This window comes from Octopus bimaculoides, chromosome 1, assembly GCF_046866305.1.
Source record: "Octopus bimaculoides isolate indiv1 chromosome 1, ASM4686630v1, whole genome shotgun sequence".
In the NCBI taxonomy this organism is placed as follows: domain Eukaryota; kingdom Metazoa; phylum Mollusca; class Cephalopoda; order Octopoda; family Octopodidae; genus Octopus; species Octopus bimaculoides.
The window spans coordinates 133,467,382-133,539,470 of NC_142928.1; the positions used below are offsets into that span (position 1 = coordinate 133,467,382).

At 35.5% G+C, this 72,089-nt stretch overlaps 3 protein-coding genes across 4 annotated transcripts in view; all 3 read left to right on the forward strand.

Moving 5' to 3' along the window:
- Positions 1-8,898, forward strand: part of LOC106874666 (malonate--CoA ligase ACSF3, mitochondrial) — a 48,909-nt gene extending 40,011 nt beyond the window's left edge. For both annotated transcript variants that reach the window (XR_016243378.1, XR_016243384.1), the window contains exon 9: positions 2,533-8,898. The gene's annotated coding sequence lies outside the window, so the exon portion shown is untranslated. The remainder of the gene's footprint in view (positions 1-2,532) is intronic.
- Positions 8,899-11,699: 2,801 nt separating this feature from the next.
- Positions 11,700-42,869, forward strand: LOC106874669 (kelch-like protein 9). The gene is made up of 3 exons (XM_014922466.3): positions 11,700-11,786; positions 25,134-25,520; positions 38,931-42,869. Exons 1-3 carry the CDS (start codon positions 11,736-11,738, stop codon positions 40,296-40,298), a joined length of 1,806 nt encoding a protein of 601 aa, XP_014777952.1. The 5' UTR covers positions 11,700-11,735; the 3' UTR covers positions 40,299-42,869.
- A 22,648-nt stretch (positions 42,870-65,517) lies between these two features.
- LOC106874668 (C4b-binding protein) lies at positions 65,518-67,815 on the forward strand. Its single transcript, XM_014922465.3, has one exon. The coding sequence runs from the start codon at positions 65,790-65,792 to the stop codon at positions 67,254-67,256; it is 1,467 nt and encodes a 488-aa protein (XP_014777951.2). The 5' UTR covers positions 65,518-65,789; the 3' UTR covers positions 67,257-67,815.
- The last annotated feature ends 4,274 nt before the right edge of the window (positions 67,816-72,089 follow it).

The following is a 72,089-nucleotide window of genomic DNA, read 5'->3' on the forward strand; positions in this document are numbered from 1 at the left end:
ATGACTATATTCTTTCCCCAATAAAATTAGATGTGTATATCTGAAGCATATTAACACATTTGTGAACTAGCTTGATTAAATAATTAAAAAGAAAAATGAAAGCAACTAAAAAGAAATCAGCAAAAGAAAAAGCAATTAAGGCTGAAAGAGAAAATTAATAATAAAAGTTAAACTTATTTAAGTGCAATAGCATATTAAAAATTACTTTATTAATTAGACAAATACCTTTTCTGAACAGCCTTACGACATGACTTCAATACTGCTCATAGAGACACAGCCAGAAATGTCTATATTCTATCAAGTGAATTTGTAATTTTAGATAAAGTTATTTTTTATGCGAATTTATTTTCTTGCAATTATTAATAAATTATATGTATTTTTATAAGCAAAAAATTATTGATTTCATAACAGGGAACAACAACTACAATATAATCATCTTGAATTTGCAACATTGCTCACCAAACAATAACAAATTGCAAGACCCCAAAATCTTCAGTGACCAGGCTCACCTTAAGTCACCTAGATCTTGAGTTAATGAAAATAATAATTGTTAATTGAAATGAAAAATAGACACTTGTGTTATGTAATAAATTTGATTTAATTAACAATGGTCAATGACATATATAACTTCATTGCTATTAAAATTAAAAGTAATATAAAATATAATCACTTAAAATTGTACCTTTTCTGAATTGCCCTATGATTCATAGAGACAGTCACAAGTGGCTATATTTTATTGAATAATTTAAATTAAGACAAAAATTAACATGAAGTTATTTATAAAAGCAAGTAATCCCCACCAAACCCTTCATTGGAAAGGTGAAAAATTGGATTATTAAACAAACTTGTTTACTTTATTTTAAGATTGTAGTATTAAGAATCCCATTTTTTATATTTTGAAATACTTATATGTATAGGTGCAGGAGTGGCTGTGTGGTAAGTAGCTTGCTTACGAACCACATGGTTCCGGGTTCAGTCCCACTGCGTGGTACCATGGGCAAGTGTCTTCTTCTATAGCCTCGGGCCGTCCAAAGCCTTGTGAGTGGATTTGGTAGATGGAAACTGAAAGAAGCCCGTCATATATATATATATATATATATATATATATATATATATATATATATATATGTGTGTGTGTGTGTTTGTGTGTCTGTGTTTGTCCCTCCACCATTGTTTGACAACCGATGCCGGTGTGTTTACGTCCCCATAACTTAGCAGTTCGGCAAAAAGAGAATAAGTCCTGGGGTCGATTTGCTTGACTAAAGGCAGTGCTCCAGCATGGCTGCAGTCAAATGACTGAAACAAGTAAAAGAGTAAGAGTAAATGATTTAAGTTTCCAATAACATTTTTTCATAGAATAATTTAAAAATTTTTTTAATATTTTTTTGGCAACATTTTTCTTAATATAAATTATGTATTTAAAATTTAAACTTTTTATGTTAAATTTTGCAATAAAAAAATAACTGTTATTACTCCCTTTAAATTATATATAAATATTTGATTTTTCATAAAATAAAAAATATATTCTTTTAGTAAAATTATTTTTTTATTTTAAGGTTTAATACTAGGTTGAGGAAAGAGTTTGTGCGGCGTGTTTAAATAATGATTTTTTATGCAAGAATTTATTCAAAAACGGCAACTATTCTTCAAAATAAAGACCATCATTTTCCACGACCTTCTGCCAATACCAATCCTTCAGCTTTGAATTGAAAAATTCTTGACAGGCTTCTTCTACTTCATTGAATGAGTTAAATCAGCGTTAAATTGAATGTAGTTAGATGGAGGAATGTCTGGACTATAGGCTGGATGCAGCAGAACTTCCACACTGTCCATTTCTTCAATCTTGTTTCTGGTCTTTCTGGCGGTATGTGGCTTTGCTTTGTCTTGTTGAAACAAAGCACGTTTTCGATGAACAAGTCATGGGTACTTTTCAAAAGTGAATCACCATTGAACATAGCATGAACTGAATGAACATACATACTACAAAAATATATTAAAAAAAGCATTATTTTAATACGGTGCACGAACTTTTTCCTCAACCTAATAATTTTCTTGTTTTCAAGTATTCATATTGTTTTAACTTTTTCTAAATAGATCATTGTATCAATCGAACAAAGTAGCTTTTTATTTAATTATAATTTAAGTTCCATTGAATTGTATGCCTGATTTTTTTTTTACATTTTTTCCATAAATAATTACACAATGTCAGGCAATTTGGGAGGAAATTTATGATGTCTTCTTGTAATAATATTGTCACTGATTTCATCTCCAGTTTTAATTAATGAGGTATAATGGCTTTTCTAGATGCTAGTCCTCTATGAATAACAGCAAATATTTGCTGCTTTTTTGAACTGAAGTTCATTATATCACATTTGATTGTTTCTTCCAGATTAATATTTTGATTAATTAAAAATCTATTAATTTGAACAAGATATTTAAATTCAGGAGGAAATTCAATTCTTGAAGTAATTTCATATTCAGTATTTAATGAACATGTTTCGCATTTTTCTAAACAAGAACTTGTACTTTTAGCAATCAAAGATTTCAGCTGTTGAGGACCATTATTAGTTGGTTGCAAAAGCAATTCTTGTAAATCAAGAGGTAAATGTGATTGTCTACCATACCCACGAGTTGTATTGCAGTTGCAAATTTCAGTTGTAAAGATTTGGCAGGTAGGTTGATGCAATCTAATACATCTTGTAGTATCATATTTAACAAATTTAAACTTTTGTTGAAATTCAATTTCAAAATTATGGAAAATTTCTTTCCAAAATTCATGAGCATGCCGTTGATTTCCATCATTAAATCTTCCATCAATTATAAGTTTCAAATTTGCAACTGTGTTCTTATGATGATAAAGAATATTTTTCATTTCATGAGAAAATTCATTATCATTATTCAAATTATGCAAATAGTCTTGAAAATCAGTCAACTCATTAACTGATTGCATGATTGAATTAACAAAGTAATCATTATTTCTATTTATAAACCCTTTAGTGTTCAAACCGGCCAAATCTGGCTGTATCCGACTGCTCTACAAAATCACTAAAAAAATAAACAAATCATGTTATTGAATTTTCATAACTTTGAAATAACGTGAAACAAAGCCTTTCCCGCCTTTATTCAAGTATAAATACTGTGAAATTGTTTAGACCACATGGTTTTTTTCAACGTTTGAAGAGAAGTTTGTGCCTTAGTTTTTAATGAAATGGCGTCAGCAAGTAGTGATTCCAACTTTAAAGGTTTTACTCTTTACGATATAGAAAATATAAATGAGAACAAGACTAGTTTGTCTTCGGACGAATCTGATATCGATATTAGTGAATATTTGTTGAACGAAGAAGATTTTGAGAACGAAAGTGATGAAAATGATATCGTAAACATGGCAACATGGTCAAAGATTACAACACCAATCACTATTCCTGATTTCACAGAAAACACTGGTCCACAACACAATTTACCTCCTGATGCTCAACCATTGGACTATTTTTATTTTTACTGGAAAGTTTTTTTGAAAATGTTACGGAGGAAACAAATATGTGCAACATATAATTTCTATTCGTTGAAGAAGCGATCCACCCTGGCAGCCAACTTATACTGCAGAAATGAGAGTGTTTTTCTTAATATTATGTATGGTGTTAAACAGCTTCCATGACTGTGGAACTACTGAAGGTAGTGATATAAGGTATAGTGATCTGTACATCTCAAGTATAATGTCGAAGATGAGGTATTCGAAAATATCTCAGTATTTACATTTGTTTCTGCTAATGTCCCCAGCAAAAACGACCCAAAGTACGTCCTGTAATTGATTTACTCCTTAATAGTTATAAAACTGTATCTACTTGGGAAAAATATCAGTGTAGATGAAGCCACGATAGGCTAAAAGGGCAGAGTACATTTTTCGGCAGTACATGCCTGCCAAACCCACTAAATGAGGGATCAAGGTATGGGAAGTTTGTGAATCAGACACCGGATATTGTGTAAACTTTGGTGTTTACACAGGTAAAAAATATAATGGAAACAGACCATATGGATTGGGACATGATGTATGGTCTCTTACTGAACCATTTCGCCATCAGTACCGACACCTCTATTTTGACCGTGAGGGGACATTTTACAAATGCAAAAGGAAAATTTATTAGCTACTGCTTTCAAAGACAAAAGACAGATGTTATTTCTGTCTACTAATGAACAACCTAGTGTTGGTGCTAAGGGGGAAACCCCTAGTGAATATTTGTTATAACAAATATATGGGTGGGGGTTGAAAAATCTGACCAATATTGGGCATATTACCTAGTTGGTCGACCTGGAAAGAAATGGTGGAGGTACATTTTGTGGTTTTTAGTTAATTTAACTATAGTTAATTCATGTTGTTGGCACTCCATCGCTTACGACATCAAGGGTTCCATTTGATCCGATCAACGGAACAGCCTGCTCGTGAAATTAACATGCAAGTGGCTGAGCACTCCACAGACACGTGTACCCTTAACGTAATTATCGGGGAGATTCAGCGTGACACAGTGTGACAAGGCTGACCCTTTGAATTACAGGCACAACAGAAACAGGAAGTAAGAGCGAGAAAAAGTTGTGGTGGAAGAGTACAGCAGGGTTCACCACCATCCCCTGCTCAATAAACACTCACAACGCCCGGTCTGAGAATCGAAACAGCGATCCTATGACCGCGAGTCCGCTGCCCTAACCACTGGGCCATTGCACCCCCACACTTCATATCATAAAACAAGTTCTAAGCACCAGTCATTAAAAGCTTAGAGCTTAGGAGACATATTTATGAAAGAGGTAGCACTATATATATTGGTATGTCAAATACTATATAGTGAATATTCTAGATTTATTAAAATTAGCTTCACGTCTAGAGGACGTATCATACTTACCAAATGGCAATCTTGACCAGCTCCACTTGAAAAGGGAAGATTATCTCAAGATACAAGAATTTCTCCAAAACTTAAGAAGAACTGGCTTATTGTCTGGAGATAGAATAGTTGTATTTGTGGACATGTGTTTCTAGCTCCACAGCCCTCATCAGTACAACAATTGCCTGATCCCATCTCCAGTAGCCAAGAGATTTAGACTTATACAAAATAGAAAACAGCAATGGCCTAAATCGTCGTCGTTTAAAGTCCGCTTTCCATGCTAGCATGGGTTGGACGATTTGACTGAGGACTGGTGAAACCAGATGGCTACACCAGGCTCCAATCTGATTTGGCAGTTTCTACGACTGGATGCCCTTCCTAACGCCAACCACTCAGAGAGTGTAGTGGGTGCTTTTACGTGTCACCTGCACGAAGGCCAGTCAGGCGGTACTGGCAACGGCCACGCTCAAGATGGTGTATTTTATGTGCCACCTGCACAAGAGCCAGTCCAGGGGCACTGGCAACGATCTCACTCGAAAATCCTAGGAAGGCCAGTCAGGCGGTACTGGCAACGGCCACGCTCAAAATGGTGTATTTTATGTGCCACCCCCACAAGAGCCAGTCCAGGGGCACTGGCAACGATCTCGCTTGAAAATCCTACGATGGCCAGTCAGGTGGTACTGGCAACGGCCACGCTCAAAATGGTGTATATTATGTGCCACCCACACAAGAGCCAGTCCAGGGGCACTGGCAACGATCTCGCTCGAAAGTCCTTAGACATGCCTCGGGCACAAGTGCCAGAAAGGCGATGCTAGGCACAGGTGCCATCACAAATTCGCTTTCGCTTGCCCCAATAAGTCTTCGCAAGCTGAGTTTCGTGTCCAATTTAACTCGATTTCGATTTCACTTGCCTCAACAAGTCCTCGCAAGTGGAGTTTAGTGTCCAATTTAACTTGATTTCGATTTCACTTGCCTCAACAGGTCTTCTCAAGTGGAGTTTAATGTCCAATGAAGGAAGGTACACCCAAGTGGACTGGCTGAGGCCCTAGACTTAGATCTCACTTGGCTTGCCGGGTTTTCTCACGCACAGCATTTGGCAGAATATCTACAGCTGGATGCCCTTCCTAAACACCAACCTCTCAGAGAGTGTAGTGGGCGCTTTTACATGCCATCGGCATGAAGGTCAGTCAGGCGGTACTGGCAATGGCCACGCTCAAAATGGTGTATTTTATGTCACCCGCACAAGAGCCAATCTAGGGGCCTAAATAATTTGCATAATTTAAGCAAAAATGAGCTAGAAGAAATAACTGAAAATGGTCAATAGAATGTATTTGAGAGAAATTAATATATTTCAGTATGTGAAATACCATAATGAAAATTCTTGATCTATTGAAATTATCTCCACCTCTAGAGGCTGCATAATAATGACCAAATGGCAATTATGACCAGAACTACTTGAGAAGTGGGGAGATCCATTACAGCTAAACTTAATCAGTTTTGCGCAAGATATATAATCAGGCAACTATCTAAGAAACACACTCATCAGAGTGCCTGGTATAGGAAATAATGGCAACTGCTCTGTTACTGGAAGTGAAGAAGTGTCACAGGCAGTCTATGGTTGTTGTGAAAAAGATGAAATGAAATTGCAGGAAGCAAATTAAGAAACAAGATTCCATCAAGAATTATGCCATCAAAATGGGGTTTAAGGTGTAGGCAGTGTGAAGTTGACATAAGTGTAGGGAGATTTTGGAGTATAAGGCTGGACAGTTTTGACAGATGGCCAAACATATGCATATGTGTGTTTATATGTGTATAGTTTAGTGTGGTCAAAACTTTGAGCTCTCAGGTTCTGATGGTAGTGTTGGCTCCGTAGTGATCCTGGTAGTGGTCCTAGCATTTGTAATCATGGTGGAGCTCATAGGTAGTCAACCATATATTTTCTCTCATGTGGGCATGAATGAAACATTTTGCTCTTGCAGTTTAGGTAGGTGTCCAGGTGAAGAGTTTTTTTAATACAATTCTATTCTCAGCCAAACATAGCCTATGCCTTCTGCTACTGTTGAAGTAAGGCTTGCACTTCCTTTGATTGCCTCCAACAACTTTGAGATACAGGTACAACAGAAACAGGAAGAAAGAGTGAGAGAAAGTTGTGGCGAAAGAGTACAGCAGGGTTCGCCACCATCCCCTGCGGAGCTTCATGGAACTTTAGGTGTTTCCGCTCAATAAACACTCACAACACCCGGTCTGAGAATCGAAACCGCGAGTCCGCTGCCCTAACTACTGGGCCATTGCGCCTCCACCTATAATGCTGTATACTTTGGTTAATATATTGACTCTATTGAAAAATATACAAGTGCCTATTGTTTTTGGCTTATAGATTCTTAGATGACTTACTTCTCCCACATGTACAGAGTCTATTGCAATAGACCACTTCTAGCTACTATCCCTGGCAGTGCATTCTTCATAGTCATCAAAGATTCACCACAAATACATATTTTAATATCTCTTTATGACTATGAAATTATATAACTTAAGTTGCTCAACAAAAAATATCCCAACTCCATCTAATGAGCTCTACATGAAGATGCTACTGAAGAAGATGATAGACTTAGTCAGCCGTCGGAAATGGACAACTTTTTCTTTGACTAAGCTAAACTGCCTGCAAAGCCTGAGCACTTATATCTTAGATCCAGGAAACTCCCACTCAAGATCAAAGTGACCTCTTGAACATCATTTCTTGGCCAAAATTCCATTGCTCCTCTTCCCCTTTCCTAAATAAACACAAGAGAGATATTCTGATAAGACCTTTTAGTTTTTTCAAACAAGTCTAAGAATTTGTATAGAGTAGATAATGATACACATGTGTAACTACTAAACAACAACATTCACAACAAACATACAAGAAGGCAACCCCTCAAGCCCTTGATAGCATTAACCATAATGTCAAAGAGATAACTTTTGACTGAGGATTGAAGATACAATAGAGATCCTGGTGAAAGAAAAAAAAACCCTGTATAATAATCAAAGACTACAGACTAAACTTTATCTCAAACTCCAAATGCCATTAGATCAACCATGCAAAATCAGAGATCAGCCAGGTAAGCAAGCAACTGATCAGAAGGATCAACATGAGAAGAGCCTCTGACCTTACCTTTTGTGCAATGCCAGTGTAGTGAAACCTCTCTCTCGGGCATTCAATCACAAATGATAACGAAGCGGCTAACATCTAGCCTTCGGCTGCCTTGGACCCTTGTGTCCACTACCCTGATTGGTTCTCATTTGCACAGCAATCATCACCAGTTCTGTTTTGCGCCAGGGTGCATTCCGTCCAATCGTGGCCTTCTAATAAGGTCACGTGAGAGAGTGATTTCTGCCTATTTTCTGGAGCCCTATTTCCTCTATAAATAAGCCTGTTTGAACCAGCCAGTTGTCACGATCACAGACTTCTCACAGGTCTGGTCGTTGACCACATACAGAACACAGCTCCAGCCAGTTTCCAGCAATGACGTCCTCACCACCAAAGTACTGTCTACCACAAAGTCATCGCCAGCAACACCACCACCAGAGTACACACCGACAACAAACGCGGTTTCATCTCGACACAATGAGTGGATCAATTCCACCATGAAGTTAACAGTCAGAACCAACCTGCGAGGATATTCTGTACCAGGTAACCGGTCGCAGCATCGACGCTCAACACACACAAGTGACACCACAGCTCTGCCCTCTTGGCCACAACTTCCTGCGTATGAACATTCCATCTCCTTATGTAACTCTTATACGAACTGGTATTTCTCTATCTCTGTGTTTAGGACTTTTATAGTCTATGTTACAGACACTCTTTCTATGTTCTGTATTCCTTTCTCTCACACACACTCTTGCTAACCTTATTTCATATTGTTGTATACATACTCTTGTACACGAAGGCCTGACTTATGTATTGTGTTATTTATACATGCCGCATGCACGAACACACAGACACTACAGTTTCACTATGTTAATAAACATACTCTCTTTATATATCTAATGGTTGTCTCTGTCACTCTCTTGTTCCTTTATTGGCACTTGGCTCGCATCTCTCACGGCGAGCCAACTATGTTATATAACATGTTTTTGTGTTCGACCGTGCAACGCGTTAAAAGGAGCCTTTTCCGTCTCGTCGCCATTCTCCTTTGGTTCGCACGGTCGTTCTATTACACCAGCAATCATGACATGGTTTAAAACCAATAGTGGCAGGAGTACAGCAAGGTTTACTCAGTTCAATACAGTGAATTTTTGTCTGTTGGTATTGAGGGAGTTGTTATATAGTGCATTGGATTTTTTTAGGTTCCCAAAATCTAAGGCTGGATCATCAAACGTAGAATTGGCTCACAGAGCTACACAAACAATCATACTTTCTGTAGGGATAGCATGCGGAGGCATCATAACGGACATATAGGGAAGAGTTACAACCTATTGTTAATGGAAGTAGATAAATGGAATGATATACATATAATAGTGTCCTACAAAGGATTTAAATTCAAGACAGCCACAAGCTGGCTCCTTGTTTCTTTTTTTTTTGGGGGGGGGGGGTCCACTTTATTTGCAGCATCATTTTACTTCTTCATACATTCTATAGCATTAAAGAGAGGGAGAGTAAAAAAAAATACAGTGCTTGTCTAAACCAAATAAAGATGAACATGAAAAAGGTAACGGGAGAAAACTACTTTGTTGTTGTCTCCCTTGAGTCGTTAAAGCAATATCAAGTCTTCCGTGGTAGGCGTCCACTCTTTCCATAGTCGCTCATTCCGCTTAAAACAACTGTTTAATTCTCTCACAAGTTATGGATTACTACTGTCTTTAAAAAAAAGAGTTGGAGACAGTGAATGATGTGTTCCTGGATGCACCGTTTGCAGAAAAAGAAAACAACAAAAAAAATTAGTCATGGCTGAAACATTTCTGATGCCGTATGCAAAATTCGACTTAACAGCAACCACGGTGCAAATGGACAATGAGAAATAAAAATATATATATCCTGATTATTAAAAACAATGAGAAAAAGAAGGAAAATAGTCTCCATGTGGTCAGGTCGTTGCAATCACTTAAAAATGAGCTTTTTATAGTAGAAATCTATCGAAATGTTTTAATGCTTTTTGTTATAGAACCGAATGAAGCTGAGTACATATTAGAATGTTTAATATCAATTTTTTCTTAAGAAAATTAAGGTCCTTTAAATTTTGCGATGGATTGGCAAAATCATCAGAACATCGGACCAAATACTTAACAATATTTAGTTACGATTCTTTATGTTCTGGTTTCCAATCCCGCCAAGACCCATTTTGCTTTTACATCTTTCTGGGGACGATAAAATAAATGTCAATAATTGGAGTCGATATAATCATCTGTTCACTCCTCTCCAAATTTCTAACCTTGTGTCTTATTTAATGAATAATGTTTTGCGATTTCCTGAAACTGAATATTTCTAAATCATTCTAACATGAAATTTAATGATTAAGAAATATCTAAATAACAAGTTGGTTTAAGGTACACGTACTTAATTAGATAAATAATCCACATAATACGAATCCAAAACTGAAGAAAACTTAAGCATGAGCGAATACTTAGTGTTGAATTGATGTATGAGAGTTGCTTTAAGTGTTTTCTTCTTCGCTTCCTAAATTTTGGAACTTGTAAATCAAACTGCTCGGAGAAAAAAAAATGTGTTACTAACTTCCCTGCGAGTGTTGTTCTGCCTCGGTTTTAGTTTTCTATTCTATTGCATTTGCCTTATTTTATCGACCTCTGAAAAAAATGAAGGATAGAATTTATCTTGGGCACGAGTTGAACCTAACTAAACATCATTGGCGTTTTATCTAATGCTCTGCTGATGCTGGAAATATTTGTCAAATGGAATGATTTCTAACATTTCGATAGAATTAATTTTTATTTTACTGTTTATTTTCATTTACTACTTTTCTTTTATACAATAACAGGAGCGATAATTCAGAAAGAAATTACAAATGCCTTAAATTCTTATAACCAGTTGTTTCAGTCCTAGGCCAACCCTAATATCTCATCTCTTTTGGGGTTATCACAGGTTACACTATCCAGTATGTTTATTTGAAAAGGACACTAGAATATGATGTGAAATACATCTAAAGCTACTTATATCTATTCAAATAGCATTGCTGCCCCACTTTCCAACCTTTTCTCCTAAAGATATTATATGACCATTCCAGTAGCTGAAAGCAGCAACCAAATTTCTCTCAACTTACGCTCGACGAAACAAAACAAAAAAACACAAAACCACCCGCACTGGATTATGCAACCTGGATAAGTGTGCTGATCATCGGTCTACTCTATCAGGGCTAAATATACCAAGAGGCAAAAGACAGACATCGGAAAACATAGTGGCTCAACCTGCTAGAAATGACAGCCCAATTCCCCTCAAACTACACTCGACCGTTTTATATAATTGAAAGATACGTTACATTGTATAATCCTACATAGCTCCTAACAAAGCCGGGATAGTCATGACTAGAGTGCCATTTTATTTTTTTCTTATCATAGACCTACTCGATCAGCACTGTACTGAGTGAAGCAAGAAGAGATGGAAGAATAACTAACGCTAACTGGAAAAACAGCTCCTTGCGTGACTGCCATTCCTCTAAACTTATATATATAAAAAAAAGGTCAAAGTGCACTTAAAAAGACATGAACACCACAACATCAATAAAATAGATATTACAAGTCAGAACAAAGACGTTCCCAAACAACAATCATTGGAAATCTCGTTAGTGTAAGAGTAATCTCGTTGTAGGTTTCACAAATCTCGTTGTTCTTTTATTTGTTTACTCACGACATTAACTATTAAAACTGTTCGTCATGGCGTTGGGCAAGCACGGGCAAGTCTCTGATGGTGCTGATGATACTCTGGTGAGTCACAAATCATGCACCTTCAACGTAACATTAATCGTATATAAATCAGATCTTCATCGACTTACGATCAACTTTTTATTCTCTCTCTATATATATATATATATAAACATATTCGATCTGTGTATTGTGTGTATATATATATATATATATATATACAGAGATCGAATATGTTTTACTTCACATATATATCTACAGAATAGATCTGGAAAGACTATAGATCAAATGAGTACTTCGTACATAATTATGTAGACTATTCTATACTTATTTTGATAGCGAGAATCTCTACGCAAAGCTCACGATCCCTTATATATATATATATATATATATATATATATATATATATATATATATATATGCAGCACAATTTTATATATATATATATATATATACACACGCATACACACACGCACACTCGATCATCATTGATATGTATTTATACTCGCAAATACACACCTCGTACATACATGATCACTTTTTCTGACTATATGTGAAGAGATGAGCATATACACACAAACGAACATTGGTGAATACTACATCCATAAATACACGATCTTTGTGTGTATGTGTGTGTGTACACACACAACACACACGCATGCATATATATATATATATATAAAACACATGATCACTTTCTTTCTCTGACGTATATACCTTAATCTCAATACAGCTTTACCTACCGCTATATATATAAACTCGCAAATATTACCGATTATTTAATTTATACATGCATAATTTCTATATTGATTAAATATCTTTTCAACAAAAATAGGATTCTTATTATTATTTAATAGCTCTAAATACTGAATTCTATGTAGTGTTATTCAAAATATACTATTGTTTAGAAATGTACATTTACATTCCCTTGTAATAGATAATACTGTATATCCGATTATCTTGATGCATAAATTTTATGTATTTTCAACCTAACTATCCACATTTTTTCACCAGGACTTTTAAAAAACCAGCAAAACAGATGGTTTCAAAACGATTTAATTCTTTATTTAAACCGATTAGCCATAAATGTTTTATCAATAATAAGATATATATATTTTTCAACCTTAAAAGAAAAAAATTAGATTTATTTTTAAAACAGCAAGTTGTATTATCTGCTTTAAACTTGCACGATTTCTGTTATTCTATATTAATAGAAATTATATTTAACAATTTCTGAAATTTGGTTTTCTATAAATTTAGAAGAGATGTTCAAATTTCGTTACGCAAGTGTTATGTTTTACACATCAGGCTATTATTTTTATTTTACTTTGTTTAAATATATATATGAAATCATCATCATCATCGTTTAACGTCCGCTTTTTTGCTAGCATGGAAAGCGGACGTTAAACGATGATGATGATGATTTCATGTGCATAATATTCTCTATTGTATCCATTGAACGCGATTGTGCTTTGAAAGAAGCTTTGCAATGCAAGTCACTTTCATTCGGAATTGATCTGCTGATGTATTACAATAATTATAAAATTATACATATTTATATATGTATACATCCTTGGACTGCAAACTCTTGTTTTATGAATATCTTACTGATCGGGTAGAACAATTAAGGTGAAGTGTGGAATGAAATCTCAAAAAGAAATAATTCCGGAACATACGTAGAAAGACATGTATAATGTGTGCGTGCTGTTTCATAGCGAAGTCGACATATGATATTGACATATGTTGATAAATGTTGAGTAAAAGGAAGTATTTTCGTCCTGTTTTTCGGTTGTTTATTATCGCCAAGACAAATTCTATTTGGAAAAATTAACAATCAACTATCACAATGTGTATTTCAGGTAGATATAAAGAAACAAATATGAAAGATTATATATATATATATATATATATATATATATAAATAAAGCGAAGATTTCATGTACGCACACTATAAATGCGTATCTTCAAAGAACAAAGAAAGAAAAATGATCGGAGTGTGTGTGCATACATACATACATACATACACACACACACACACACACACACACACACACACACACACACACACACACATATAAACATACACAAACACATGATAATTAGGCAACTAGTAAGCATGAAAAAGGGAGATTGAAACTGCTTTGTATAGTTTTCCTCTTACATTTAACTTTTTTTTTTTTTGTAGGAAAATATCGATAGGTTTCACATTTCTCTTTATTTTATTGTTGTGCGATGTATCTAAATCTATATTGTAGATTGTATAAAAGCAACTTTTCATGTGATTTGAAATAATGTAAATAAATAATTGGATAATCCCCACTCCCACCTCCACTTCCAACGCAAAGTTTATAAATGAAGCAGGTCTCTTCATGTCTTTTACAAACATCGAACAAATAAAAGCATCATCTGTGACAAATCTTTGTCAGTAGCTTTAGTCGATTAATGCTGACGATGATGGTAATTTATTTAACAGAATCAGGATGGGGGAAAAAAATTGTATTCTGTAATTATAACTGATGAAAGCTTAAGAGGTTACATATATTTCTTCGCACGAAATCTTTATTCAAATTTTGATGATCACCTAAACGAAAACATGACTCCTACTAGGTCGGTACAATAGTAGTCACTTATCGAGCTGCAAGAAAACCAGTACGAGATCGGAAGCGAGTGAACGCAAGTTCTTCGGTACTATGCACAGACTTGATGCTGGATCTGAGACGAATGTGAAAAACAGCAGCTCCGAGAAATATTGATATAAGATACTGTTCCAATACATATCACTGTACAAAAAATGCTGTAATTGTTTCCTTAGCTGCATATAATTATAGATTTCAGATGTTTCACTTTACACCGCTAATGTTTTTAGGAAAAGGCGTGTTCACGCTCCCAAACCCCCTTCTTCCCATTCCCTATCTTTGAAACAAGTAAAGCTGATGATGATAAGCCATTGTCAAATTTATTGGATCAAAAAGGATCAAAGAACTGACACTTCATCGTAGTTTTTGCCAGGGATAAATAAATTATTTGATACAATACGCTGTCATTCATTCATTACCAAGTCGTGGGATACATAAATCAAACGCAAAACATGTGACAGCCACACCTTTTCCCTTGGTGTTAGCGTAGCAAATAGAGCAACATAGTTACAATTAGTAAACCTCATTAGCTACATCAAAAAATTGATGGAGTTTTACATGGATCTGTTCTTGGTTCTCTGTTGCATATATTAATGAAATAGATGCCAAATATATTAAAATACTACATTTCTTAAATTGTGAAAAAGTTCAAAGGTATTTTAACAGCATTCAGTAACACCTCCCTCAACTGCTCAATAGCTATCTATTTAAAGCTGTATATGGCTATGGTGCCTCTATATCTCTTACTTGGAACCCCTGTCATGTTCTAAATACTAAACTACAGGAAACTGTCCAGAAATGTGCAACTAGATGAATATCTCCATCAGTTACTATATCTGGTTCTCTGGGCATCAACACACTTAAGCTTCAGCATCTAGCAGCTGACTTGGTAGAAGGCCACAAGATTATCCATCATCTTTCAACAGTAACTTAGACCACTTTTTTAAAAAATCAATACCTCTACTACCCACAGATGCATTCATATCAAGGAGAGCCCACCCCCTTCAGCACAATAGCCATTCCTTTTAGAAACACTTCATGCTCAGAATTGTCAACGCATGGAATAAACTACCTCTGTTGGTTGTTTGCTGTCAGGGCACTGTATCCTTCAAAAATTCCATGCTTCCCCAAATTTGCCAATGCCACTCCTGTCTTTTTGCATTTTATGCTGTCTACTGTGCTTGTACTTTTTACAGTCATTGCAGTATTTCTTCACCAGTTTCTGTTTTGTCCCCTCTTTTACCCATTTCTTTTGCACCTGAGAACTGTGAACAATAAACTGATTATTATTATTAAGGTGGTGAGCTGGCAGAATGTTAGCATGCTGGGCTGGCAGAATCGTTAGCATGCTGGGAAAAATGCTTTGCGGTATTTCGTCCATCTTCACCTTCTGAGTTCAAATTCTGCCAAGGTTGACTTTGCCTTTCATCCTTTCGGGATGATGTAATCGACTTAATCCCTTCCACCAAATTTGAGGCTTTGTGCTTCCAGTAGAAAGGATGGTTGTTATTATTATTATTATTACTATTAAGGTGGCAAGCTGGCAGAATGGTTAGCATGCCGAGCGAAATGCTTAGCAGTATTTAACCTGTCTGCATGTTCTGAGTTCAAATTCCACCGAGGTCGACTTTGCCTTTCATCCTTTTCATCATCATCATCATCATCGTTTAACGTCCGCTTTCCATGCTAGCATGGGTTGGACGATTTGACTGAGGACTGGTGAAACCGGATGGCAACACCAGGCTCCAGTCTGATTTGGCAGAGTTTCTACAGCTGGATGCCCTTCCTAACGCCAACCACTCAGAGAGTGTAGTGGGTGCTTTTACGTGTCACCCGCGCGAAAACGGCCACGCTCGAAATGGTGTCTTTTATGTGCCACCCGCACAAGCCAGTCCAGGGGCACTGGCAACGATCTCGCTCGAAAATCCTACAGGAGCCAGTCAGGCAGTACTGGCAACGGCCACGCTCAAAATGGTGCATCTCATGTGCCACCCGCACAAGAACCAGTCCAGGGGCACTGGCAACGATCTTACTTGGCTTGCCGGATCTTCTCACGCACAGCCCATTTCCAAAGGTCTCGGTCCGTAGTCATCGCCTCGGTGAGGCCCAATGTACGAAGGTCTTGCCTCACCACCTCAGCCCAGGTCTTCCTGGGCCTACCTCTTCCACGGGTTCCCTCAACTGTTAGGGTGTGGCACTTTTTCACGCAGCTATCCTCCTCCATTCTCACCACATGTCCATACCAGCGCAATCGTCTCTCTTGCACGCCACAACTGATGCTTCTAATGTTCAGCTTTTCTCTCAAGATACTTACACTCCGACGGGTATTCACATTGACATTACACATCCAACGGAGCATACTGGCTTCATTCCTTGCGAGCTTACGTATGTCCTCAGCAGTTACAGCCCATGTTTCACTGCCATGTAGCATGGTTGTTCGTACGCATGCGTCATACAGTCTGCCTTTTACTCTGAGTGAGAGTCTCTTTGTCGCCAGCAGGGGTAAGAGCTCTCTAAACTTTGCCCAGGCTATTCTTATTCTAGCAGCTACACTTTCAGTGCACCCACCCCCACTACTAACTTGGTCGCCCAGATAGCGGAAGCTATCGACTACCTCTAGTTTTTCACCCTGGAATGAGATAGAAGTTGTTTCCTGTTTGTTTGCAGTCTTTATTGCACCTGAACATCTGCCACAAACAAAAACTAACTTGCTAGTTAACCTGCCTTTGATGTTGCTGCACCTCTTATGTGTCCATAGCTTGCACCGGGTACATCTTATAGAGTTACTACCTACTCCTTTTCTACATACTGAGCAGGGCCATCTACCTGAAGGGGTTTGTGTTTTATCTACCTTCCTACTTATTAGGATTTTGGTTTTAGCTAGGTTGACTCTAAGGCCCTTCAATTCTAGACCTTGCTTCCACACCTGAAACTTCTCCTCTAGTTCTGATAGTGACTCCGCAATTAGGGCAAGGTCATCAGCATAGAGGAGCTCCCAGGGGCAACCTGTCTTGAACTCCTCTGTGATTGCCTGGAGGACTATGGTAAATAATAGGGGGCTGAGGACGGAACCTTGGTGGACCCCTACCTCTACCCGGAATTCATTGCTGTACTCATTTCCAACCCTCACCTTACTGGCAGCATCTCTGTATATGGCTCGCACAGCTCTCACTAACCATTCTTCTATCCCAAGTTTCCTCATTGACCACCAGATAAGGGATCGGGGGACCCTGTCAAAGGCTTTCTCCATGTCAACGAAAGCCAGGTACAGAGGTTTATCCTTAGCTAGGTATTTCTCCTGCAACTGTCTCACTAGAAATAAGGCATCAATAGTGCTTTTACCTGGCACAAACCCAAACTGCATCTCATCTAAATTGATTCGCTCCCTAATTAGTTGGGCTATGACCCTCTCTGTAACTTTCATAACCTGATCTAACAGCTTGATGCCTCTGTAATTATTTGTATCTAAAGCGTCCCCTTTACCTTTGTAGCAGTTGACTATGATGCTGCTACACCAGTCATTGGGTATGACTCCTTCGTGTATCACCTGGTTCGTAATACGGGTGACTAGGCTATAGCCAACACTGCCAGATATTTTGAGCATCTCTGCAGTGATTCCTGATGGGCCGGGGGCTTTCCCGGTCTTCATACTCTTAATTGCTTTATCTACCCTGGTACTATCAACTCGGATAGCTGGTCCCTCTATTGGGTCGACATACGGCAGGCTCTCTTTCTCCCATTCATTCTCTTTATTAAGCAATCTATCGTAGTGGCATCTCCAGACCTCTTTCTTTGCATCCTCATTTAATGCAAGCGTACCATCATCCATGCGAACACATTTCTCTCCTACAACATCACTATTCTCTCTCCTACACTGTCTTGCAACACGAAATACCTCGAGTCTTTGGTCCTCACGGCGCAGAACATTGGCAAATCTTTCCTTATCTGCTTCCCCTCTGGCTAAATAAACCTGTCGCCTAGCCTCCCTTCTGGCACATTGGTACAATTCCCTGCTACCACCGTTCTTCCAGTCCTTCCAAGCCTGTTTCTTTTGTCTAATAGCCCTGTCTACCTCCTTGTTCCACCACCACGTTACTCTGGGTCGGGAGGGGACCTTACACCACCCACAAATCTGGTCGGTGGCTTTCAACAGGTTGTCCCGCAGAAATCTCCAATTGTCTTCCACGTTGTATGATGCTATATCCCCTTCTATTTCGTTAAATGCTTCAAGTAACTTGTCTCTAAGTCTCTGTCCGTTTGCAGGGTCTTTAAGCTTCCACACCCTGTCTAATTCTGGGCACCCATTTTGCCTTGATCCCAAAGTCGCTAACTACTAATCTATGTTGTGGGGTACATTCTTCGCCAGGGTAGGTTTTGGCATTTATAAGCCGCCCTCTTTCCCTATTTCTGGCGAGGATGTAGTCGATTTGGCTAGAGTGTCTGCCGGAGCGGTAGGTGACTAGGTGACTGGCAGGTTTCCTGAAGTTGGTATTGCAGACCATAAGATTGGTTGCATCACAGAACTCCAGCAGTCTGGTTCCCTCCTCGTTGCGGGAACCGAAGCCATAGCCTCCATGTATGCCATGGAAGCCCCCAGCACGACGTCCGACATGACCGTTGAAGTCTCCAGCCACAAAGAGAAGGTCCCTGTCACTCGTCGACGAGGTAGTTTGCAAGAGGGTGTCATAGAATTGGTCTTTCAGACCATCTGGTAGCCCCGGTTGAGGTGGATAGGCTGAGATGACAGTAGCTAATCTATGATGAAGCACTAGTCTGATCTTAAGTACTCTGTCACTTACTCTAACGACCTCGATTACCTTATCCACCCATTTCTCCGCTAGAAGTATTCCTACGCCCCCGACCCCGTCAGTGTTCCCTGCCCAGAAAATCTTGTACCTGTGTTCTTTGCCTGTGAGGAACCTCGCAGAACCTCCTCTCCATCTTACTTCCTGGATGCAGCACATATCTACGCGTCTCCGTTCAAGCATCTCAACAATTTCACCAGATCTACCTTTCAGCGTGCCGACGTTGAGAGTGCCAATCCTAACAGTATGGGTGTTGGGGGTGTGGGCCTGTAGCCTGGGAAGGGGAAAAGCAGTGTCGTGTACCTGAAAAGAAAGCTTGCAATTGGAAGAATTCATAAGCAAAACAGTACCTACAACCTGCAAACATTTCTCAAACTTAATGCGCTATCCAAAGGTAGGGGAGAGGATGGCCAAGGCCACTAGATGGGTTTCGGGAGACAGCCGAGGATGACAGGATGACAGAGGAATGAACTTCCGGTGGAGGGGGTGGGAGGGCGGGTTACCGCCAGCGAGTAGATAGGGCTCTTAATTGTAGATTTTAAATATTTGAGAGACAACAATGCATAAATCGTAATTTTTAAAAGAGCAATGAATTCTGGGTGATTAGAATATAACGTAGCATGAATTTAGGAAGCTTAGAAAATGAATAAGCATGAATTTAAGACAACAACTGAATTCAATTGAATTTCATGGAGAGAAACAAGATAAATAATAGAGGGCAAACTAAAGCGCGAAGGTATTATGAGATGTTTGAGGCCGTAAATAAATAAAAAATCTCTATCTTATCTGCATCTTGGAGATTTCGTCGTAGTATGTCAGCGAGATAATTTAGAATGGGTTTCTCATTTATATATAGCCAGAACCTGAAGACCTTAAGGAAAAACTACGAAAGAGAGAGAGAGGATGGAGGGGTAGACAGAGGCATGGCGGGAGAAAAGATCATCATCATCATCATCATATATATATATAAAGAGAGAGAGAGAGAGGGGGGACCAGTCAAGCAGCACATCACGCTGTAATTCTTGGGCTGAGAAATCAACACTTAAAAGCCATAATTTTAAGGAGCGATAAGAATTTTTGAATAAAGGAAAATGGGTAGGGGTGGGTAGGTACCGCCAGCGAGTAGATAGGGCTCTTAATTGTAGATTTTAAATATTTGAGAGACAACAATGCATAAATCGTAATTTTTAAAAGAGCAATGAATTCTGGGTGATTAGAATATAACGTAGCATGAATTTAGGAAGCTTAGAAAATGAATAAGCATGAATTTAAGACAACAACTGAATTCAATTGAATTTCATGGAGAGAAACAAGATAAATAATAGAGGGCAAACTAAAGCGCGAAGGTATTATGAGATGTTTGAGGCCGTAAATAAATAAAAAATCTCTATCTTATCTGCATCTTGGAGATTTCGTCGTAGTATGTCAGCGAGATAATTTAGAATGGGTTTCTCATTTATATATAGCCAGAACCTGAAGACCTTAAGGAAAAACTACGAAAGAGAGAGAGAGGATGGAGGGGTAGACAGAGGCATGGCGGGAGAAAAGATCATCATCATCATCATCATATATATATATAAAGAGAGAGAGAGAGAGGGGGGACCAGTCAAGCAGCACATCACGCTGTAATTCTTGGGCTGAGAAATCAACACTTAAAAGCCATAATTTTAAGGAGCGATAAGAATTTTTGAATAAAGGAAAATGGGTAGGGGTGGGTAGGTACCGCCAGCGAGTAGATAGGGCTCTTAATTGTAGATTTTAAATATTTGAGAGACAACAATGCATAAATCGTAATTTTTAAAAGAGCAATGAATTCTGGGTGATTAGAATATAACGTAGCATGAATTTAGGAAGCTTAGAAAATGAATAAGCATGAATTTAAGACAACAACTGAATTCAATTGAATTTCATGGAGAGAAACAAGATAAATAATAGAGGGCAAACTAAAGCGCGAAGGTATTATGAGATGTTTGAGGTCGTAAATAAATAAAAAATCTCTATCTTATCTGCATCTTGGAGATTTCGTCGTAGTATGTCAGCGAGATAATTTAGAATGGGTTTCTCATTTATATATAGCCAGAACCTGAAGACCTTAAGGAAAAACTACGAAAGAGAGAGAGAGGATGGAGGGGTAGACAGAGGCATGGCGGGAGAAAAGATCATCATCATCATCATCATATATATATATAAAGAGAGAGAGAGAGAGGGGGGACCAGTCAAGCAGCACATCACGCTGTAATTCTTGGGCTGAGAAATCAACACTTAAAAGCCATAATTTTAAGGAGCGATAAGAATTTTTGAATAAAGGAAAATGAGTAGGGGTGGGTAGGTACCGCCAGCGAGTAGATAGGGCTCTTAATTGTAGATTTTAAATATTTGAGAGACAACAATGCATAAATCGTAATTTTTAAAAGAGCAATGAATTCTGGGTGATTAGAATATAACGTAGCATGAATTTAGGAAGCTTAGAAAATGAATAAGCATGAATTTAAGACAACAACTGAATTCAATTGAATTTCATGGAGAGAAACAAGATAAATAATAGAGGGCAAACTAAAGCGCGAAGGTATTATGAGATGTTTGAGGCCGTAAATAAATAAAAAATCTCTATCTTATCTGCATCTTGGAGATCTCGTCGTAGTATGTCAGCGAGATAATTTAGAATGGGTTTCTCATTTATATATAGCCAGAACCTGAAGACCTTAAGGAAAAACTACGAAAGAGAGAGAGAGGATGGAGGGGTAGACAGAGGCATGGCGGGAGAAAAGATCATCATCATCATCATCATATATATATATAAAGAGAGAGAGAGAGGGGGGGACCAGTCAAGCAGCACATCACGCTGTAATTCTTGGGCTGAGAAATCAACACTTAAAAGCCATAATTTTAAGGAGCGATAAGAATTTTTGAATAAAGGAAAATGGGTAGGGGTGGGTAGGTACCGCCAGCGAGTAGATAGGGCTCTTAATTGTAGATTTTAAATATTTGAGAGACAACAATGCATAAATCGTAATTTTTAAAAGAGCAATGAATTCTGGGTGATTAGAATATAATGTAGCATGAATTTAGGAAGCTTAGAAAATGAATAAGCATGAATTTAAGACAACAACTGAATTCAATTGAATTTCATGGAGAGAAACAAGATAAATAATAGAGAGCAAACTAAAGCGCGAAGGTATTATGAGATGTTTGAGGCCGTAAATAAATAAAAAATCTCTATCTTATCTGCATCTTGGAGATTTCGTCGTAGTATGTCAGCGAGATAATTTAGAATGGGTTTCTCATTTATATTTAGCCAGAACCTGAAGACCTTAAGGAAAAACTACGAAAGAGAGAGAGAGGATGGAGGGGTAGACAGAGGCATGGCGGGAGAAAAGATCATCATCATCATCATCATATATATATATAAAGAGAGAGAGAGAGAGGGGGGACCAGTCAAGCAGCACATCACGCTGTAATTCTTGGGCTGAGAAATCAACACTTAAAAGCCATAATTTTAAGGAGCGATAAGAATTTTTGAATAAAGGAAAATGGGTAGGGGTGGGTAGGTACCGCCAGCGAGTAGATAGGGCTCTTAATTGTAGATTTTAAATATTTGAGAGACAACAATGCATAAATCGTAATTTTTAAAAGAGCAATGAATTCTGGGTGATTAGAATATAACGTAGCATGAATTTAGGAAGCTTAGAAAATGAATAAGCATGAATTTAAGACAACAACTGAATTCAATTGAATTTCATGGAGAGAAACAAGATAAATAATAGAGGGCAAACTAAAGCGCGAAGGTATTATGAGATGTTTGAGGCCGTAAATAAATAAAAAATCTCTGTCTTATCTGCATCTTGGAGATTTCGTCGTAGTATGTCAGCGAGATAATTTAGAATGGGTTTCTCATTTATATATAGCCAGAACCTGAAGACCTTAAGGAAAAACTACGAAAGAGAGAGAGAGGATGGAGGGGTAGACAGAGGCATGGCGGGAGAAAAGATCATCATCATCATATATATATAAAGAGAGAGAGAGAGAGGGGGGACCAGTCAAGCAGCACATCACGCTGTAATTCTTGGGCTGAGAAATCAACACTTAAAAGCCATAATTTTAAGGAGCGATAAGAATTTTTGAATAAAGGAAAATGGGTAGGGGTGGGTAGGTACCGCCAGCGAGTAGATAGGGCTCTTAATTGTAGATTTTAAATATTTGAGAGACAACAATGCATAAATCGTAATTTTTAAAAGAGCAATGAATTCTGGGTGATTAGAATATAACGTAGCATGAATTTAGGAAGGGTTGATAAATTAAGTACCAGTGAAACATTGGGGTTGATTGTAATTAATGTATCCCCTCCCCCAAAATTTCAGGCCTTGTGCCTATAGTAAAAAGGATTAGGTTTTTTTTTTTAATGATATGTAGAGAAAAAATGATTTTCACAGATTCTAGGATTTGGCTCAAGAAGTGGTAAACAAAGAATGAGTGCCTGATATTTCAGAACCTTTGTCATCATTATTGTTTTAGCATCTGGCTTTTTCCTAAGCCGAACACATGACTACGGTTATATCTTTGACCATTGTACCATATTTAAAATACTTAACACATATCTTGACCAATAAGCATTGTAGTACATACATACTCTCACACACACACATATATATATTTCTATATTGACCATTTCATCAGTGGAATATTCAATATTAATAAAGAAATTTCCTGTTAATATTTACAAGTTTATAAATTCTAGATTTTTGGGGCTTTTTTTGTTAAGCGGTAGTAGTAAGACTATAAAATTATTTTCTGAGATGTTTACTTTTCAGCATCTAGCACTCATTTTCAAAGCTTAGTTGTTGATTACAAACAATCCAGTAGTGAACATCATATTTTTTGTGTCTAGCTAGGACTACATTTCCAATGTGCCACTTCAAAGACTGGTTGGATTTGAGGAAAACTTTCTTTCCCTTACTTCCACATTGAGCAACCATGTGGAGACATTCATTGACTCATCTAGACATAATACATCCCTTCTCTATATATATTAATCATTCATAGTTGTACCAATATAGATTGTTTCTCTGAAGGGGTCTAATGAGAGTGAAACATATCTATTACTTCCCAAATACATGGTCTCAGGTTCAGTCCCATTGTGTGGCCCCTCGTGGCAAGTGTTTTCTACTGAGCCAACCAAATCCTTGCGAATAGATTTGGTAGATAGAAACTGATGTATGTGTGTGTATTACTGTCTCCTTGGCTTGACTTTATGTGATAATTTGTAAATGAATGTCACCATCATGCTAGCAGTGTCCTTCATTTCCAGTCTTCCATGAAAACAATGTTTGGTCAAAGGGAATATTACTTTATGTGGAAATAGGTGAGAGTCAGTGACAGGAAAGGTATCTGGTTGTAGAATATTTGTCTCAAACTCCACCTGAGCCATGCAAGAATGAAAAAGTGAATGTTAAAACAATGGTTATGAAATCTAATTGTGCTCATTGCACTATACACACATCAATGTATATTTATTTTTTCATGCTTGCATGGGTTTTGAATGGGAAGCCTGCTTGTTTTTTCTCTGCTGGCATGGTTTGGACAAATATTATTAGGGCACTTCTACAACTGAGTAGCCCTTCTATTGCCAACACTTGTTTAGGTTTCTCTCTCTCTCTCTCTCTCTCTCTCATATATATATATATATATATATATATATATATATATATATATATATATATATATATATATATATATATATATATAGATATATATATATATATATATATATGTATATATCAACATCATCGTTTAACGTCCGCCTTCCATGCTAGCATGGGTTGGACATTTAGTCCTCAGTCAAATCGTCCACCCCATGCTAGCATGGAAGGCGGACGTTAAACGATGATGATGATGATATATGTATATATATACACACACACCCGTTCAAATTTATATATCATATTTATTTTATTATTTATTTCTATTAACAGGATGTCAGGCCAAATGAACCAAAGGAACAATGCCGGAGGTCTGAATTCGATAGTTTAATTCCCATGATTGACATGCAATCGGAATGTCATGGAAGCAAGTTGATGAAAGGATATCAGAAGTTACGAGATGATGAGCATTTATTTGACTATACAATATATGTTGAAAATGAGAGCATATCTGTTCATAAAACTTTGTTGGCTGCAAGCAGTGACTATTTTCATGCCATGTTGACAGGAAGTATGAAGGAAAGCCGTGAGGACTCTGTAACATTGCGTGGTCTTACAGCTATAGGAGTTCAAGCCATCATCAACTTTGCTTACACTGGCTTGTTAGAAATAACAAGCGATAATATAGATGACATTCTCTTAGCTGCTAGCCATCTTCAGGTAAAGCTTATTTTAAAAAAATTTATTTTCTTTCAGTCATTTATTGTTTTTATCATCATTGAGAGCAACAGGTAGTTAAATTGCTAGTACTTCAGACTTCTAATTGAAAGGATTACAATTCATCGACTGTTCTCACTGCTGAGTAAGATCCATGGCAAAAATAATTTAGTTTAAAAGGATCTAGGGACCTATTTTAATTTAGATAAGTATCATGAATTGAGTAAAACTCACTATTGTAAAAAGCAAGGGCATTGTGTAATTGATGATTGTTTCACTAATCTTGCAATGCTAAGTAAATTCTTACTATCTATAAAGCTTGAAAAGATGGGCTCCATTACATTGATTTGCCCTTGGTATGGACACTACATAAAACAATGTCTTAAAGGTGTTATGAGACTCAGCATGTGTGTGTGTGTGTGTGTGTATGTACATGTAGCATGGTAGAGAGGTAAAATCTCAGCAAGCTATCAACTAATTTTGATTCCTACTTGTAACCATTTCACTTCATGTCACAACTACCCTTAGGGAAGGCATATATCTGATACATGTATATGTCGGAATTCCTACATATATATCATATGACTGAATCTAAGAATCTAAGGAGACTTGTGGTGGTCTGCATAGGCAATACTTGTATTATTTGGAAAAAGCAACAGAAAGAGTAGTGTAAATACCACGGGGAGTGGATTATCTAGTGTTTTAGAGTCCTTCAGAGTAAAGATGAAAGGAAATAAAAGAAAGACAGCAGTTCTAGCTCTTCAAAGATTATAAGTAAGATTGCCAGGGTCTGTCTGTCAAGATAACCAAAAGGGATTTTCTTCTTATAACCATTACAGATTTTATTAAAAGATTCTATAATTTCAGTAGAGGCTGCATATCTTTTTACTATTTAATTAGTGATTCAAAAAGAGAAAGCTGTTCCCATGAACTTTGCAGGTCAGATTACTGAAACTGATGTAGACGATGTTGTCTGAACTTCTTGGGAGCAAAGTTGCTGGAAAAAAAAAATGTTGTAAAAATATTCCAGGGATAATAGTTCAGAGAAGAAAGGCTTGGAAAATTAGATTTAGTGCTGTATTCAAGGAGTGGGATCTAAGACACAGTAAGAAGTGCTTTATGTGGACTTTTGTGGAATGGGTACACAGCATACAAGTTCAGAAAAGCAGACATTATTATTGGCATAGTAGGAAAGGCTGAAGAAAGCAACATATCAGTTATTGACACCACAATTATGTAACAAAATTTTTATTTATTATTTTTTTTCTGTTTTTGCTCAGTAAGTGTTATTTCCTATTTGCTTCCATCTAGAAATAAAAGGAAATGACTACTATTCCCTTCAAACTTTGCTTTTGTGACCTGGAAATTGATGTTTTGAAACTGACATATTTTCCATTACATTTCAGACAGATTTAGCACTGAATTGCTGAAGCAGAAATATCATTATAACAAATATTCTGCTCAACACCACAGACTTGCTTGTCAGTTGTTTGACCATAACCACTTGAGCATGTCCCTTAGTGGCTGACAATATGTACATTTCTGATCACGAACAGGAGTAGCAGAGGAGCATCATAGCCATGTGTTGAGAGGGGTTCTTTGGGGTTTTAATGAATGTCACAAAAGAAACTTTGAAGGAAACATTAGCCATTTTTCATATTTAATAGGGGTAAGCAAATAGGAAATAACAGTTGCCACCCAAGGACAAAAATTATGTTACACAGTGTTGTGAATCACTTTCTTTTGGATGTAGTCTAGGATGTTTGCAGCATTGTCCCAGATATGTGAGCAACACTTCGCTGTCTTACTCAAACAACTGATCAGAGATGGAGTAGTTTTGGGCTCCAAAGAGAAAGCTTATTTTTGTGATGCAATTTTGACTGCATATAATCTTTGAAAGCAATAAATCAGCTTTTTATATGATCACCTCATTTATTGCACACACACACACACATGCACTACAATCATCACCTCTAGGTGGTATTTTAACTTTGGAAAAAGTGTGTCCTGTAAGTTGTAGTCAACAGAAGAAGACAAAGATGTATTTTCAGCTTACTGATCAAACAAAGCAAACTATAATACAATGTCTATTTACCTGTATGCCAATATTAAAATGTAAAACATTATAATATAGTTTGATGATGAGTACTATACTCCTTTAGATGGTAGAGACACCAATGGAAACTCCATATTCATGTAGTGTATGTAGGGTCAATAGTTTGCCAGGGCTCATCCCATCACGATCTGTGGCCAAGAAAGGAGCAGAAATTCAGCATTAAGGAAACAAAACGAATGGTTTTTACAGCACTGCCATTACTTACAAGAACTTGTTCCTAGCATATTATGAAACTGTTCTGAGTCATTATAGATTTAAGTGTTTCAACCTTACAGTGCAGTTCCAGTAACAGGTGTGATTTGCTGGCCTCTTTTGCAATGTCTTGAAATCCTAGCTAGGGAACATTAATTCTATGAGCTCTACAATTTAACCCTTGTTAACCTGTTTAGTAGAAATATCTATTTTTGATTTCATCATTACAGTTGGTGCATAGTAGCATTGTTGCTTAAGGTTTCCAATGGTTCAGCCACTTGTTCAGTGTATTTTGGAAAGAAGTGACAAAGGAGTATCTTAACTAGATTAAGAGTAAATATTTCAAGAAATCGTGTTAGTAAAGCAAGTTAAATTTTCACACTAGTGTTTACATCCTTTGCCAAGATATTGGAGAAAGATACATATGTACTCCAAACAGGTTTCTGCACAGTTTCTGTTTACAAAATTCTACTCGTAAAGTATAAGTAGTGTGGTTGTAGACACTTGTTCTAAGTGCTGTGTTGTGGAATTGAACCCAGAACTACATGGTTGTGAAGTGAACTTCTTACCCATAGTGAATACCTGCATCCATAACAACTCATTTGGGTGGAATCCTCAGTGTTACAGATATTTAGACAAGTTGATAAGGATAACTTTCTCCTTCCTCCTTCTAGTGCTGGAAGCTCTGAAAAGAGTCAAAGGCAGGTCCTTCCTACGCTGACTAAAATTTTAAAACAAAAGGTGCTGTGTTCTTATAACATAACTCATGCAAGTAAATGCTTACTGACAAAATGATCAAGCAGGCTTTCATAAAGCTAGATCTAGCAGAGACTTCCTCTCCTATATCACTTACTAGTGATCCCTCACCATTGTCTTACCTCAGGAAAACAATGTTGTAATTAACATTAATAAAACTTTCAGCAACATTAATAAAGCCTTCAGCCATGTCTAACAAGAATCTTCTAGATAAGGTACCTGTCTGTAGTCTTCATCTGTCTCATTCCTTGGACTGGAATTTCCCTGTCAGACTGCATCATAGCCACATCATCAACATAGCTCTTTCTCTAACCATATTCTATCAACACTGATACAGCCCAAGTCTACCTAATGTCTCCAATTCTTTGTTGGGTCTCACAGAGACAATGACAGTGAGATCACAGCTGTAGCCTACACCAGTGTCGCATAACCAGTCCATTTAAAAAGTACTGTTGAATCGTCGGGCGACATGCCATGCTTGAGGAGACCTATTGAGTCAAGTAAATCAAAATCAAATCAAATCACAATCAAATTTATGCGTGGGTTGCTGCCAGAGTCACCTGAGAGGCTCCCTGTGCTGGTGGCATGTAAAAAGCACCATCCGAATGTGGTTCATGCCAGCCCCCCTGCCCCGACTGGCTCCTGTGCCAGTGGCATGTAAAAAGCACAATCTGAACGTGGCCGATGCTAGTGCCGCCTGACTGGCTCCCATGCTGGTGGCACGTAAAAAGCACCCACTACACTCTTGGAGTGCTTGGCATTAGGAAGGAAACCCAGCTGTAGAAGCATTGCCAGATTAGATTGGAACCTGGTGCGGCCTCCTGGCTTGCCAGTCCCCAGTCAAACCGTCCAACCCATGCCAGCATGGAAAACGGACGTTAAACGATGATGATGATGATGTTGATGATTAATGGCCATCTTACTGTCACATTTTTAATACACACATTCACCATCCACAGAGTTCAAACATAAAACTGAATCCATGAACAGAGATGGTTCTGAGCATCCTTCAGTGGGGACAGTACAACTATGTTGCTTTGGACAGTACAAAAGCTAAGTCCTTATAGTCTTGTATCTCACCCTCACTAGTTATAACAAAAAAAAAAAAAAAAAAAAAGAACCTCTGAGCAGGCACAGCTGTGTGGTAAGAAGTTTGCTTTCCAGCCACTTGGTTCTAATTTCAGACCTACAGCACAGCACCTTGGGCAAGTGTCTTCTATAGTCCCAGGCGAACTGAAACCTTGATAGGCAGAAACATCAGGTAATAGTTGTAAATGAGTGTCAGTTTCCAATCTTCCATGGAAATAGGTTATAGGGAAATATTACCTTACTTGGAAATGGGTGAGGGTTGGCAACAGGAAGAACATCTAGCCTTAAAAAATCTGCCTCAACAAATTCCGTTTGACCCATGTGAGCATGGAAAAGTGGACATTAAAATGATGCTGATGACAAAGATGAAAGATGCTACAAATGCAAGACCTTTGTGTCTCTGATAATCTTTTATATGGTCCCAAAATATGAAACACTGACGAAGTGCATCACAAAAACTCCTTAAAGATAGGAAATGCCTGAACCACCCTTAAATATTACTATCACAATAAGGATGGGAATGCTGTTACATTCCTCATCAATTGTGTCTGTGATTGTGTGTTGAACAAGTTCACTTCACAACCACAGGCTTCTGGACTTGATCCCAATGCACTGCACCTTCAACAATTGCCTTCTACAATAACTTCAGGTTGATCAATAGGTTGGGTATAGAATTTAGTAGAGAGGATCAGTTTCGAAGCATGCTTTATATCTCTCTCTCCTCCTTTCTCATACATGTGTGTGTGTGTGTGTGATATAATGTCTGTTATCCATGCTGGCATGAGTTGGACAGTTTGACAGGATCCAGTGTCAGAGGGCTGGGTCTGTGATTTCTACAGTTAGATCCCTTTCCTAACACCAGCTACTTTATAGAGTGTACTGAGTGCTTTTATGTAGCACCAGCACTAGTGAGGTTATGTTGCAGTTTACAAGACTGAAGGACCTAGAGGGTCTTTTATAACTGAAAAGAAAATAAGAGAGAGATGATTTTAAGTTAGGTTATGAAAGGAGGTAAATATGATGAGAACAATAGATTTATAGTTGTAAGTGGGTAGTAGTGGAGAGTGTAACAGAGTAGACCAGTGGTTCTCAACCGATTTTTGGCCATGCCCCATCGAATCATTTCTAAAATCGTAATGCCCCCATGTGATATCTAATTTTTGTTATTCAAAATTTGGTTAATGTTTACAATATTACTCGGAGACAAAATAAAAAAAAAATAGTGCAACGGATATAAAAAAAAAAAAACGTGTAGGAAACGAAAGCAATGACTTCCGAAAATTCACGAGATCCGAGTTTTTCCCTCACAACTTTTAGGAAAGTGTTTTTTTTTTAATGAAATTTTATATAAATACCTTTCAACCAGCATAAATTACGATTATAAAGAAATTTGTGGGAAAATTTTTTCTGAGGCATGGGGAGAGGACTTTGGAAAATTTACAAGATCCGAGTTTTTCGCCCATAACTTGGTGACAGTTTATCGTGGATAGCGGGGATATATCCAAATTTTAAATATTCCTCTGTATATTGACAAACTTTTTTTTCACTTGCACTACTCATTTTATGTATTTTTGAATTGGCATAACTACAGATTTCTGCACCCCCGACTTTGGGTGATTATAACTTTCAGAAAAATGGATATTTTTTTAATGAAATTGCTTATGAATATGTATTATATCATGTCGATTCCGAATATACAAAACCTTTTTTGGAGAAAGTGTTTTAGGAGGGGTTGCAGTGGGAAATTTCGGAAAATTCACTGGAGTCCACTTCAATTCGTTTTAACTTTCAAGAAAATGGATATTTTTTTATGAAATTCTCTACAAATATACGCGTGCACACGCAAACACAAACACTCATACGCATTTGTAATTACCTCCATGTTTTCACATACCACTAAATCGAAGGAAATAATCTATTCCCTCCTTAGTGACATCAGATCTTATGAATATGATGAAAACAACCTATTGTCTCTAAAGTGTCCAAAATTTGCAGAAGGGATGTGAGGAAATTTTTTTTTAATAACTCATTCTTGAATTGCCCCCTTTCTCTATTGGTATACTAAACATTGTGTACAAAAGGTATAAAGTCAACATTACCCTATGCATACCTCACCAAAATATTACCATGCCCCAGCAGTGGTGCATGCGCCCCACTTTGGGAATCATGGGAGTAGACGTTGGGGGATGGGGTATGAACAGGGAACAAATTTATGTTAGTGAGAAAGAGATTGACAGTTGTAATGGTAATGTGGTGGATTGTGTAGGATGGTCCAGGGATATTCCACATTATAAGGGCAAGTATGAGTGGAGGGTGTAAGAGGAAGGGAACATGAAAGAGCAAAAAAAAACGTAAATGAAAGTTGTAAGGATCAAAGAAACATTAAAGGAAAGAGATGTGAGGAAGTCATGGGAGGTAGGCCAGAGAGGGAGAAGTGAGAGGGTGTTGAAGTTGGCAAAGAAACGGTGAGGAAATGGCTGAAAGAAAAGAGATAGGCAGTGAATAAGTGAGAATCATTAGTGGTGAGATGAGAGAAATAAATAGCACCATGACTGAAATGTGTGGGGAGATGGATAGAGGGGAGAGGAAGAGTATGATAGAGTGATGAGGACGAACCAATAATCTTTCACACATATACAAGGCCTAGTGAAAGGTAGGGAATGGATCTCTCTCTCTTTCTATCAAAACAAAAATGGATTAGTAATCCAGGTGGAATACTTTATAAGCTCTCTGTGGATTGTTCTTTGTGTTCAGTCGATTGACCACAGATTGATCAATTAATATGACTGAACTATAGAACTAAATCCCAATACTTGTCTGAAACATTTATAAGTCTTCACTAAATGTATAAAATCCATTATCTGTATGTATTTTCTATATCATTGTCTTAACCTCCACTTTTCCATACTTGCAAGGGTCAGGCAGAATTCATTAAGGCAAATTTCCCCACCAGTCAGAAGCCTTTCCTGTCACCAACCCTCACCTGTTTCCAAGTAAGGCAATATTTCCCCATGGATGGACACGTTTTCATGGAAGATTGGAAAGGAGGGACACTACTTCTGTGACAGTGACAGGGACATTTGTTTACAACTCTTGCAGGATGTCAAGAAAAACACACCCTTACACACACACATGCACACACAAAATGGTCTTCTTTCAGTTTCAGCTTACCAAATCCATTCACTAGACTGGTCAGCCTAGGGCTATACTAGAAGACAGTTGTCCAAGATGTCACACAGTGGAAATGAACCCAAAACCACGTGGTTGGGATGTGAATTTAACTACACAGCTATGCCTGTGCCTATATATATATATATATATATATATATATATATATATATATATATATATATATAGATGTAAGTGTGTGTATACATATAATGTATATACATATAAAATCATTGCTGTGTGGTTAAGAAGTTCACTTTCCAACAATGTGGTGTCAGGTTCAGTCCTACTACATGACAGCAATATTTATTTTCTACTACAGTACAGGGCCAACCAAAGCCTTGTGAGTGGATTTTGTATATAGAAGCAGAAAGAAGCCTGTCATTTATTTATATGTCATCATCTTTATCACCATCATGTGATGGTTGTTAACAAACATCACCATCATATAAGCAATGTCATTCATTTGCAATCTTCTGTTAAACATGTCTGCCCATTATGCTGTTCATGTTTGAAGGACGAAAAGAAAAATATCTCCTTAGCTTCAAAACAAGTGACGTGTTTGCAAGCAGGAAGGACATCTGGCAACAGAAAATCTGTCTCAACGAATTTCATCTGTCCCCTGCAAGCATGAAAAAAAAAAAAAGGATGTTAAAATAACGATCCACATACAAACACGCGCACACACACACACACACACACACACACACATATTCTCTCTCTCAGTACTTATATATATATATATATATATATATATATATTCATACCTTCACACCTACATACACACATGCATACGTTAAGATCACCAGCATTCTCTCACGCACACGCACCTTCGTTTTGGGATCACTACTTTTTTGTTATCTCCCCTTCTTCTTAACTTTCCTGTGTTATCCTTCTGTCTTGTATTCGCCATGATAGATCGCTGACCACTACACATATGTTTTTTTTTCTCTCCTTGTTTCTTTTTGTGTTCCTTTCTGTTGAAGAGCGTAGGCTCGAAACGTTAAAGACTTTCTCTATTCCCGAGCGTTATACTAATACATCCATTTGTTGTTTACACCACCTGTCTTCATCTGTTGTTTTTTCATGAATTCTCCCATACATATATATATATATATATATATATATATGTACATACATATACATATACATATACATATACATATACATATTGGTTGCCAGTATGCAAGATGGAAGAACAGCAATTGAAGTTTAAGAAAATATTTATTTACCATTACTTTGTATAATGTCTTGCCTTGACAGACAAGTGTGTGTATCATATAAAAACAATAGAGTTATCTTTTCTTGTATGCTGTTGCTGGTTATGTTTGGTCAACTGCTAGTGGCCCAGCTAGGAATTAGAGGAAGATAGAGTGAATGTTAAATGTAGGGAGTTGATAAAATGATACCTTCATGGTGCCTGACACTTAAACAGCAGTGGTGTTGTGATAAGACTCTGTATCATAGCTGACATTTTCACTGGTAAGCCTTCTCTCAGTTGAATTGTCTCACTAACTGGATTTTGCCTGTGGTCGCCTCTCTGTTATCTTTTTGCCAACCAGGTTCTCATTAACTAACTTTGGCTTACAGAGTTCTAGTTTTTATAACTAGCCAGAAGGATAGACATATTGTTGAAAACAATAGATTTCATTGGAGGTCTGTTATCTCCATTCCAGCCCCTGGTGGCCTAGAAGGAGTTAGAAGGGTCAAGTGGCAAAGTCATTATTCTGTTTAGCGATGGCAGCTGGCAAATGTAACTGCTGTCACTCACAGAAAAAGTATTATATATAAACACTAATACATCTAAATGTATATACACAATATACAGGTAAGATATGGCTGTATAGTTAGAAGCTTGCTCCCAACTACATGGCACCTTGGGCATGTGTTTTCTACTTTGGCTAGACTGAAAGAAGCCCAGTCTGCGTGTGTGTGTGTGTGTGTCTATATATATGCATAAATATATACATATATATATGTATATACATGTGTGTGCGTTTGTGTCTCCTTGTCTTGACAGCACATAATTGTCATAAATGAATGTCATTAATTTTCAATATCCATCAAAACATGTTTGGCCATCCAAAAATATTACCTTGTTTGGTAACAGGTGAGGAGTGGCAACAAGAAGGGCGTCTGGCCATAGAAAATCTAACTCGACAAATTCTGTCTCATGCAAGAAAAAGTGATGGTGATAACAATGCTGTGTAACAAAGTTTTAATTTTTTTTTTTTGTCTTTGGTCAGTATGTGTTATTTTCTATATATTTCTGTCGTGAAATCAAAAGAAATGACTTATTCCCTTCAAATTTTGCTTTTGTGACCTGGACGTCAATGTTTTGAAACTGACACATTTTCCATTACATTTCAGACAGATTCAGAGCTGAGTTCCTGAAACAGAAATATTGTTATAGCAAATATTCTGCTCATACCACAGATTTGTCAGTTGCTTGATCTTAACCACTTGAGCATGTCACTCATGTGTCAAGAGGAATTCTTTGGAGTTTGAATAAATGTAACAAAAGCAAGCAAAATATGAAGGCAATATTAGCCATTTTTCATACTTTCTAGGATCTAAGCAAATAGGAAATAACAGTTGCTACCTAAGGACAAAAATTGTGTTACACAGTGTGATGTGTAAATTGGCTAGATTGGCTCTCCCATGATACAACTGTAAAAAATATGTTTAGAGAGAGAGAGAAAAAACACCCTGTCTATTTTGGTTTATATTGAAGTGTAATTTTAGTATGTTAGTTTAATTTCCCTGCACAGAGTTGACCCCTAGCATGACCAATGCTCTGTAACAAACACGTGTATTTCTAATATCAGAATTAGTGAAAATAACATTGCAGAGGAGGAAATTTATAGAAACAAATGGCATGGTTGACATTATGCTGTAAATCTCTCATTTTCAGGTCCCATAGAAAAATTAGGTAGATCTAATCCAGCAGCCAAAATGATCTTTGATCATTTTGGCTACTGTCCTCTCATATCTCACTTCATTCTAAACAAAAACTTAGGTATATATCTGAATTGTTTAATTTCTAAAATAACTACAGACAAATATATTATCCTGCACAGTTACTTAGTGATTCTTTCATCAATGCCTGAGCAAATACAGTAGGTTTTATGCTCAGTAGCTTAGGATTGATCAAAATACACCTGGAGTTATCTCTGATACTCTTTGCATTAAATATGTTAACATTAACAAACCTATCTATGTATGAATTGTTTTCAACAACACTAAATGGCTAACTTATCTGAATTTACAGCACATAAAAAGCATCCATTACACTCTTGGAGTGGTTGGTGTTAGGAAGGGCATCAAGCCGTAGAAACCATGCCAAATCAGACTGGAACCTGGTGCAGCTTTCTGGCTTACCAGTTCCAGTCAAAGCGTCTAACCCATGCCAGCATGGAAAGTGAATGTTAAATGATGGCGAAGGTTCTCAAGTAAACTGAATTATTTTTTCTATGCAAACATTCATTTATTATGAAAACATTTATAGAAAAGATTAAATGCCTGAGATAAAATTGTTATCAATACAATTAGATTCTTTCAGGTTGTTAACCTCACTGACATCAGGTACCTTACTCCTTGATTTGTAAGTAGTACCACACAGGACTTAAAATAGGCACAACTTGTTTTAAATTAATACTCATACTCTTACCCTTTTTTATGATTTGAGTACATCATGTTCCTATGTATATATCCAGAAATAAGACAATGATGATGATGATAGAGAATACTGATCAAAATGTTTGTAAATATTAAAACAGGTTTCATTTTTGTTAGATAGGTTATCTAAAAAAAAAAAAATTAATAATCATATGAAAACGGAAAGTTGATGAAATTGAAGCATTGGCAATGTCTCACAAATCTACTTGTAGAAGATGATCCTAAAAGAGTTTGTAGCCAGAATGTAAAGGGATGAAATGAAATACAAGACATTTAACCTGACCCCATCATTTCTGCTACTCTACTGCCTAAACAGTTGAAAATTTGTAAAAGTATATATTGTTGGAGCAACTTTAATCTTTGAACAATGCAAATAATTTTTTCCCAAACACTACTTCTCATATTTAAGGCAAGCTGAGTTTCCTTTATGCTTTGCTTGGTCCATGGCACACTAACTACAGTAAGTGTACCATGGACCAATGTTTTTTTTACTCTATTAGCCGTGATTTGCAGGATACAAGAAAAATAGTGTCAAAGGAATGAACTGGTGTTATTTGACATTTAGTTTTCATAAATTCACTTAGTATCCTGTTAGTCTGTATCCTACTCACTTTAATCCTTTCAACTTCATTCCTCTCTCTCATATCAAGTTGTCTTTTGTAAAACCACTGACCTGTAACAATTCAAAATGCACTATAATCTTTAAATCCTTTTTCTATCAAGTTCTGTAAAAAATGTGCAAATGGTATCATTATCACCATTTTACATACTCCTATGCTATGCAGACATGAGTTGGATGGTTTGACATGACTCAATGTATCAGCTAACTGTGTTGTACTCCAATGTCATTTGCATGTATATATTAGAGAAAGGGGCAGTGCTATGATTTTCGTGGGCCCTCCTAGACTAGTGAGTTTATGTCCAATTTGAACATCTTCAACATTCACAGGAAAAATTTGGGCAGGTGAGGATTCCAGATAATTGTAGTTTTGGAGGATGGAAAGATCAGCCATAATAGTTAATGTAGGGCTGTATGGATAACAGGAGAGGATATATATATATATATATATATATATATATATATATATATAGGCTGAATGGAGGTGACATGAAACTATGTAGCACAAAGAAGCAGAGGTCATTGTAGTAGTAATAGGCAGTCAAAAGACAGTATATCTGTAGGCAAAAGGTTGTAATAAGTTTAATGTATGATTGTGTTAAGCCTTTCTATGAATATCTTTTTTCAGTTTTTATGACTGACAAAATAGCTTCCACTCTTACAATCACAGATGAATATTAAAACTTCATTGTAAATAATTATGCAGCAAGAAAAATACAGCATTAACTCATAGATTAATATTTTAAACATTTCAGAAACTACAAGAGATAATAGCTTGATGCAGCTCACTGATTCCCTGTCAAACTATCCAACCCATGCCAGCATGCAAAACAGAAATTCAGTGATGATGATACATACATTCATATATACTTACACATGCACATATATACATGCGTATACCTGTATGCTTGAATATGCAGATACAGCCCTATATGTGTAAAAGTTAGTAAGTGCTATAAGTTCTTGATCCTCTCGTCAAATGAACACTTTGTAATGAGCTAAAGCAGGGGTTTTCAAACTTTTTGACTTGCGGACCCCTTTATATTTCAGGCTTTACCTTAGGGACCCCCTTATAAATGCTTATGAAATTTATACATAAATATTTGCTTAAAATAACATATATTTTTACATTTGTTTATTTAACAGTATTTAACAAATAGGTTTATTATCAATTAAAAGATTTCGATTAAAAACCATATATAAAATCAAATTGCCCATAAAAAGTATTTGCTGTTCATGGACCCCCTGTCTTGTCCTTGCAGACCCCCTGTGGTCCATGGATCACAGTTTGAAAACCACTGAGCTAAAGAGAGAGATAGACAGCTTATCATAGGGAATATTTAGGATTATAAGGGTGTGATGTCATACAACTTTCAATCAATAAATTATATCAATGCTACTACTAAAAAACAAAAGAAAATAAGTTGAAAATAAAAGTTACAAGCATCATAAATATTTGTAAAAACAAAATGCATCTTTAAACACTTGTTAAAAAAACAATTGTACTTCAAAATATTCCAGTGCAGGCACTGAACAGTTCTTGTTTCAAAATAGTTCATAATGTTCTACACTTGTTTCCCATTTATGTTATAATTTTATGTGATTATCTTATGCTTATGTTCACCATTTCATGTTATAATTTATATGTGATACACCAACAGGTGTATTAATGTATTTATACAATTTTGAGTACTTACATATAGTTGCTTTTACATGTACTGAATTTTTATTATAAGGAGGATAATTTAGAATTCCCAAGATCTTTTGTTATTATAGTTTTGTTTTCTTCTTACAGGTTATTGATTCTGTTGAATTGTGCACTGAATACCTTGTCAAGTCAATTAATTTGGATAGCTGTGTTGATGTCCTCATCCTTGCTGATCTTTATTCACTTGTAAATGCTCAAGAAAAATCTCGTGACTTCATCCGTGAAAACTTTGAACGCATTGTTACTTCAGAAAAATATTACCAATTGACACATACTCAACTAGCATTTTTACTTGCTGGAGACAACTTAAGGGTCACTTCAGAATACCAATTGGTCATGTTTGTACTTGAATGGGTCAAATGGGATGATCAGGTGCGCAAACAGTATTTACCACAACTGCTTGAAAATATACGCTTGCCTCTTTTACGTGTAGATGAACTTGATAAATTAGCTCGTTTGCATATCATGAGGAATAATCCAGGATGTAATCGGCTTTTCCGTGAAGCTCAAGAATATAATCGTAACATTTTTAAACAGCCTATGTATCAGACTAAACGCACTCAGGTTCGGTCAGAGAAAGTTAGTCTTGTTCTTTGCCATGGCGAATCTCCTAAAAGTTATACTTTTAAGACAGAGAAGTTCACAACTTTGCGAAATCCTTTAATTCCTATGTATAACCCCGGTGTCATTGTTGTTGATAATTTTATGTATGTCTGTGGCGGCACTTGCAACAACGATCATAATTTTAATGCTTCACCCCGTTGCTTCCGCTTTGACCCTCGATTTGACACCTGGACTGAATTCACTTCATTATTAGAGGCTCGAAAGGATTTTGTAATGGTTACTGTAAATAAAACGTTGTATGCCATTGGTGGAAAAGATAAGAACAATATCTCTTCTACTATGGAGAGCTATACAGTAGAATCAAACCAGTGGAGTTGGAGAGCTCCAATCAACATTGCTGTTTATGGACATGCTGGAGACGTTTGTAAAGGAAAGATCTATGTATGTGGAGGACAAACCACAACAGGCTGTGTTAACAACTTTCTCCGCTATGATCCCTCTACTAATACGTGGGAAGATCGTTCACGCATGTTGAGACCTCGTTGCAACCATATTTTGGCATGTGTTAAAGAGAAGTTTTATGCAATTGGAGGTAATGTAGAGGATAGTCATGGATTGGCCAGTCCAATTGATCTTATTGAATCTTATAACCCTAACACTGACCAGTGGACTACAATGGAAGTTACTGTTAGTATTCGAAAAGCAGGTGCTTTTGTACGTGATGATAAAATCTATATTACAGGTGGACTGAAAGAGCAGAGGCTTTTAGAAATCATTCAAGAGTATGATCCTGTAAAGAACACGTTAAAAACTTCCCACACCTTTCCATTTGTCATTCTTGGCAGGGCATGTTGTTTGCTCACGTTAAACAGATGTGAGCCTTTCCGATAATGCTGCATTCCCAATAAGACTCCTTAGTATCTCGATATATATTCTTTCATAGTTTGCAAGGAAGAGAGCAACATTTGATTGTGTGATTGAATTGTATTTAAGTGCTGTGGAAGGGGTTTAAGTGAAGGAAGAAAAAAATCATCGGTGATTGGATAAAGGTTTTTAAGTTTTCATTATTAGTTTATAAATGAGGATCAGAAATGTGTTGTGTGTACATATGTGTGTTTGTTGTTTGTCTGTCTATGTGTTGATCCATGGCAGAATGAAATATCGTTATGATTCATTTGCAGTATGATGGCCTTTGGTACCACCAGAAATTATGACTGTGCAAACTATTTAGCCAAAGATGTAAAGATAAGAAAACAGAAAATTGAAAATTATTTCTATACTAAGCAGCTTATTTTAATTTTTATCCTTTAATACCAAGACAATATAATTTTTAAATTCTACCGCGTGGACATAGCTTTAGGTTGGATTGGTGTAAAATCATCAGCAATGAACTTTTCACAACTTTACTGTATTAAATTTTAACCCCTCATTTACAAAAGAAATTAACTGCCATTATTATGTTAGTGAAAAGTCTTATTCTTTGTAGTATGATATGACAGTATCATTTGTTATTTGTGTGGCTTTAATTAGGTATATATCATATCTCAGAGTTTTGATGACCCTATTAACTTGTGCATGCTTTGCTTCCTTTTGCCATGTTTGGATGTTCACAATCTGTAGCAATGTCTTTTGTGTTTTAAAAGTCAGTAAGGATAAGTATTTATCCTGTGATCTGGTGCAATAAATAGTCACTTGCTGACCATAAATAATAATAGGTAACCATTAATGGGTTATCAGTCTTAAAGAGAATGGAAAAATGGAGGTTGTGACATCCTTACCTTTAGTATTAAAAGGCACTGATGGCATGAGTGAAGTGAAATAGCTACATTTGGTCTCAAAACCAGGTCACAATCAGTTTACAACAGAAATACATCCTGTATATTACTCATCTACAATTTAATTATAAGTTTCTGTATCAATACAAGGCACAAGATTTACAGGAGCAGGAAACAAGAGTGTGCAAAAGAGTATTGCAGGCATTAGGATAGTGAAAGGCTGCAACTGCAACCAAGAATTAAAACTGGGCTGTCATTGATTTGGCTCACCACTACTCTGTGACTATACAACATTCATGTTTTTCCTAAGAGCATTAGTAACACAAATGAAGAGAAATCAAGATCCCCACCCCAATTATTGTCATCTTTATATCCTATGACAACTTTCTAAATAACTATTTATGCTTTGTTCCTCTTACTATCAAACCGTTATCTAATTCAGCTAATTGCAATTAAAGATATCTATTAATGGGTGATAAGTTTAGTGACTTTAGATAGGACAAGAATGAGCATTGTTATTATTTCCCCCCCAAAAGCATTATTAACATGAGTGAAATGGTTTTACATAGAACTAAAATTGGACCCAATTAGCTGATACTTTACCAGCACCCTATAATACTTGCTGTTCCTTATTAAAATTTGAAAAATAAAGAAAGCTAAGATGCTAGCAACAAAGAAGGAGCATGATGCAAGTTAATTTCATTAGACTATTAAATTCAGCTACTTCTACAGCTTTGCAGGGTCCTTATTATTTTCAGGCAAACTACTGCAAGCTGCAGCAGATACAAATTAAAATGAATAGTTTTAGGTATTTGTTGAAGATTTTCACTTTTCAACTTTTTACTCCTATATATAATGCATCTAACTTCAGCAGTTTAATGGGTTATTTGTAAATTTTATCATAAATATTATTCCAAACGATCATACCAAGCTGCACAAGGATTTTCCAACAAGCTAAATGTTATGCAAGCCCGTACCAATGTGTAAAGTCTTAAGTCAAAGAACATAACAGACTGTGCCTCCTCCTAGGAAATTAATATATCTATATTTCATGTGAGGGAAAATAAAAAACATTAATCAAGTAATACATTGTATACAAAAATTAGATCTATTTTGAATTTAATAAATGCTATCATCATCATCACATCATCATTATTATTTTAATGAAAATAATTTTTTCTTCTTTAACTCTTAGAAAGATCACTTGTGAAAAATCATTTAAAATCGTTCCCTTTTATGTGGTTTGTTTGTCACATTCAAGGAGGAAACGTTTCATATGACTGATTGACATTTCTCACAAATTTTCTGTTGTTTCATTTTAACCTCCCTTCCCTTGCTCTTATGAAACTAAAGATTTTTATCTTTTCATTAGAATCTATTTTAGCATTTACAAATTAAGTTTATACTGGAAGATGCAACATATTCCTTTCTCTGTAACTTTTGAATTGCTTCACTATTTTTTACTTATTTCTTCCACCTCCATATTGGCAGCTAAACCCTGCATTATTAAGCCAATTAACAACGAAATCTTTTAACTGTGGAAGATGTCTTCCAGATTTTTCATAGATATGCCAAACTTGTTTTATCTCTCTTCATATACAGCTGTGCAATGCTGAAATTTCATGGAATCTGTAAATTTAGAAAGAATTAAATATATGTTGTATTTTAACATTTTTCTCTGCCCTAATGGATGTTGGTTAAAAATATTTTAAAGTCCAATGATATGTTGAATGACATATTTAACAAACCTTGTGATCCTGTAACAATATTGTGTTAATACACAAGTCATATATATATATATATATATATATATATATATATGCATACATACACAAGAAATAAACAAAGTTTTATTTAAATTTTAAAGTAAATACACTTAACCGGTTTCATATTTGTATGACTGTCAAAAGTGTACATTATGAGGAATGTGGAGATGTATCACAAACTATTGTTTCTCAGAAACAATAAAGTTTGCAAAAACTCCACATTCTTCATAATGTACACTTGATAATTATGTAAATATGAAACCAGTTAAGTGCATTTATTTTAATATCTAAATTAATCTTAATATATACTCTGCATTTTCAACTTCAATTATTTCTTGTGTATGTGTGTGTGTGTGTGTATGTGTGTATGTATATATATATATATATATATATATATATATATATATATATATAAAGGTGTGCTTGTGTGTAAAAGAGAATTTTATTTATTTTTCAAAATTTTTAATTTGGGAATTATATTAGTTGTGACAAGTGCACTGTGTTTCGAAGTGTAATAAAGATCAAATAATGAACAGAATTATATTATAATGAGTTTACTTTGTTGTTGTAGAATCCTGAATAATCAGTTAAGACATTTACCTAGTAGTGGATGTCTGAATATGGGAGGAGACTTACTAGAAAATTATATGGAAATTCTGCATTTTATTCATTAGTATTAAGACAAAACTAAATATTTTTCTTAGTAACTTGAGATAAAAGCTACTTTAAATGTACTTAAAAATCTAACTTACCACCATCATCATTATTGTTTTAACATCCACTTTTTCATGATACCCTTTCCTTCACTAATACTCACCAGTTTCCAAGTAAAGTTATATTTCCTCTTTGTCCTTCAAACACAAACAACACACTGACTGAACATGCAAACAAATGACATCATATCTGTGACAGTGACATTCGTTTACAATCAATACACAATCTCAAGACAAAGAGATGCCTGTACACACTTTCTTCAATACCATAATTCAGTCAAGGGATCTTGTCTTGTGATTACTTAGTGTCCTCACTAGTGCTGGTATCATGAAAAAAAAAAAGCATCCAGTATACTGTAAAGTGGTTGGCATTAGAAAGGACATCCAGCCATAGAAACCATGCCAAAGATAACACTGGAGCTTAGTGCAATCTTCTGACTCATCAGTTCCTGTCGAACTCATGCCAGTATGGAAAAAAAGGACATAAAATTATGACATATATATACATAGTGTGTTTTTTCTTTCACTTTCCTGCTACCAAATCAACTCACAAAGCTTTGGTCAATTTGGGATTATAGTAGAAAGCACTTGCACAGTAGGACAACCTAGAACCACCATGGTTGAGAAGCAAACTTCTGAACCACAGTTATGCTTGAGCCTTACTGAAATGAAAATAATTTTTTCTTACTTTTTGATTTAATAATTTCACATCCATTGTACAGCAGTAACAGATGGGATGGCTTTTTGTAGGTTTTCTTTGTTCTTGGATCAATTATTATTATAGGTGAAAGATCTTCCTTTTGATAAGATCTCAAGCGTAAAGCAGGCAACTTGGATGCTAGTTATCCAGTTTAAGGAAAATAGAGTCGTGTCCCTTGTTCAATAAGTACAAAGACACTCACTGTAATTTTATCAAAAATTAAATGGCACAACTTCATAGCCATTGTGACTAAGTAAATGTTTGAAATGCCAGTATTAATTTACTTGTTTCTTTCTCTATTACAGCAGTTTTATGTCAATTCTGGCTTATATAGCAAACTTACAACCAATCTAAATGGTTGCATTTGGCATACCAATTCTAATTCTTGCACAAGTCATCGTATTGTCAAGATATTTTATGTTTCTTTATGCTTTAATTTGATATTTGGATTGATTTAAAGTTAATCTTACAACTGAAAGTTAGTCCTAGACTGACAATTAGAAACGATTTACTTTGTACACAAATGAGACTTAGTTGCTATAGTTAGTAAATTTGTGACGCACGTAGAAAACTGAACTGAACCATCGAGTGTTAAGTGTTTTGTCTAAGAAGATATTACAATACTGGTTAACAGTATATGAATTGTCCCCTCAGTTAGATGTCTAATATTCTGTAAACTAGATAATCCATGCCTTTGGCTTACATTTTTGTATAGCTTAAAGGAAGAAGTGCAGTGCTCATGAGCCTTGAAGGACCACTGTAACTAGTGGGAATGAGGGAACCATGAATTGACAGATATGTGTATGGCAGAAATTATGGAATTTTATGCATTAAAGAAGTTGGAATACATTCTTCTCCTTCTAACAGGTACAGAATCTCTTAAATAAAATATTAGTGCATCTTTAGGACTGAGCGGATAATTCTGAACATGTGGCATTAAATTGGAAGAATGAAGTGAAATTCAAAAATTCTATTTGGAATTTACTTGCTTAAAAAGTTCAAAATGATCTTTCTAACATATGCAGAATATTTTAAGTGCAATATCTGAACATGTTTTGTAGTTGGTAATTTTCGAGACAGAATATCATTAGACAAACATTTGAACTTATTTGGAAAGTTTGGCGTTACTTTCAAGATATACACATTTTCTTGGATGGATGAGAAGTGCCAAAATTTGAAATTTGACAGATCCACATACTGGAAATTATGTAATTTTACCCAATTGAAAAGTTGGATTTTTTTTCTTATTCCAAGAAGTACAGAATGTGTTGGAGCAATTGAGTTGCTAATTTTGAAGAAATTTGATATTACATTGGCAGGAATGAAGCAAAATTCTAAAAGGGGAATGGTGATAATTGTGAATTTTCTCCTAGTTGTAAACTATCTATTGTAACAAATGCATAAATCTTTAGAAAAATTTTTGAGCATGGTTGGGTGCAACAAAATTAGTTATAATCAAGATACTGAGCACTTTGTAAGTTCAAGAAAAATAGTAAAAATTTCGAACATCTGATAGGTTTATGTACTATGAAATAGTTGACATCTTTTATTCGAACAGACACTGACTCTTCAAAGTGATACATTACTACATTAAGCAGTACCCACAAATTTCATGCTATTTTAAAAATTGTAAGATGAGAAACCATAAAATAACAAAATTGCAGTTTTTCTAAAACATTTGATTCTTGAGATATGTAAAAGTTCTTATAGGTAGCATTGAAGAATCCAGTCTATAATAGAACATCTTTGAAAGCTATTTTCTTTATCTACTATTTTTCACTTTACATCCAAAGGTAAACCATCTTAACTATGGAATGAAATTAAAACATTATCACTATCAATACTACCACCACTAACACTAGTACAACCACCTTCACTACTCCCATCTTGAATATTCTTGTTATTCTGCTGCTGTATAACTACATTGGTAAAGCTTTGACAAATCTTAATACACTGTATTACATCCTTATTTTTATATCAGATAAAAAAATGCTCATGTCTAAGTTTGAACTTACAGATCCAGTGAACACAGATACTACACTAAACCATGGATTCTGACAACAATATATTAATAATATGGGTGTAAACATGGCTATATACCGATATATTATTTGCTTGATAATTATGTAGTTCTATGTACTGTTTCTAGACATAACACCCTAAGTCCAGTGTCTTGTGTAAGTATCTATCTTTTACTTGTTTCAGTCATTAGAATGCAGCCATGCTGGGGCACCATCTTGAAGGGTTTTAGTTGAATGAATTGTTCCCACTACTTATTTTCCAAGTCTAGTTCTTATTCTATTAGCCTACTTTGCTAAACTGCCAAGTTATGGGGATGTAAACAAACCAACACCAGCTGTCAAGCAGTGATGGGAAGACATCGATATAAAACACACACACACACACACACACACACACAAGAAGATTCTTTGAGTTTTCATCTACCAAATGCACTCAAAGCTTTGCTTGATCTAGAGCTGTAGAAGGCACTGGTCCAAGGTGTCATGCAGTGGGACCGAACTCAGAACCATGTTGTTGGGAAGCATACATATAGCAATTCAATTTGGATATAAACTTTATAGTGTGCTTTACAAATGCTGTCATGCTGTGAGAATGATCATGTCACTGAATATACATATGGAATTTTGTAAGTATCTGTAGAGTTTATGCAAAAAATGTGAATAATTGCCTTTCATCCTTTTGGGGTCGATAAATTAAGTACCAGTTACGCACTGGGGTCAATGTAATCGACTTAATCCCTTTGTCTGTTCTTATTTGTCCCCTCTATGTTTAGCCCCTTGTGGGCAATAAAGAAATAAGAAAGAAACTGAAAGAAGCCTGTTATATGTGTGTTTGTGTGTATATATACAGGTTACTTCACAGTTTTTTCTGTATTTGATTGAGAAACCAGTGGTCTACCGTTGAGTTAAATGTTTTTAAGAGAGAAATTTTGAAAAGCTGCATTACCTCGCTTTCAGTAAATATGTTGCTTATTTTTGGTAGTTTTTTTTACTTATTTAGTCCCTCGATAGCGTGAGGCATTAATATTTAATGCCCTTTATATATAATTATATATATATATATATATATATATATATATATATATATATATATATATATATATATATATATGTGTGTGTATCCGTGTCTGTACCCCACCACCGCTTGACAACTGGCATTGGTGCGTTTGTGTCCCCAGCATGGCTGTAGTCTAATGATTGAAACAAATAAAAGTTAAAAAACATCATGTCATTATTAGGGCAGTGAGCTGGCAAGAACTTCACCATGCTGGGCAAAATGCTTAGTGGCATTTCATCTGTCTCTATGTTCTTAGTTTAAATTTCACTGAGGCGGACTTTACCTTTCATCATTTCAGAGTCGATGAAATAAATACCAGTTGAGCACTGAGGTTAATGTAGTCAACTTACCCTCTCCTCATGTGCCAAAATTTGAAACCATTATTATCCTTATTCAAGCAACACTGAAGAATTTCATCTCTTCAGGTGGGGAACATGAAAAGGTGTCTGCTAAATCATACTTATATCTCACTTAATATATACTTTCAAAATATATTATTAGCAATTTAATGTCAAAACAAAGAGCAAAAAATAAAAACACCAGAACCATTTTAGTATAAATCACAAATGAAGCATCACCCATCAGGTATTTTAGGAAAAAAATATAAGTAAAAAATACATGGATATCTAGTATAATAAACAAAAAAAAAGTAAACAGATAAAACTATCTTTTAACTCTTGATGTCTGCAAAGTTTCCTTTTAAGACAATTGCTGACCCCCATCTTCCCATATATTTACATTTACATTTCCTTAAAACCCATGTTCTGGACTAGGACCTATGAGCTATGTCCAGCAGTTTGTATCTTTATTGTTGTTTTAAGCCATTGAAAATCTAGTAAAAACATATATATATATACTGACGTCTTTGTCCATTCTCAAACATAGATTACAGTATTAACAAGCTAATGTATGTGTTTATTGGCATATATGGTTGTATATGCTTACGTATAAACATTTGTAAACAACCATATACCCAGACTTGTCATACTTTTATATCAATACTAGCTGACATACCTGGTAATTCCCGGAAAAGCAGGGCTTATACCTTGGTTCCGTTCTCATAATTGTTTCGCTAATCCAATAACAATACAAAGTATGTAACCCTTAAAACGGTTTTTGTACATTTACAGAGAATACTAAACCATCTTATATAGGATCTTGTTTTTAGGAAATCCCAATAAGTTATGAATACCCAAATTGTGAAGTCGGTTATGTAATAACATGGAATTAGTTACCCGATAGTAAGGATTCAAATAAAGTAGCCCTGAAAATGGCTTTAATGCATTCTCAGAGTATATAGAACTTAGGAGGAAATACCAATAAGGTATGTATACCAAAATCGTGAAGCATGTTACCTAATCGGATATGAGATAATAACAATTCAAAGTAAATAACTCTGAAAAGGGCTTTTGTGTGTTCCCAGAGAATATAACCCTCAGGGGCACTAGTGTTGAAATAGATTTATAATGAATGTAAAATCAGACTGACATTTAGTTTTACAGTAGACATACAAATAAATTTGCATATAGATTTTAAAATAAAATAACATGTAGGTTATCAATTCAATTAAAAAATAAATATCTGATGATTTGGTGAATCTTATAAAGTTTTCAGAGCTTCTTGATAAACAATATTTTTGGTCTTTCCTTGTGGGGCATAAATAAACAAAATGATTAAGATTGCTGACTCTTGAGCATCCCACAGAAAGTTGGCCATGGGAGAAAACTGTTTCCGCAAGGTTCAGACCGACCACATCCAAGGACTGCCCCTGGGCCTTGTTAATGCTCATTGCAAAGCTCAGTTTCAATGGGAATTGCAGGCGCTTGTACTGGAAAGATATATCCAAGGGAACAAGTGGAATTCTAGGAATGAATACAGGCTCATCACTTGCTTTAGCAGTCAAAATTGTTGTCTACAAGACTGTTGAAATCATCTTCTTTATTATAAGTTGCGTGCTATTGCAAAGCTTTGGTGGATTGAGGTTTCAAAGCAGCATAACTAGTGCCCCAGTCTTGAGGTGAGAGGCTGGGTGGTGTTAGACTATTCAAGAATTCAATTGCATAATTCACAGCTTCATCAATATTAAGTACAGTGTCAATGGACTTGTATATGTGATGCTCACCTGGCAACTGTTCCAGAAGTTTGATAGTCAAATCATCAACTGCCACATTCTTTGGAGCTAAAATGGCATGGGTTTTCAGCCAGTTGTGGTCTGTAAACTGATTCCTCAGGTTAGGAAACACCTTATTTATTAGTTCTTTTAAATCAAGATAGCATATGTCCAAAAGGCAAGCTTTCCCAGCCATCCTTCTCACCAAGTGCCATTACTGACGTCCAACAGTTACTTTGAAAAGGTTCTGTCTGCATCCTCACCACTGAGCTGCAGTCTCATGTTGGTTGTGAGTCTCAGCTTTTGCACACTGCTCCATAGGTAGGACGACTTTATGCTGGCATTTACCTCATCAGCTCTTGTTCCTTTTGGCACCACAGGAAGGTTTTGTCTAAAGTCTTCTGCAAGCAAGACTGTGGCATCTCCCATGAGCTTGGTGTTGTGTCTCAGATCCTGAAGGGCCAAGTTAAGAGCTTCAAAGGAAACCTTATGGCTCATTATTGCTTCATCTCAGATGATCAACCTGCATTCACCCAGAAGTTTGCCTTTTATAGAACCACGACTGATGTTGCAGTTTGCCTTCTTTTTCTTGAACAGGTCCAAAAGGAGTTTGAAACAGGAATGAGCTGTGCGGCCACCACTTAACAGAGTTGCAGCTATTCAGCTTGACACTACTGCTATGGCAATGTGTTTCACTTGGTGCAGTTTAGCCAGAAGAAGGTTGATGATGTCTTTCCAGTTCCACCTGGAGCATCCAAAAAGAAAAAAAACCTCCTCTTTTATTTTCAATGTTTGAAATAATGGTCTTATAAACACACAGTTGGTCCTCCATCAGTTTGTGTTTGTTATCAGCTATATACACCGTCATTTCCTTGATGTCATAGCTGATTTCTCACAGGTACTCAATTGTGAGATTGTTTGCTGCCTGCTCTGGTTGAGGCACACCAAATGTGGCAATGCCTTGACCTCCCATAACTTGCACTCAGGTGTACAGGTCAAGTAATGCCTCATTGTAAATGGCGTTACTGACCATGTCATCAACATGATAGAAAATAGCTGGCACAGTTGACTTGGTGCTCTGCTGACTGCTGCTTCCTCCAGTGCCTGGTCCCAGTGAGCATCGCCCTCCAGTAGTCCATGTTTGGCGCAGGCTTCTCTGTAGGTCGTGCAGACTTCCCCATTATGTCTTTGAAGGTCTAACAGTGTGCAGTAGTAGATGCAGAAAGAAGCACTCCTGCTGATTAGGGTGTATAGTGTACACCCGCCCGATGGCCCCACTTCTGATGACAGCAAGTTCTTCCCAGCCCTCAGCGCATGCTCCTTGCTTGTGTCTGTTCCATCTATTGTGTGCCCAGGTATAGTACCTCAACATGCAACAGTGTTCAGGCAAACAGATTACATTGCCATAATTTGAAGAAAGCCATCAAAGTGGTTTCTGGTAGATTCAGAACTACGTTTTGAGCATGTCTTCTGTGAAATATACACGCTGACCATTTTCAAGATGTACAGATAGATTCACCACTATTGGATGCCACTTGTGGATTTCGAAGCCCAGGATGTGTCACTTTGCCTCATTAGAGGAAATATACCTGCCCAACTTATATTGCTGAATTTCGTCTGCCTGCCTGCCCTCCAGTTCAAGTAAAAAACCCACCATATCTGAATCCCTATTGATGTATTTACATATGTATTTAATACTTTTTATAGCTGCATGACTCAACATTAACATGGGCCTGCAATGATTTAGACAGCAATGGGTTGTAGGGCATGATCCACCTGTTGTCAATTTCCATCCCTTGACCATTAAATTTGAGCTTGGTAGTGTTTCCACCATTTTCTGGTTTTCAGTGCCTGTAGAGTGGGTAACCATCATATCCTGTATGTGTCTTGTGGATAAATTCCGTGGGGAACTATTTGATGCACTTCTTGTGCTTCATGCAGGTTGATCTAAGGAAAATGAATGGGCTATTTCCCATGGCTGTTAAAAGAAAATATATGGGTTATATATGTGGACCCCTTCAAGGAGCCCTAGCCATCCAATTATAGAGCCTAATAACAAACTGGATGTAACTTTAACATGTTTGCAAAGTTTCATGAAAATTCATTGACAGGTGTAGACAGCAACTTGACACAAACAAACATCTTGTGTTTATATATGTATAGATTACCTCATGTAGAATTAAGAATTAACACAACAGTTTGTATCTGTTGTTTTAAGATTTTAAATAAAGCTAGTAAAATAACTGACACACACATTTACATATATCTCCACAGATATATAAGCACATATATGTATCTACTCCTACATATATGATATTAACAAACAAATATGTGTAATTACTGGAGGGTATGTGTGTATATATATATACACACAAGCACATCTATGTTTACACACATTCACTCATATTTATGCAACTGCAAATACCTGCACAGACATACAATATTTACATCAATGCTGTTGATGCAGAATTAATAATTAATAGAAAATTTCTATAAGGTTAAATAGTAATAGATTGTGTGTAGAGATATACATAATTTTACAAACATTAGATATTCATACTCCTACATCAATACTGATAAAGGAATACATGCACCAGTTGGAAGATTGCACAGCCAAAATTGTAGAATCTGATCATAAACTAACTGTTCTTGGATAGTGGGTTTGATACACCCAGATTAACACTAGCATCAGGTCATTTTACCATTTCAGTGAAGCTACCTCTTTTGTAAGCCACTTTGTTATATATCCAGTCATTAACAACTTCACTTAGCGATAAATGCACCTTCAATCATCTATACATTCAGTTATCTGCACATCAGGAACAAAACAATTGGCTAGATACTTGTTGGTAGGGATCCATTCAGTTCATGCACACATGGAAAAGCAGATGCAGAAGTGATGATGATATGATATGTGTGTGTATATACTTGTACAAGTATCATTTGTAAAAGTGTTAAATCATCATCATTTTTACGTCTGCTCTCTATACATGCATAGGTTGGAAGAATTGTCATAATCCAAGTTTGATCTCTTCAGGAACCACTGCCCTCATTGTCTATTTTTATACATTTTATTGTTGAACTAGCATTAGAAAGGTTGTCAAATCCTTCGCAAATAGGACTGAAGACCTCTCAACCAATCACTAAAGAATGCACTGGCATGAGTGGGATTGCCTTGTACACAGAAAATATAAAGAATATTCCCTACCCTGCTTTATACAGCATGGAAAAATGGTTGTAAAACAAATGAACAGAAATTTATTTGAGGCATTATTTTATATCTTGATGTTCTTCCAGTCGCCAATCCATACCTAATTTCTTAAATGAAGTTTTTCAAAGCACAAAGTAACCGATCATATCAACAATGAATTTAAACACATTTATTTATATTCTTATAAAATTAATGTGGGATATAGAATATGGAATATATAATATGATATAAATGGTAAAATGAAAAATGGAATGAAGTGTTGAATGTCTTATTGAATATATGAAATATTGAGTATTAAATATAGAGAATCAAATATATAAAGAAAATCAAATATATAAAGGCAATTATGTACTTTCATGCCTATTGGCATTCATCAGGCCTCATCTGACAGACTGTAACAGACTGGCTGTGTTTTTGTCTTTTATACCTATTCCTTTGGACAGCAGCAGTAGGTGTTTGACTATTTTTAGAAATGATGACATTTGAGAGATTTTTTTGTGTTTTAGTCATAGGGATAAGATTTTTAAACCCCAAGTAAAATAAATTTAATCATTGTTTATTAAGAATGGGTTTGAATTTCCTAATAAAGTCCTTTTCTTTGCATTTTCTCTCAATTTCATTCAGGTTGTAAAGTTTATGGAATGGAAATATCATAAAAGTTTCACGACCAGATGTTGCCAGATGGTTACTCAGTGGTATTTGGCGGACTTCTGGGTTTTTAATCTGTTGTCGATGCACACGTGAGCATTCCGATAGTGCATTACCTGTCTGGTCAACGTACAGTTCTTCACAATTAGGGCATTTGATGCAATAGATTAGATTTCTACTTTTGCAGTTCATGTTCGCATTGGTGAATATTTTTCCTGTTTTTGTGTTCATATATGGGCGGGTATGAATTGATCGGCATGTACCACATCGGCTATTTATTTTGTATATTTATTTTTATTCACACATATATATATATATAAATGGGCTGTGCGTGAGAAGACCCGGCAAGCCAAGTAAGATCGTTGCCAGTGCCCCTGGACTGGTTCTTGTGCGGGTGGCACATGAGATGCACCATTTTGAGCGTGGCCGTTGCCAGTACCGCCTGACTGGCTCCTGTAGGATTTTCGAGCGAGATCGTTGCCAGTGCCCCTGGACTGGCTTGTGCGGGTGGCACATAAAAGACACCATTTCGAGCGTGGCCGTTTTCGTGCGGGTGACACGTAAAAGCACCCACTACACTCTCTGAGTGGTTGGCGTTAGGAAGGGCATCCAGCTGTAGAAACTCTGCCAAATCAGACTGGAGCCTGGTGTTGCCATCCGGTTTCACCAGTCCTCAGTCAAATCGTCCAACCCATGCTAGCATGGAAAGCGGACGTTAAACGATGATGATGATATATGAGGTTACTGGAGTTCTGTAATGCAAATAACCTTTTGATCTGCAACACCAACTTTAGGAAGCCTGCCAACCACCTGATAACCTATCAATCAAGTGACTCTGCTAGCCAGATAGATTTCATTTTCACCAGAAAGCAGGATGCATGGTTGCTTTTAAATGCAAAGACTCTTCCTGGGGAAGAATGTATCCCCTAGCATAGACTAGTCATTAGCAACTTTAGACTCCTGGCCAGAATGATGCCAAGAAGCAGATCAATCTGGAAAAGATGAACCCTTCATATGGTCAGAGATTTAGGGACATCCTAATCGAGAAATTTGATGAGAAAGAGGAGTAGCTACAAACTTGTGACATAGAGGGCAACTGGGAATTCCTGCAGGACAACTTGCTGAGTGCCACAGACCAAATCTGTGGCTGGTGCAAAGTCCCTTCCAGATCCAGGGTAACCTGATGGTGGAACAATACTGTAGACAGAGCCATTAGAGCAAAGAAACAGGCCTGGAAGAGTGGTGGCAGCAGGGAACTGTATCAGATAGCCAGAAGGGAAGCTAGGAGACAGGTGTATCTAGCCAAGGGAGAAGCAGAAAAGAAGAAGTTTGCCTATGTTCAGTGCTGTGAGGACCAAGAACTGAAGTATTTTGGATTGCAAAACTGTGTGAGAGAAAATTGTGATGTCATAGGAGAGAAATGTGTCAGCATAGATGATGGTGCACTTGCTTTTAATTTGCCTGCAAAGAAAGAAGCTTGGGGATGTCATTATGAAAGACTGCCGAATGTGGAGAATGTATGGGAAGAGGAGAGTCTGTCAAATGTTGACCCAACTGAGGGACTAGCTATCTGAATTGACAGTACCCTGGGAGATAACACAATTAAGGATATGAAGACAGGGGAAGCCTCCGGCCCATCAGGAATTACTGCTGATGTGCTTAAAATATCCAGGGGTGGGGTTATGGTCTAGTCACCCATATTGTAAATCAGATGGTCCATGAAGGAGTCATACCCAATGACTGGTGTAGCAGCACCATAGTCAACTGCTACAAAGGTAAAAGTGATGCCTAAGATAGAAATAACTACAGAGCTATCAAATTGTTGGATCAGGTGATGAAAGCCACAGAGAGAGTCATAGCCCAACTAATCATGGAGAGAGTTAGTCTAGATGAGATGCAGTTTGGCTTTGTGCCAGGTAGAAGCACCACTGATACTATATTTCTGGTAAGGCAACTTCAGGAGAAATACCTAGCCAAAAATAAACCTCTGTACTTGGCTTTTGTTGACTTGGAGAAAGCTTTTGACAGAGTCCTCCAATCAGTTATCTGGTGGTCAATGCAGAAACTAGGGAAAGATGAGTGGTTGGTGAGAGCTGTACAAGCCTTGTACAGGGACACTACCAGTAAGGTGAGGGTAGGCAATGAGTACAGCAAAGAATTCAGGGTACAAGTAGGGGTTCGCCCAGGATCAGTGCTCAGACCCCTCTTGTTCATCATAGTCCTCCAGGCAATAACACAGGAATTCAAGACAGGCTACCCCTGAGAACTTCTCTGTGCTGATGACCTTGCTCTTATAGCTGAATCACTACCAGAGCTAGAGAAGTTCCAGGTATAGAATCAAAGGGCCTTAGAGTTAACCTAACAAAAACCAAAGTCATAGTAAATAGGAAGGCGGACAAATCACAGATCCCTGCTCAATCTGTAGAAAAGGTGTAGGTAGAAACTCCATATAATGCACCCAGTGTAAGCTTTGGACACACAAAAGGTGCACAGGTATAATAAATGCTGAAAATATGAAGAAAATAGATTCCATCAACTGCCAGAGGGGCAAGCTAGAGGTAGTAGATAGCTTCCAGTATCTAGGCGACCAAGTTAGTAGTGGAGGTAGTTGTTCTGAGAACATAACTGTGTGAATAACAAAGGGCCTCTCTCTCAGAGTGAAAGGCAGGTCATTTGATGCCTGTGTGCAAACAGCTATGTTGCATGGCAGTGAAACATGGGCTATAACAGCCATGGACATGCATAAGCTTGAGAGAAATGAAGCCAGTATGCTTCGCTGAATGTGTAATGTCAGTGTGCAGGTTCAACAGAGTATAAGCATCTTGAGAGAAAAGTTAAGCATAAGAGGAATCAGATGCACTGATTCCTCTTATTATGAATTCTATTTACCATAAAACCCATGTAATTTATGCACTTGTTTTGCAAAAACAAAAATAAACTTTAGGGGGTGTGTAAATTACATGAGTAGATCATATCCAGAATTTTTTAAGAATTTTTTTTGTTGAAAAATGACATATGGGAAGTTTTTACAGAAAAGATAATGGCTTAAATATAATGAAGTTGACTTTTATCTATGCTGGACAGTACAAAACTTAATTTTTCTGTATAAATTTACTAAAACTGTTAAGTGGTTAACTACTTTTTGAAGTCAAACGTTCATGCTGGTAAACATGGTCCGGGCCATATTTTACATTACTTGGAGCACCATTGACATATGTAGAGATATGGATATTCTTCACTGAAAAAATGTAATGATATAGATAATCTTGATTGTATATTTTTATTTTTGTCTCTTTATTACTAGACACAGTTTTAAGTTTGTCATACTGTTTATGTCAATTTCGAACATTGGCTTCATTAACATTAAAATACTTTCTGGCAGCTCTATTGTCATGTTCAAATGCATATTCAACATATTTAATTTCTGCTTCGCAGTAAACAGTTCATAAGTTCTGCCCATACTGACAATAATGGCAATAACAAATTTTTAAGTTTGCTTAATATTTTATAAGTGTGAAATGATTAAAATTTTTTGATACTCTGTATAAAAGGTTCCAACAAGAATAGACAGAAAAGAATTGTTTACATAATCAGTTTGATTGGTCACCTTCCTCTGTCAGTTGAGTAAGGTGTCATCCAAGCTGATGTTTATTGGTAATTAAACTTATTTTGCAACACCTATGTGTATTTATTAGCTTTGTTTTTGTTAGTAATTCTTATCAACAACTTTTCCTGCAATCGTGATTTGAGAAGACATACAGAAGTATGCTAAAGATCAGACATAATCTCTTGTGGGCAAGAACTGTAAAATAAAGTTTATTATAAACAACACAAACATTTTGTTATTTAATAGCTTTCATTATTGCCTGCACATTATTGCCTATGATATATATATGTACTTACTTTAATGTAATATATTGTATTTCCAATTTTTAAATGTGCATATTTTGTATATGCATATATCTATGTGTATGTTGTGTAGCCAGATATTTTTTGCACATATGTATGAAAGTATTTTTGAATATTTATAAATTATACATAAGTATCATGTTATGCTGCCCTGTATCTATATATGCAAATATTTATCATTTTATAAATTATTTTATATATACTATTTTAGCAACTAGTTTTTATAACTATTCTTATTTTTATTTAAAATGTTTATAATTATTCTTATGTTTATAACTATCCTTATTTTTATTAAAAATGTTTACAATTTTTAAATATTATAATTCTTATAAATTTTTTATAATGTATATATGTTTTTATAATGTATATTTGTACGTATGTAAACCTATATGGCCAATATACATTCAGGCCTGTATATATAAACATTATTTACAAACATATATATATACATTAGTCCGAGTATGCCATGTATAAGGGTATTACTATATTATTGATATGTATGGGGTATTAGTATATACATTATTGTATGTACAGTTATCTGTTTGTTTTGTTGGTAATTGTCTGTATATATATATATATATGTATAAGTAGGTATTTATCAGTGCATGTTGTTTCCATGTACAAAAATCGTTTGTATATGCATATGTGGTTGTACCAGTATGTATACACATACACTTTTACATATAAAGCTATGTATAACACAATTTTGCATGTACATATCCATCTACATATGATGTCAATCTATTTACTTTTTATTATTATAGCAATTATAAGTAAGCCTGTATTCTCTACCCACTAATTGTTATCTCCCCTACACTACTCATAATTCTGACATTTTTTTTTTTACTTTTCTCTTCAGTGATACACAACTCTTTTCGATATTATTAAATATAACTTTTCTATGCTGCCCCATAGATGATTATATCTGTTTTAGCAGCGGATGATGTAAGTAAATTCCCCGTCATCTTATTTTAATTTTTTATTTTCTAATTGTTATTTTTATTCCATTAAATGTCTTTTAGTATCTACCTCTTAAAATATCCTTCTACAAGTTTAACTACATTCCGTAATATTACACTTATTTTCTTCTATTAAAATTAGACATTATTTGCATAAAACATTTTAATTATAAATTTTATATACCACAAACCATTATAATTACTATTAAACATTTGTTTCTAATTAATTACTTAGCTGTATTGATTATTGGCTCTTAAATAAGGCAGTGAGCTGGCAGAATCATTAGCATGCTGAGCAAAATGCTTAGCGATATTTAGTCTGTCTTTATGTTCTGAGTTCAAATTCTGAGGTTGACTTTCGGAGTCAATAAATTAAGTACCAGTGAAATTCTGGGGGTCAATGTAATCAACTAGTCTCTTCCCCGAAAGCTTTGGGCCTTGTGCTTATTATAGAAAGGATTATTGACGGTTAAATATAAATTTTAGTCCCCAGTACTTCAAAATCCTGTACTTCCTTATTTGAGTAGTCCTTTTTCTTAATGTACAGACCTACCAGGTTTTACTTCATATGGGAGTTTTAAATTAGCTCCTTTATACTAATCTATAGAGAGAATGTTACCCTTATTAGTATCATGTATATCAACATCCAAGCATTATCTTTTAGTCTTGTTTTAAATAGACATGACTCCAAGAATAATAACACATTATAAACATAAGTAAGAACACCATACCTGTGTAATCCTAACGTCGTTTTAGCTTTTTTAAATTTTCAGTTACTGATGAATACTTTTTGACAACTCTAATTCTTAAAATGAATTTATTGTCTCTCTGTATGAAACGATTGTATAGCTACACAAAGAAAAAATATTATTATCCATATTAACATATTTATGTAAAATATGATTGAAATTGTTGAATTTTGTTTAATAAGTTAAATCACATACTTAATATACCTATATATGCATACATATATATGTATATATGTGCATACATATATATATGTGTATACATATATATATGTGAATACATACACACATATATATGTGCATAAATATATATATATATATATATATATATATATATATATACATGCATACATATATATATATGCATACATATATATGTGTACATATATCTATATATATGCATGCAGGCATACATATATATGCACACATAAATATGCGTACACACACACATATATATATATATAATATATATATATATATATATATATATATATATATATATACATATACATACACACACACACACACACATATATATATATATATATATATATATATATATATATATATATATATATATATATATATATATATATATATATACATATATATATACATATATGCATACATATACATGTGCATACAGATATATATATATGCATACACATATGCGTACATATATACATACATATATATGCATACATATATATATATATGTATACATATATACATACATATATATATGCATACATATATACATACATATATATACACATACATATATATACACACATGCATATATATATATAAACATACGTATATATATACATACATATATATATAAATACATACATACATATATATACATACATACATACATATATATATAATATAAATATATAGATATATGCATATATCCATACATATATGTACATACCTACATCTATATGAATACATACATGCATATATGGGTACAGGACATAAAAAAAAAAACGTTAAACACAATGAGAAACGAAAAACGAAAACATAAAAGCGGAAACAGAAAACGAACTTTTTTTCGAACAACGAAAAAAACAAACAGAGAAACGAGACATGCTACATAAAAAGTATATCCCTTCGTTTGTTGTCCCTGTCCATCTACTCTGCATTTCGGAGGCAAGGACAATACGCGACTTCGTTGGAACAGTCCTTCCCGCAAAGCAAATTAAATAAAATTTGGAATTTTTTGTGGAGGGTGAAAGTGTTAACAAGAACAGGACAGTGAGAACAAGACAGTAAAAACAATAAAAACAGTAAAAACAATAAAAACAGTAAAAACAAACTGTGAGGGCTGTTGGGCCAAGACGATAGAAAAATTATTATGAACGCTAAGTAGAAGAGACAGAAAAATCACGTCTGTTCTTTAGGAAGACCAGTGGGCAGAAAGAAAGAACCTCTTTCCTCATGTGTCAGCGATGAGAGAGTCAAGGAGGAAGAGGAGGAGTGAGTGAGAGAGAGAGAGAGAGAGAGAGAGAGAGAGAGAGAGAGAGAGAGAAGAAGAATAAGGAAAGGGTGGGAGCGAAAAACAGAAAGGATGAAGAACAAGAGAGGGAGAGAGATAGTAGAAGAGTGCGCATAGTAATTATTAAGATAAAACTTACTAGGAAAAGGATGCATGACGTTCGATCATATAATAATATAAATATATAGATATATGCATATATCCATATATATATATATATGAACAGACCTATACATATATCAGTTCATTTTGCAAGATTCCTGATGTGAAATTGTGTGCTGAAAGAGATATTGTATTTCAGGATGGTCATTTTTTTTTTTGCCAAATAATCATACACACTATATATATTTTCTTCACCCATTTATTACTGTTCTTATTCTGTTATTTTAACGCATGTCCATTGTCTGGAAAACTTTCATCACACATCTGTGACCTCTTCAGCGACACTTTCATGTGTGTTCTTGCTCCACTTACTCCATTCTATTCTTCTAAGATGTATATCCTTATGTGCGCATGTGTGTGCATGCTTGTGAGTGTGTCATAGTTTTTAGCAACAGTGTGGCTGTCCTCTCACCCCATTGTGCTGTTGCTATCCTAAGACCCGAAAAAAAATATGATACAGTTCCTGTGTATGTGTTTGCCCACGTTGTTACCATTGTGGTAGTTGTTGTTGTTGTTATTGCCATCATTGGCACCACTGCTGCTGCTGATGTTAGTTGTGTTGTTGACATTGTTATGACCATCCATTAAATTTCATCCTACTAATATAACAAAAAAATTTGGTTAAAAACATGTCACTTAGAATCTCTAAATTATCTGCTAATATTAATGTTTTCAATAATGATGCTGATTTCTATAAGCCGTCCTTATATAAGGCAGGATATAAGGAGCAAATTAAGTATTATAACCCTCTTGATCCTGATTTAACCTCTAATAATCTGGTTGATAGTAGTTATACTAATAAGAACAATAATAATAATAATATTCATAATGAATGTTTCTCCTGTAGATAATAAAACAGATAATAACCCCTTATATCAAAATAGCCAAAGACCTAATTTTGGAAAATTTAAGAATAAAGTATAAGAGAGGTAACTATACTTCCCCACTCTTTCTGTGAAAATAGAAAAAACTTCAGGTTTTTTTAATGAGAAATCTCCCTATAAATTGCATGACCCTGGTAAAACTATTTGGTTTATTATTCCATATGGAAAACAAGTTAAAAGTAACATTCCTTACCTATTTCTTCAAACCATCAAAAGGAACTTCCCACAAAATTCCAGGTACCACTCCATTCTTAACACACATCGTATCCGAATTGATTTCTCTAACACCAATAACCTCCTACAAATTATATCCTTGCATAACAACTATATTCTTAACAGTACAAGGGTTTCACTTAATAACTGTAATAACAACAATAATAATAATAATGCTAATTTCTCCTTAAATAATAGTATCAATAATAATAGTCCTTGTAATTGTGATCCAAACAAAATTTGCAGAATTAAAAGTGTTGTTTATCAATGTAAAATTTCTGCAGAATCTAAAGAATATTTTTATATTGGCATTTCATCCACAGAATTAAAAAAAAACAAGTTGCTAACCATCTTTCTACATTTAAATATATTCATAAACGTAATACTACAGGTCTTAGTAAACTAATTTGGCATCTCAAAGACTGTAATAAATAATTTTCTTTGGATTGGAAAATTTTGTCAAGTTTGTTTCCCTATGATAAAGGGAAATCTTTCTGCTCTCTTTGTATGGATGAACAAATATTTTTCCTTTTTTCCAAGCATACACTGGTCAACACCTATAAAGAACATGTTTACACTGGTCAACACCTATAAAGAACGTGTTTACATACTTTCAGCTTTTTCAAATAATATCTCTTTCAGCTATTTCAAATATCTGCCCCCTTACCTAATAATATCTGCAACTTAAACTTTATTCTTTCTTTCATCTTTTTTATCCATCTGTCATTCACTTTCTATTTGTTTATATTTCCATTACCCCTTTAATTCTCTTTCTCTCTTCCTTCTCTCATTCTCTCGTCATATGATGTCAAATTTCTTAACGGTATTTTAAAATTATTAGCGTTCCCTATCCACCTTCGTTTTCCATGTGTATATATATTATACATTGTAGTTTCTTACATCTGTAAAAATGACATTGATGAGCGCTGTTGTTTATATCCTCCCTGATGAGATTGATGCATTTTTCTACATTATTCTTCCTCTCGGATTTATTTTAATGCATCTACCAAAATATATGTCAGTGATATATGGTGATATAAATGATTTAAATAACATCTTGAGTGTTTGTCTCCATTTTCAATTATTCTTCTATACACACACACATGTATATATACATATATATACACACATATACATACATATACATATATATATATATATATATATATATATATATTCATATATGTATATATAAAAATATATATAAAGGAGGCCACTAGGTGGACTGCTAATGTGCTAGAAGAAGATCACATGTCTAGCACATTAGCAGTCCACCTAGTGGTCTCCTTTATATATTTTTTTATATATACATATACAATAATCCTTTGAGATCTCATATATTTTTTCTGAATTTCCCTGATTCTTTTAATGTGCTTGTTGCCTGGTATTAAATTGATATTAATTAATATCCAATTTTTTACCCTATTGTTTAATTTATATATATATATATATATATATATATATATATATATATATATATATGTATATATATGTATATATATATATATATATATATATATATATATATATATATATATATATGTATATATATGTATATATATATATATATATATATATATATATATATATATATATACATACATACATATATATGCATATATCACCATCATCATCATTGTTTAACGTCCGTTTTCCATGCTGGCATGGGTTTGACGGTTTGACTGGGGACTGGCAAGCCAGGGGCCTGCACCAGGCTCCAATCTGATCTGGCAATGTTTCTAGAGCTGGATGCCCTTCCTAACGCCAACTACTCTGAGAATGTAGTGGGTGCTTTTTACGTGTCGCAGGTATGAGGAGCCAGTTAGGCGGCACTGGCATCAGCCACGTTCGGATGGTGCTTTTTATGTGCTACCGGCATACAAATATATACATATACATATATCTACACATACATATATATACACACATACACATACATACAGGCATATACATATATAAACATATACAGGTGCAGTAGTGGCTGTGTGGTAAGAAGCTGTCTTCCCAACCACATGGCTTGTCGGGTCTTCTCAAGCACAGCATATCTCCAAAGGTCTTGGTCACTAGTCATTACCTCGGTAAGGCCCACTGTTTGAAGGTCGGGCTTCACACACACACACATATATGTAAATCACCCATTGTTGACTTTCTGCATGCATTTTATATCAATGTGCTGTGTAGTCTTGTGTACAGTGTTGCATGATTATTTTATTTTCACTGACCAATATAAATACCTTACTAGTGCGAAGGTGTAATAATAAATGACAATCATATTAATGATAGAAAATACAGTAGTAAAGCATGAGAAAAAATATTTCAACTTTTTAAGTCTAGGGAGCTTTTCAGAAACTTTTTGATGTGCATGCATGTATATAAAATTCGATATTAAATTCTATTCCTTAAAAGTACTAGGGGAAGTCAGAAAATATCTGCACCTTCATCAAAACCTTCTTTAGGTTGGCCACACTGCCTTCAGCACTCGTATGTTGAAAGGCAGTAAGTACTCTTGTGGTTACGTAACTGAGATTTGATCCTGATTACTCCAGTTTTCTTTCTTGTGTTAGAGAGTAAACAGCACTGCTCTGCTGGCAGTGTGCACTAAGGAAGAATAGAGGTCACTGATCCGATTTCTCTGGTCTGAAGTTATGTTAGGGGCTGAAATTCAATGCAAGCCTTCAGTACAATATGGGGACAGTACTCTACCATGTAGAAGCGTGTTTCAGTAGATTGAAAAGGTTAAACATGGCTGGACAAGAGTGAAGCTTGGAAAGGGAGCAAGAGGCCTATCAATCTCCACCATTGATGAGAGATAGTTCTGTGAAAATTAGTCAATGTTCTGCATATGAAATCATTCACAACAAACTTCGCTTCTGTAAAGCCTGTGTGAGGTGGGTTCCAAAAGAGCTTCCTGAGGTGCATAAGCACAATTGTGTGGAGATCTGTCAACACTTATTTAACCGCTACAACAATGAAGGTGAAGCTTGTTTGGTGAGAATTGTGACAGAAGAGACATGGGTTCATCACTGGGTCAGACTTCAAATGACAGAGGATGGACTGGAAACATCTGGAATCACCAGTGAAAAATAAAATTTAAAGTACCAACCAAGTACTGGGGTCAATGTAATTGACTTTCCCACTTCCTTCAAAATTATTGGCCTAGTGCCAAAATTAGATTATTATAGTGAGCCAGCAAAATTGTTGCCATGCTGGACAAAGGGATTAGTGGCATTTCTTCTAGTTTTATGTTCAGAGTTCAAATTTCACCAAAGTTGACTTTGCATTTCATCCTTTTGTGGTTGATAAAATAAGTACCAGTCAAATACTGGGGTTGATATAATTGACTCAGCTATTCCCACCCTAAAATTTCAGGTTTTGTACCTATAGTAGAAAGACTCACTATTATATGAATGCATGCATGTGCCCCCCACCCCCACCACCACCACACAAATATACACACAGGAACAAAGTGTGTGTGTAATAAAATAAACTGAAAGGTTCTTAATATGGATATCTAAAGTCTGATTTATTTGTAAATAAAATTTGAAAGAAAATGAATACATAAGATACTAACGTCATGGTAATTATAATTCTTTCACTTCTTTCTGTTTGTTGTTTTAGCCTCAGTCAAAATTTTATAAATCATACTATCTAATACTAACTATGGTGCACATGCATGTGTAACTAAATACGCAGGTTATTTGTTGTTCTGCTTTTAACATAATCTTACCTTTAAAGTTAAACATAACCAATCATCTTAGCTTCAAACTCTGCCTACTGCAAACATTTACATTCCTTATGCTCTCTGTCAGTGTAAAAGGTAAATCACAACTTGAAATTAGAAATAGTTTTCTCAGAATTTCTTGAGGATTCATGGAAATACATATTATCTCAAGTATAAAAGGCTCTCTAAACAGCCACTGAAAATATAAGTAACTTGCAAGTATACTTTAAACACAACTATCTTCTAGTCTTTCTTTCACAAAGTTGCCACCATCAAAATTGAAAGAATGATATTCAAGATTTTGTATTTCCTTTTAATTATCATATTAGTTGTGAAGAGTGAAAATATAATCAATAATGCTATGAAAAATATTCTATTGGATTATAATATCTCCACTTCAACTGAAAACTTTTCTCCGTGGTTTTTTAAACAAATGGTAGATATCCTAAACTGTGATTCTTTACCAAAATTAAACAACAGTCAAATACAGTTTGTTTTGAAATGGAATGAAGAAAAGATATATCTGGAACAAACTTGCGATCGATATTTTGAAGCAAGCCAAAAGAATACGACTGATATTGTTTGTCTGAATGGTAAATGGAGATATGAAGATAAAAAATGTAAGTTAATAACTTGCCCAACTTTTCATAAGCCTGCTCACAGTAACATGACAAATGTTTCATACACATATAAATCTGTTATTTACTTTTCCTGCTTTCCTGGTTACTTTTTGCAAGGAAACCGTTCAATACGCTGTGAAGAAACGAAACAGTGGTCATCTCCCCCACCAGTTTGTAAACTTGTTACATGTATCCCACCTCATACACCAAAACATGCCAATGTGTCCACTACAAAAGAAGTTGAAGTTAACAAAACAATTCATTTCAATTGTTTGGAACCATATTCATTGAAAGGTAAATCAGTATTAACTTGTCTTGAAGATGGTGATTGGAGCTTTCCAACACCCGTTTGCACTTGGAAATGTTTAGTGCCCAAAATAGCTGGGAGAGTGACAACTCTCTTGCAAAATAAAGTTTTAAAACCAAAAACATTAATTCGTAGTGGAAAAAAAGTGTTATATTCTTGTAAACAGCCTTTCCTTCCAGTAGCATTCGGAGTCATTCAATGTTTCTCTGGTAAATGGCATCCAGATATTCAGTGTAAAAAGACATGTAAAATTGAGAGAGTAAAGAAATTAAACTATACTTTATCACATAATTTTACAGTAATTGAATATTATTGTCCAGCAGGAGAAACATTATTAGGGGACTCTAAAAGAACCTGTTTAGAAAACGGAACCTGGAGTAGCAAACTTCCAGTTTGTGTAAAAAAATGTCACCTGTTACCTAACTTAGGCATTTATAGCTACCGAAATTCAGACAACTTACAATACCTTCCATTCGGAAGCTCAGTTCCAGAAAACACTAATATAACATATTCATGTCAGCAAAATTACTCAAAGAAAACAAAGAATGTGAGGTGTTCAGATGGTACATTGACTCCAGTACCACATTGCTCAGACAAAAGATTTTATGTAGAGAGCAAAAATCTTCGATTCAAAAATCAATCAACTTATTATGTTTGTAAAGATAATTATTCTTGCAATTTTTTTGGTTACCGTGATTACGGTAGCTGTGTCCGAACTTCATGTTCTTATAACAAGTGTGTTAGTATCAGTGTTGACAAAGCATCAAAGCTGTATATTAAGGCATACCATGACTATTGCTGCATTATTAGGTGTCATGAGAACTAATATCAAACTATTTTCTACGTATATATAAAATTTACCAGCAATGCTGTTTTGATGCATGAGAGACAACCCTACTTTGTAATTTTAAGAGGTTTCTGATATTTATTTAATGATATCACTAACTGGTAATAAAGCAACTGAACATTTAAACAATTTTCAATCTTCAATATAAATCTATTCTTCTGTGTACTGTTGCAAGAGTATTCTTCTTCCAGTCAGACACATTTCATCACACTTTCTATTCTATCAGTGAGTGTATTTCAGGAACATTTCCAGGTGAAACATTTTTCAATGAGTAATTCAACACAGATGAATGGCATACCTACATATACACACATGTATAAATTCATTTAAGTATTAACCCTTGAGCTTAATGTATTAAGCTCATCCACAAGTACAAATGAATTTTATACTTCTAATGACTAATTCTGTATGTGTCATTCCAATGACACCTCAAGAATCAATAACTGCATATATTATTGCATTATATATCAAGATTGATGGGATTGTATTCAGATAAAACAACTGTAAATTGATGTAATAAAAAGACTTGTTCACTCCATTCTTCTTGTGTGTGGTGTGTGTGTGTGTGTGTGTGTGTGTACACACACAATAAATAAATTTTTTTATTAGTCACTATGAGGATATTTAGACCTCTTATAGGGATATTTTTAACCAAGAAACACTGGTTTAATATATTGTAGTTTGAAGAGAGATGTCTTCAATGGATATATTATAAAATATCAAATATTATTATTAAGTTTGAAAATGGAGAGATTCAATGGATATGAATTAATTTATTAATCATTTATCATCATTGCTTACGATTGTTTCATTTCACATCCAGTTTAAATTACAAAATATATATAAATATACGGAAATGCCAGACCCGGGAATTCACAGTGCACACCAAGGTAACACAGCAGAACAGGGACAACCTTAGAATCTCTGAGGCCATCCCCATACATTGGACCTAAGCTTAAAATCAGACCCTTAATATCAGGAACTAATGGTCCTTTCTATAAGATTTCTTGGTTCCTCTCTAAACTCCTCAAGCCCTTACTACACACATTCCCCAGACACATCAGCAGCTCCCACAAAATCTTCACAAGACTCAAAGATATCGATCCCTCCATACTTAAAACTAACAAATACCCTTTTAGTTTAGATGTAGTTTCCTCTCTACACCTCTGTACCCGCTCTCCTGGCCAATGATATCCTCATAGACCACATCATGTCCTTATCTTACCCCACTTCTCCCTGTCCCCACCTCCCATATCATCTCTCCCTCCCTCCCTCCCCTTTAACCTCATCCTCCCCATCTTCCCCTTCATCTTCTCTCACCTCCCCATCCATCAACCTCCAGCTCTTCAGCCTCACATCCTCAAACATTTGAGAGTTACTAACCATTATAGTTGGTAACACCTACTTGCAATATAATGGTGTGATTTACAAACAGACTTTCGGCCTACCTATGGGATCTAGCCTTTTAGGCCTGCTGGCCATAAGCTAGAATGCACAGCACTCAACACTTGCTGCTCATGCATCTTCTTCTCCAGGTACATTGATGACATCCTTATCATCACATCCTCCAGGGAGAGGCCATTAATATACACCGGACCTTCAATAACACTGATATAAACATAAAATTCAAGATTGAACATCCAGACGAATCTGGAACTCTCTCTCTCTCTACTCGACTTTCAACTCAAGATCACAGAGGAAGGCTCTATATTTACCAAATTCTACAGAAAAGCCGCTAATAGAAAACTTTTAATCCACTACCAATCAGCCTTACCCACCAGAGCCAAAGCCGCATATGTGAGAAATGAGATTGCACGTATAAGCAACAATTGCAGCAACATGACTGACGAAGCCGTCAACATCAAACAGTTCCTCAGAGATCTAACCCTAAATGGCTACCCACCATCTTTAATTAAATAATGGTGCCTAAAGAACATGAAGGTCAGTAGACCTTGGAAGAACCCTCATACTTCCAAGTCCAGCACACGCTTCCTAAAGCTACTGCACTTTGATGACAGAACTACTGCAGCAATACAACACGCAGTCCACAGGGAAGGACTCAACATACAGATAGTGCACACCGGCTCTTCCCTGAGTAAAGCTCTGTCCAAGAACAACACCTCTCACTACTCTGAGGAATGCACATTGTCGAAATGCCCCATCAATGACCCTGAATTGTGCAAGAGGACCTAATTTGTATATGAGATACATCTGTGGCAATTGTGGCACATCCTACATAGGAAGCACGACAAGAAAACTGCATATATGCATTAAGGAACACATACAGGCAGACACTTCCATGAAGAAACACCTATGGAATTGCCAGACCCGGGAATTCAGAGTGCACATCAAGGCAACACAGCGGAACAGAGGCAACCTTAGAATCTTTGAGGCCATCCTCATACACCAAAGGAAACCCAAGATCAACAACAGAAGAGAGTTACAGGAATCTAGCTGGCTGCTAGAGCAACACCTTTCTGTGCACGTCCACTCCACACTTGCTGACACATACGCACGTCAGCAACATTTATCTATTCCTCGAAATATTGAATACAAGATAAATCTACATTACTTCACATATTTGCTTTCTTGTGATTTACCTTGCATTTACTTTGCATTGTTTTGGCATTCCCAAAATCCTTTATACGAATATATAATATATATATGTATATATACATAATAAAAATATATATAATATGCATAATATATATATAATATATATGTATATATATATGTATGTCTGTCTGTCTCTGTCTCTGTCTTTCTCTCTCTATCTATCTATCTATCTATCTATCTATCTATCTATATATATATATATATATATATATATATATATATAAATAAGCAACACGGATTTCAAAGGTGATTGCAGTACGCACGTTTCATGCTACTTCAATTTATTTAAGTAATGCGAGCATTACCTTAAATGCAATATGAAGAGCAATCTTCAGCTGCACAAAAAATGCAGAAAAATTACTGTAGAAAAGGCATATTATAAATGTGGCAACATTTCAAATCCAAGTTGGAGAGAGAATACATAAAAATCCAAATGTGAGGAAGAATACATAAGTCCATCTTGACATAGCCGAGTCTATCAGGCTAGTAATTGATTCTAGACAAAAAGTTTTAACTGTCTCAGATTTTATTGTTTCTTATCTAGTGGTGATAGCAAAGGGACAATTACTTCTAAAGAGAGGGAAGGTGTAAGCAGTATGCATGGACAAGGCTATAAAATGTATTAGAATCTAAAGGTTTCACTGGTCATAGTAGTATCAGGTCATTTTACTACTATCAAAGTGTTGAGGAATTAATGTTGAGGAATTACAGCCCTAGGTATATGGGTCAAATAGGTTTTTTACTTTTAGTCTGAATAGAGTAACAGTATAGTGGTACGGACAACAATAATACTCTAACCAATGTTTTCACAATAAGAGGTATGTTAATAAAATGAGGTGTAATTATTCTCTACAAAAATCATGAAATAATGTCAATATTGAATTCAGGGGCTCTGGATAGGGTGTAAAATTTAAGGATATTAAGTATATAGTGATCATGAAAACTATTTTGAATTATCTTAAAAAAAATTATTAGCTGAAGATAAGATAATGATACTATTTAGGAGATACATAGGTAAGCTTTATTTATATAATGTGAATAAAAAATAAAAAATAAAAATTATTATTGGATTTATATTAGTTTATAATAATAATGTGCTTACTAGGTTTTAAGGGACTGAAAAAAGAAAGGATGTTAGGAAATAACAAGGATAATCAATACAGGAATCTGATGATTGATTTAAGTAGATTAGATGATAAGGTGAGAGATCAGGAATATATGTTATAAAGGTTCAATTACCAATATAAATATGTGCTAATTGATAGTCCTAGATGACCATAATAGAAGTAAAGTACTATATTTTGATAACTTTAGTTACTTAAATAAAAGCCCTATTTTTTAAAAAATTTAAAAGTGCGAGTAGAGCAATGCACACATGATACCCTAAGGTCTAATCTATTATTGATTAGATTAGGATTGTTCCTAAGTTTAAAAATTTCATATATTTCCATAGAACACAACTCACATCCATATCTATTATTTCTATAAGGTTGAGCTTTTCTTATAATTTCCCATTTAAGGCTAAAATTAATACCATTATCTTTTAACTCCCAAATTTTACTTGCCAATGTCGTACTATTTGCCTTATGTCTAAGTCTAAACGAAGACTTATGGTTATATATTCTCTGTTTCAGGTTAATACTACATCCTATATAAATATAATTCTCTGTTATAGTACTAATGATGCATCTGTACACTACGTTACGAGTGCAACAAAATCCAAATAAAGGACAATGGGACTTTTTTGCAGTTGTGTGATATATATATATACATATAATACATACATATATATATATATATATATATATATACATATATATATACATACATATATAATATACATATAGGGCTTTCCTATAAGGTGTTATCCACCCCTGATTGGAACTCTCCCGTATGACATGTACGCATGCTCAGTGACTTGCTTTAACAGTTGCAATCAGCTGAATGCACATTGCCAGTGACATTTGACATAATTACCCACACTCTGTTGTCAGGATTCTTTTTTTGGTTTGATGTCGGTATCGAAGGGATTACCAGACACCGGACAATACAGTGAAAGCAGCTTTCACTCACATCGTGGTATTCGATGCTGTGTACGTGTCTGTCGTGTTAAATATGCCACTCCTTAACTGTTGCTTTGCTTTCATCCGTAGCACGAGGTAATTATGTCATTATCTGTGAAATTCGGCAACTTAC

Bases quoted from the DNA above. Each gene is read 5' to 3' on its own strand.
- LOC106874669 (XM_014922466.3), top strand. From the start codon at position 11,736: ATGGCGTTGGGCAAGCACGGGCAAGTCTCTGATGGTGCTGATGATACT. The intron at 11,787-25,133 runs GTGAGTCACAAA...TTCTATTAACAG, and splicing joins ATGGTGCTGATGATACTCTG to GATGTCAGGCCAAATGAACC. The intron at 25,521-38,930 runs GTAAAGCTTATT...TTCTTCTTACAG, and splicing joins TAGCTGCTAGCCATCTTCAG to GTTATTGATTCTGTTGAATT.
- LOC106874668 (XM_014922465.3), top strand. From the start codon at position 65,790: ATGATATTCAAGATTTTGTATTTCCTTTTAATTATCATATTAGTTGTG.